This window comes from Papio anubis, chromosome 12 (genome assembly GCF_008728515.1).
Source record: "Papio anubis isolate 15944 chromosome 12, Panubis1.0, whole genome shotgun sequence".
Classification (NCBI taxonomy): domain Eukaryota; kingdom Metazoa; phylum Chordata; class Mammalia; order Primates; family Cercopithecidae; genus Papio; species Papio anubis.
This window is the reverse complement of record NC_044987.1, coordinates 7,462,202-7,534,290: the sequence shown is the minus strand read 5'-3', so window position 1 is coordinate 7,534,290 and position 72,089 is coordinate 7,462,202.

Sequence of the window (72,089 nt, the reverse complement as noted above, 5' to 3'; positions counted from 1 at the left end):
CTGTGAATCTTGAAGCTCTCATGGAGGGATGAAAACACGTGAAAGGCGAGGAATGCATGCACCTGTAGTTCTAGCTACTCAAGAGGCTGAGGTAGGAGGATGGCCTGAGTCCAGGAGTTCAAGACCAGCCTGGACAACATAGGGAGAACCCATTTCTACAAAAACAGCCTGGACAACCCATTTCTACAAAAAGTGAACAACAACAAAAAAGCCAGGCATGGTGGCACCTGCCTGTATTCCAAGCTACTCTGGAGGCTGAGGTGGGAGGATCACTTGAGCCCAGAAGTTCAAGGTTGCAGTGAACTATGATCGCACCACTGCACTCCAGCATGGGTGACAGAGTGAAGTGCTGTCCTTAAAAAAAAAAAAAAAAAAGGGGGAAAAAAAGGAAAGGCAAGGAATAGCATCTCTGGCACCCTGGTGGAGGGAACAGCATGCATGCAGGGAAAGTCAACAAGTGTAAGGGGTAGGGAATCCCTGAGAAGGATAGTGACTACCAGCTCCATTTTGATGATCTCAAAAGGCAATGGTTAGCCTATTGCTTTCTATTCATGGATGCATACCTCCCTTGCCATTCAGATTTCCTAAATTATTTCCCAAATTTGAGCCTGAATCTTGCTGAATTGGAGAAGTGGGACAGACATGGTACATTTTGAAACCTAGCCATTATATCTGTAAAGAGAAGTACATTTCTCCCTTCCACTTTGTTCAGTGTATGGAATATGAAATTCATCTCCAAAAGCCCCAGAGATGACTCTATCGACTGTCCTTTAAATAGAATTAAAATTGACTCAAGACATATCTGCGAATCTATTGAATTACATAGTCCACAATTGAGCTGCAGCTGGTCTTGCAGGAGGAAATTAAACAGACGAGGAGAGAAATAAAGTGGACAGACTGCCACTGGATGCTGAGGTTTCTTGGAGAGGGCACGGAAGGAACAGGTTGTGTCAAATGTGAAACTTGTATCATACCATGAGGTTTTTAGCTGATCCACTGAACTGATGGGGCCAGGTAATTTTCTTCATTTATGTGAGGAAACACAGCATTTGGGGTTTTGTTTTCTTCCTCTCTGACTTCAGGAAGGTGTGGAGTTTTGAATGGAAAATTCCAATATTCCATTTGTGTCATTGCACACTTACCATGTGCTGTTTCCTATTCAAGGACTAGAGACAAAGTAAGCCCGAGGTGCTCTCCATTATCATTCATTTATTTATTGCTCCAATCAGCATCTTTTCTTACACCTTCCCACTTACCACCAACAGACATTTCTCCAACACTGTACTCCTGCTCAGTGCTGACCAGTCCTCTAGGCTTTGGAGTTGCTGGTACAGCAAATGCCCCATCTGAGAAGAGCTCAGCCTCCAGAGTCAGACGCAGGCCTGGACTTGGACGCCCTGCATTTTATAATAGAGTAATGATGGCTTTTAGCCCCTTGCATTGAATCCGGCCTGTCCCTTCCAGAGACTAATAGCACGGTGGAGAGGTGACAAGTCTGCCCCAAATATCCTTTGCCACAAGAGTGGTGACTCTGCTCTGAGACAGGATGAGGACTCTACCTTATAATTTATTGCCATGTAGAAAACCAACAACTTTCTTTTTATAGTTACTTTTTTACTCTTAGAATAAAGAGTGGCAATCACAGTAAACAAAGATTGATATTGGGGTTGAAGGGTGGGATGGGGGCAGTTTTAGCCTGTGAAGGAGCAACTATGGACTCTCTGGGTTTGTTTTCATTTGTAGAGAGAGGGGGAACACTTTAAAAAAAACTGAGAGAGGGCTCAGTTTAAACTCTCTGCACACCACACCACAACTCTCACAGACTTTTCTTCTGAATTTGTTCATTCAATTCACAAATATTTGTGGAATGCTTCTGGTGAGTCAGGCACTGTTTCAGGCATTGAGTATTAAGTAACGAACAAATCTGTGATCACAACCTTGCCGTCATGAAGCTTACGGCAGCAAGTGACAGATACTAAGCAAGCAATTGATTAAATAGATTGTTAATTACAACTCTAATAAGTGCTTTCATGATCTGATTTATGCAAGAACAGGTAGAAATTCATATGGTGTCTGCATTTTGTGCTTTTAGCTCCAAAAGGAACCCAACTTAGGTAATAGGACTGTGTTTCCCACGAACAGGACTTTGTGGGCATCACGCTTCCTTGGAAGGGGCTCTAACGTTAGCTTTTTAGATTCGGTAGATTTTATTGCAGGCGTAGGTATATTAGGGTGACCTGGTTTTCCCAGGTCTGAGAGGTTTCTCAGGACATAGAACTTTTAGTACTAAAACTGGAACACTGAGACAGTTGGTCACCCTAGCATGATGTGTGTGCGTGTGCATGTATACGTGTTATGCATACAATGAAAAGTCTCATGCATACGTTGGGAAGTGGTCAAACGAAGCTTACTTCCAGCTGTAAATGTCCCTGCTTCCTTACAAGTACTTGAAGAGTCTGTATATTCCGTAGGCTGGTTGGGAGAGCATCTCTGTAGCTTTTAGTGTGTAAGGTTGAGGGTTGGGTATGGTCTGCATCCACAGTGGATGTGTGGTATCCAGTGTATGTGACATAAAACACAGCCCCTCCCCATCATTTTCTGTGAATTGCGATTGAATGTAATTTCTATGGGAGCTTTGAGCCTGATGCTAAACAGTTTAGCTGCCTTTGTGCCTTACTAATCTACTGTACTTGATTGCAAACGGGCTGCCATTAGCCTTGTTTTTAGAGCTGGAAAATCTGTGTAATTGCTTAGTAATTTATTTTAAACTTTTGAATGGCGTGTATGCATGTGTGACTGTTCAGCGCCCATCTATCTATAGGCCATCTAATGGGTTCCAACGGGAGCGTGCACAGCATACTTCCAGCCTGGCGACTTGCAAACTCATCAGTGCTTCAGGCGTGAGTGGCATTTTAAAGGACCTTTACCATCAGCAGAATTAGCATGCACTATCCCTCTGGAGCCTGTTAACTTTTCGATTCTGACCCCCATGGTGAAAAAAACACATGTAGTTTATTTGGAAAAAAATGTCTTCAGGGCATTTGTGCTACTCTTGGTTTTGCTTTATAGGACAGATACTTTTTTGTTTTTATCAAGTCTCCAAATAGCAGTGGCCAAAACTAATATAGGTCACTCTCATCCAGGAGGATAAGAATCATGGCAGCACTGACCTGCTATCTCTGCCAGGGCACTTAACAATAGCCCTTGGGTTTCTGTCACCCAGCTTCCGCAGCTTTGGTCCTCTGCTGATGCCCTCCTGTATGTGATCACAAATCTATAGCTGGTTCCAACTGACGAGGAATGAATATAATTTGTGAAGATCAAACATTGCAGGAGTATGCTTAGTTTTTAAAAACAAATTATTTCCGAGAATGCTAAGGCCAGGAGTGGGGACTATGCTTTACTGGACTGGGACTTCCTGGTACTACTTAGAACGTCACTCAATTTCCATTTTTTTCCAGTTGGGCTGTGGCTCATGCCTGTAATTCCAATACTTTGGGAGGCTGAAGTGGGAGGATCACTTGAGCCCAGGAGTTGGAGACCAGCCTGGGCAACATAGTGGGATCCAGTCTCTACAAAAAATAAAAAAGAAATTAGCTGGGCATAGTCGCACGCACTTGTGTCCCAGCTACTCTAGAGACTGAGGTGGGAAGTTCACTTGAACCCACGAGGTCAAGGCTCAGACACAATGAGTGTGTGCAGTGAGCTGTGATTGCACCACTGCACTCGAACCTCTGCAATAGAGTGAGATTCTGTGTCAAAAAAAAAAAAATCACTTTCTCCTGCCAACTCACAATGCATCTTCCTCCTCTGAATTCCTAAAGTGATTGTGCTACTTACTGAGAACATTTTCACATAGTACCTTGTGTCAACTCTATTTAACTACTGGAATCTATGCCACACCTCAGAGCCAGAGTGATTCTAAAACTGCTTGTCACTTGCCCTGCCCTCAGTCTTCTTGAGCACTAGGGTCATCCTATGTATTACAGACCTGGGCCTGATGCATGTCAGTTTCATTTCTAACTTTTCATTCTGTTATTCATACTTCCTTGAGTGATGAAATGATGGAGGTGAGGGGACTTATCAGATGGCAAATTTTAAATAGTTTTGGAATCTCTTACTTACCCTGGGACAAATTCTTTACAGAATATATTTTCTCTACAACCTTCTACGGCATTAAAAAATATAAGTTACCACCAAGCTATGATTGTATAGAATCTTTGTTATCCCAGAATTCATTAGTACACTAACCAAGATGGGACTTACACATGATATCTTAGAGATTTTTGCACAGATTATAACGAAACACTCTTTCATGATTTAGTACTTTTTGAATGCATTTTATCAATAATTTTATTCCTTTTCCCCTTCAAGCCCCAGTGCCCCATCTGGCCTTTAGTGGAGAGAAACAGGGCTAAGATTACAATGCATCCAGATTTATATCCAAACGCAATCTAGTTGCATTTGGAGCTCCAGAGAGTCAGTCAAGGCTATTATTGGCTGCCAGGATTTTTAGAAAATACATAAATCTCCCTTTGTGCCATAAATACATTTCTGCATTCAGAGCTCAGAGAGAGACCTCATTATACCACATCCTGAGAGAGGGAGAGGCACATCTCATTCCGAGTGACAGGTGACATGTTCTCTGGAAACATGCAAAAAGATTGCAAGCTAATTTAATTCCTTTCTCATTTTTAACCACAGTTGAAGTAATTGCAGCTGTGCAAATGATGCTCCGTAGCCTGGAACACAGGAGCTTGGGCTAGGTTATGTCTAAAGTGCAGATTGACTTTGTGACCAAACCTCAGTGGCATAGGCCTTTGACAACATGTCCCTCTTTGCAAATGGCCTACTGATTCATGGATGAAAGTTTGCTTATGAATAAATGAGAGCAAGATTTATAAAAGTAAAATTATTCAGCATTGAGGTTCTCAATTATTGGCTGCATATTAGAACCACCTAGTAGACTTTAAAAACTACTGAGAAGCTTGGGCCTCAACCCCATGGGTTGTGTTTTAATTGGTCTAAGGTGGGCCTTGCATTGGTGTTTGTTGTGTGCTCCTTGAGTGATTCTAATGAGCATCTAGGCTTGAGAACCAGTGATTTAGCAAAGTGGTTCTCAAATTTATCATGCGTGAGAATTCTCTGGAGGGTTTGGTAAAACATAGATGGCTGGACCTTACTTCTGGAGATTTTGACCATGTACATATGTAGTGGGGTCTGAGAATTTGTGTTTCTGGCAGGTTTCTGAGTGATGATACTGCTGCAAGTCTAGGAGTGATACTTTGAGAACCATTGATGTGGTGGGTTAGGATTTGAGGCAGTCATTCCGGTGCACATTTGGGCTGAATTATAAATTAACTTGATAATTCCCTGCTTTCCACTTTATGTTAACCTGTTTTAGTAGTAATAATGCTAATCAAATAATTAGTCATTTTCCTAAAAATGGACCTCTGGAACATGTCTTCCCACTCTAAATATCAAAACAAAATTTCAATCTTCCAAATGTCTCTATTTGGTTATGAGTTAGAAAATGAAGATGGCAAATCCTGTGCTCTTGGGAAAATGTATACATGAATTTCTCATAAAAGATGATAATGCTGAAATGCCAAAAACAGTCTTTCTGCCTTACCTAGAGCTGAAGGGATATCCTTGGAGAAGAAGATAATTTTCGAAGACCTGAGGTCAATTCCTTTTGATCCTTCAGAAAACCTTAGCATCAAGCATTTAATAAGTTGAAAGAAATCTTTCTAAACTAGAGAGTCTTCTAAGTCAGGGTCTTCCTCATCTTACATGATGTTTGCCCTCTCTACCTGTTCCCATTCAGGGATCTGTGTATCAGAGTCATGACAGTCAGGGGAGCTGTTTCGTGTCTTAGGGGCTCTTAATATCTGTTTAAAGTCCCTCTAGCACTCTTAATGCTGCCTAGCAGCAGGGCCCTCCAATAATAGACATCCTTTAGCTCAAAATCATAGCTCTGATCAATGTTGTAATGTTTTCAGTAACTGGAGTCCGGGGACTATGACTCTAGGACATTTTGGAATAAAGTAGTAGGACTCCCTCTACCTGTACCTACCAAAAGAAATTAAATAGGAAAAAAATAAACCTGCATTTGCAAACCATTATAGGATATCTGGGAACTGAGTCTCAGTTTAAAACACATTGATTATTCTTGAGTTTCTTGACCTACTTTGCATCGGAGTAACAAAAATCATAGCAAAGAGGGCGTGTTCTTTGATATTGAAGTTGTGTTTCTTGTGATCATCTGTGGTGCTCTCTCACATCCATTCAAGGGGCAGGAAGATGGACTTGAAATAACTGGGTAGCCTCATTTGGGGCTGAATGATTCACAGCCAAAATCAGATTGATCGTTAGCCACCAAACATCAGGAGGGGGAGGTTAGGCACCAGGAAGCATCCCAGGTCATTGGTTTTGTACTCTGTGTACATCTTTAGGGCAGTGACAGAGGCCCGGGCTGCTTACGGCCAGTATTGTCCCTAGATGCAGGTAAGACAGACCTCTGTGGGGCTCCACACTTCACAGCAGCACTTCTTTTTATATTTCTCTGGAATTTATTTATTTATTTTTTAAAATTTGTCTTTCAATAGTTTTCGGGGTACAGGTGGTTTTTGGTTACATGGATAAGTTCTTTAGTGGTGATTTCTGAGATTTTAGTGCACCTGTCACCTGAGCAGTGTACACCGTCCACAAAATATAGTCTTTTATCCCTCACTCCACTCCCAGCTTCACTCCCACAAGTCCCCAAAGTCCATTATATCATTCTTATACCTTTGTGTCCTCATAGCTTAGCTCCCACTTAGAAGTGAGAACATACGATGTTTGGTTTTCCATTCCTGACCTACTTCACTTACAATAATAGTCTCTAATTCCATCCATGTTGCTGTGAATACCATTATTTCATTCCTTTTTATGGCTGAGTAGTATTCCGTGGTGTATATATACCACATTTTCTTTATCTACTCATTGGTTGACGGGTACTTGGGTTGGTTCCATGTCTTTGCAATTGCAAATAGCAGAACAGCACTTATTAACCATCATTGTACACTGAATTCACCTGGGGATTTTGTTAAAAATGTAAGTTCTGAATCTCTCGGGTGATGCGAATGATGCTAATCTATGGACTACTTTTTGAGGAGGTAGCGAGTCCTACTTCTCTTTGTGGAGTCTGTGGGGCAAGGGACTGAGCATACCCTGAGCCTGTACCCCTCTTTATAGATTTTTCTACGGGTACTGAGGATTTGAAAAGTCTCTGCTCAGCAACCTTTTAGCCCACTTACTGCACCTGAAAGGGCCTCTTCCTTGGTGTGTCTTTTGAGGATGTACTATGCCGCTGATCTGCACACTGCTAGGCCTGCTGGTGACCAAGGAAGGCTTTAGGCAGTGAGTGTGAATGGAACTTTGGTGTGCAGGCTAGGGGAGCCATAGACTTGTGCATGAGGTGCTTCATGTGGATCAAAGCCAGAGGTACGAAGAGAAGGGGTATGGGCTAGGTGCCAGCTCTCCCTCAGTGCCAGGTTGCAACAGTGGACTCAGAGAAGTCCCACAATTCTAAGTTTGAATCTGACATTTCAGGTCACTGTAAATTATGTTTATTAAGGTAGCAGAAAGAAACAGATTTTAACTAATTGTTCATTATTTTGTTTAAAGCTTTTAAATATTGAGACATATATGTGGTTCTCTTCTTGCATAGGGCCCCAAAATACTTAGGGTAAGTCTACTTCTGGCTGGTATATGTGTGTGTGTGTGTGTGTGTTTTTGTGTGTGTGTGTGTTTGTGTGTGTGTGTATATGTGTGTGTGTGTGTGTATGTGTGTGTGTTTGTGTGTGTGTGTGTATGTGTGTTTGTGTGTGTGTGTGTATGTGTGTTTGTGTGTGTTTGTGTGTGTGTGTGTGTGTGTGTAGTTGACATATATCCAACTGGTATTTTCCAATTCAAGAAACTAAAGTAAATCCAACTGGTATTTTCTAACCTGCATACACATCTCACATTCATTGGTAAAATGTAAGCTCATATTATTTTTTCTCTCTTCAAAATTATCCTTCTTAATTGGTCTTTAAGACTCTTATCTGAGTCACTGGCTTAAGATAACAGACTTTCTTTGTTCTACTAAACCTCATTCTTTATTAGCTTTGTTTATTTCATATTCAGAAATTTGAATCATGTGTAGGCACAACACAAACCCAAGTTAAAACAACTGCAAAGGAAAAGTAAATCCAGGTCCTTCTGTTCTTTCTAGGGAGACAGAGAGAGAGGGAGGGAGGCGGAGAGAGAGAGAGAGAGAGACCATTACAGGTTAAAGAACCACTGTACTCTGGTTATCTGTGTTTGCAATGCTAAGCAAGTATGCATAGCAAATAGAAGAGCTGACAAACCATTATGAACAAGGTAGAGGAAAGACCAGGCAGAAAACAGCTGGGAAATACCAGTGGACCATGTTGAGATATATCCCAAACACTTAGGAATATGTCTTGTTCATCCTTGGTGCACAGATCTTGTGACCATTTTAAACAGGTTTGTTTATTCTCTTGTCACCGAAAGTTAAGCTAGGAAGCAAATTATAATCACCACATCAGCAACCCATTTCGTTTCTCATAAATATGATAGAATTCTTGTTTACACAAGAATTCAGCAAGTCAACAAAGCAGCAATATTTACTCGTTGTGTGATGATGACCAGCCTTAGCTGTGTTCTCACCATATGTTAGGTATTTAATATGCTTTATGTTGTTTGATCCAGACAATCATGTAGAGGCAGGTGATATTTATTCACTCTGTATGAAACAGGCTCAGAGAGGTAGACTACCTTCAGGGAGAAGCCTCTCTTCCCCCCACTCTAAACTATCAAGCTTCTTGAGGACAGGGACTTCTTCTACTTTTGTATCCTGAAGACTGTGTTAGACTCAATAAATACTTGCTGAATTAAATTGAATTGAGAGTAGAATTTGTCTCTACTTTTTCCCTCTGGGCTTACTGACAGAGCTAATGCTTCTTCTCAATTCCTCTGAGATCTTTCTTTCTAAAGGCAGTTCCCAGGAGGGAATCAGTGACTCCAGTCCCCGTGGGGAATTGACGATTTCCTAAGGATTTCTAGCACTGAGAGCTGTCCATGCTTCATCGGCATTCTGTTGTGTCTTATGCAAGACTATGCTAAGGGAGAGGTCTTGTCAAAGGCAAATAAACCCTAAATGGAAGATAAGCAGATTTTTAAAAAAATCTCTCTTGCAATGGCTATACAATAGATTATAATCACCCCAAGTATGAAATACCTACTGCCACTCTCCTCTACCTAAATATAGCTGGTTTCTGCTTTTTCTGGTATGTGTCCTTACAGCTACAGCCTGCATGAGATACAGAACATCATCACAAAATTTGCAATTTATTTACAGTCTGTGTGAGACACAGAACATCACCATCACAAAATTTGCAATTTATTTAAGATGTGCCAAAAAAAAAAAAAAAAGAACGAAAACAGGCTGATGCTTATCACAGAGTGGTGTTGTAAAGATTTCATGAGCTCAAGTATCAGAAACTGTCTAGCTTAGAGTCAGGCTTATAGAAAACATCATTTAATATCTAACTGCAAGTGTTCATTAATCAGAAAGGAAGCTAGACATTACCAATTAGCACAGCTTTATCAATGCACACCCATGATCATCAGCCCTGGGTTTTACCAGAGTCTCAGGTCTTTGCTAGTTTATTCATATTACTTGGTTTCAATGGTTACTAAGACAAGACTAGTTAGCAATTTAAATATTTTATTGATGTAATTCAGCTTAGCATCAAGACAGGCATAAAGGTTACTATTAATCTAGAATATTTGTAATGCATATACTGTCATTCTGAATCATTTAGGTTTCTTTTACCATCACCATTACTCTCCCACACTGCTTGATATAGAACCATCTGAAAATTTCAGGCCAAAACAGCTTAGGATAGATTCCAATATATTAAAATAAAATCTGGCTTCAAGATTCTGTTCTTCCGCGTTTTAGCTCTGCAATTCTTGTTGAGCCTGATCTTTAGTTTTCTCATCATAAAATGAGAAGAATAACAGGATCAAACTCATAGAATTGTTTAAAGAGGACATAAATAAAATGTATTGGATGAGAAAGCGTTTTGTAAACTTTGGTAAAGGTGATAGTGTCAAATTATTGTTGTAAATGACATTTGACAGAAATGATTATGCTTTTAAAAGACCTTCCTATTGTTGGAGAAGAAGTTCCAATTAAACACACACTCTTTACTTTCAGTTCTTGAGTTTGGGTCAGAAATTCATTGGATCTAAAGTTTATTTGGGGGCTTGAATACTCAGCCAATTTCTGTCACTAATTGGTTGATATCCTTGTGCTAAGAAGTTTCACACTTTCATAACATTTCTGGCAGGATAAAGTCTCTGAATCTGATCAGAATCATTTAGAGAATGTACACAAAAAAATGTAAATTGCTTCCAGTGTTTAAAAAAACCCTCACATTTATTCAAACCTTTGAAGTGACTATTTCTAATAAAAGATGATTCCCTTGGGAAAGCGTGAAGTTTGAAAGTTTAGTTTTGTTTGAATTATTTGTATGCACATATCCCTATGGGCGAAACAGAAAATAGCTATTTCCCTGCTTCTTATTAGAGGGGAAGACAGTATATTTTCCATAAATCAAAATAACTGATTACATATAAGAACACTTTTTTTTCAGATTTGGTTAGCTCTGTAGCTTCTTAACAGCTCCTGCCATTAATTAGCTAGTATGTTTAACACCTACCTCCTTAAGCTTCTAGACGGCAGGGGCCACACATCCTCTGGGTTATAAAATCTTTAAGGATTGTAGTTCAGGTTACAAGATATCCTGTGGTTGCTCCATAAATATTTATTGATTACAATGACAATAGTTAAGATGGCACCAATTAAATGGCATTATTAAGAATGAGAAGCATGAAATTAGGCCAAGTGTGTGATATTGGAAGGAGAACTGGTACTAGAATTTGTTGCTGCATTTGTCTAAAAACTAAGGCAAAATATTCAACAAAAGAGCAGGTATAAGGTTTGCTTAGTCAAGACTGTCAATCAATGAAACTCAAGTTCATTAGATAATTGCTTCTGCTGAACTCTGTGTAGAACCAAGCTCATTGAGGAATGAGCTGTACGAGTGAGTATTGTGAGTTTAGGAGTTCAACAAATGTTGGTTGAATGAATGAATGAGTGAACAAATGCTCAGTGTTGTCCATGTTTTGTCTTTTCTATTATTCAGCCACCTGCAAAATAATCCATCAATTATTCAATCACAGAAAAACACGGACATATGTTGTGTACTTTGTGTGTGTATAAATTTGTACGTCTCCCAACTGAACCAACCAGGTGACTTCCTAGTGACAGATCTCTGGGTAACCTTTGGGGACATTTGAGCATCCATGTTACATTCTCCTATGTAAATCTCTCTTGGAGATACAGGCAGAATGTAATTGACAGAGAAAAAGTCATGAGACTACAGTTGAAAATAAATCCTTCAGCTTAGAGTAACAAGGTGAAAGACAGTCTAGGTGAAAATGGATGTTTGAGGAGTGCAACGAAATGTGGCCAGATATGAGCCAGATGGGAAAATAATTGCCCCATTGCTTAAAAATTGATGCTGACCTCTTTCAAGAGGTCAGTATTACCTGAGACTTCTTCTCTGACCTCTGAGTCATTGTTTTACAACAGGAAGTCCAACTCCAGCCACCCAGTGCTGCAGATGTAAAGAAGTGAAAATGGCAAATAACTAGCAAGTCATTGTCTTGTCTCTGGGGAAGGAAGGCTGGTGTGTTCTTCAGTTTAGGTTTAAACTGTGCCCATGATGGAGACTGTTTTGGAGAACCACATGTCATTTACAGGACATCTAAGGTCATATGTAAATTTCCAGCTGGATTCTGTGCAGTTTCTATCAACTCTTTGCATCCTCCCCTCTTTGGTCTCACTAATCAATCCCTTTCCTCCTGGCATTGCTATACTTGGCGTGTCTCAGATACTCATCATTCAGCAAGCTGCCACACACACACCCCTTCTTGTAGTTTTCTCTTGGAAGCCAGCTCCTCAGTCCTCGGCGGTTGTAGACAGTGGAGCATTCCCTGAGGATTGGCAAAAGGACTTTTGGCCAAATCATAGTTCGTGTCTCAATTTGCCCCAACCCAGTAGAAGCTTTATTGATTGTTTTTTCCTTATAAAGCACTTTGCAATTATTGAGTGAAAACAAAATAAAACAAACAACTATAACGAAACCTCCAAATAGCTGCATCGCTGCAACTGCTATTATGACAGCACTTTAAGAAAAAGGCACCTGAACCCTGGTGACTATTTACCTTTTGAAGTTTCTATGCTTAGAAGGAACATTTTCCTTCAATGTTAATAATTAAAGTAAATTCCAAGTGCATAATACAGGCTCTTCAAATAAGCATATGCAGAGAGGGTTTTAAAAAAGTTTTCTTGATGACTTAGTTTTTTTTTTTCTCTTTCCCTTTTTAGTATTCTATGGAGCACTCTAATCTTTGTACTACAAAACAGTTCTCTTTAGCATTCAGAACTTGCCAACAGTTGGATAAGATGTAATAAAGTCTCCTGTTGTAATAGTACTCTGCTGACACAGGCACAGATCTAAAAGGAATAGCAGAGAATTAAAGTCTTCTGGCTTTAGAAGGTTTGCATTCTTTCCCAGAAGTCGAATCCAGTATCAGGGACCTATTACGGGTCATCACTGTCTCTCAAGGAAAGAGAAAGTTCTAAGGTTCATTGTGTAGGAGAAGGAGTGGGGAGTTGGTAAAACACACTGAACATACTTTCAGCTATGCTGATTAAACATCTGATCTTGTCATTGCTCTTATTATTGGTTGATAACATAATAAAATATTTTTATCAACCAATAATAACAGAAAAAGAAAACACGAAAGAAAGATGGAAAGCCCCAACCCTACCTTTTTCTCCTGAAAAGGAGAATGATGAGAAAATTGGTTATGGCTGGCCATCCTGGTGCTACAGTGTCCGTTAGTCCTCCCTACTGCCCCATGCTGATTGGGTTTTGAGGTTAGTATTCTGTGGCTCTCTTCTTTCTTGTCCTTTAATCCTCAGGTTGGGCAACAGAAGGGACAGCCATTGAGTTCTTTTCTGAGGTTGAACTACACAGATGAAATTCGATTCAACAACTTTTCATCCAAACTGAGTTTTCCTTCTGATATTATCGACTTCCATCAAGAGAATCCTTTTCTTTCCAGTACCCACAGATGAAATGCTGGCATTATCCTTCAGGTTTCCATTTCTTCATGTGTGCTAATGTATTAAGGCCTGCCAGTTCCCCACGTTTCTCCTTCTTTTTCTATCATTACTCTTGTCCTCCTCCTTCAGAGTTTCATGCTAGGATTATCAAGACAGTTTCCTAACCTTTTTTTTCTCACTTTGAGTTTCTTATCCTCTAGTTCATCCTGAACACCACTATCAGCCCCTATTTCTTTCTGCTTTGTGGCCCAGTTCCCCAGTGAGAGACTTACAATGGTTTTCTATAACCCATACTATGGATTTTCAGTGTTCTTTTTGTGGTAGAATCCTTGTAGACAAAATATTAACACAGAACCCATATAAATTTTTTAACTGCAGAATTGTTCAATTTAGGGAGTTCTGAGAGAGAAATCTGGGATTCCTGCTAAGGAGTTCCCCTTAGCAGCTTCTACCCTCTGGTGCCTCAGTGGTCACTGAATCCTTGCAGATCCCAATCATTCAAGATGACACAGCATGAGAATCGTTGCTCAGCGGTGGGTCAACAAACTTTTCATAAAGGGCAGATAGTAAATATTTTAGGTTTTGTAAGCTGCATACCCACACTGGCTCTGCCTCACAGTTCAACAATCCATTAAAAATGTAAGAACCATTGTTAGCTCATGGCCTATATAAAAACAGGCCATTAAGAATCCACCTGCAGAGCTCCACAGAAGCATTTCTTAACCTGATATTACTGAGACAGAGGATGATCCAAAACTCCTATGGCACAAGGGGCCTGCCACAGTCTGCCCCTGAATTCCCACCGCTGTGTCTACGAAAGGCAGGTGAGTGAGGTGCTTCCAAGCACAGGCCCTGGAAAGACTGTTTTTCACTTGCTATCTTTGGACAAGTTAGAATAGATTTTCTGTGCCTCAGTGTTCTAATCTTCAAAATGGAGCTAATACAGATGGTAGAGACCTCCGAGAAGTATTGTGAGAATCAAGTTATTGCACATAGAGTGGTCAGAACAATGTCTGGCAGATCAATATTGCATACAAATCAGCCAGTAAAGTCATATTGCACTTCTGTTCTACCAAACTTTTCCAGGAATATTGGCCTTACTTACCCAAGAGCCTTTCTCATATTGCTTGCCTTCTTCCTCCCGTCTCTCTACATTCTGGATTCTAGAGCCATAAAGAGGAAACCCCAACTTCACCCACCTGGTTAGTAGTTAGAAACATGGACTACACTGATATCCAAGAGCAGACAATCAGTCTCTCAGATGTGGCTCTTATTGTGATGTTGCTCCCGAAATGGCCCTTGCAAGCAATGGAAACATGATAGAGAGCAAAGGCTAGGAATTTGGACCTTAATATTGAAAGGGAAATGCACATAGCTTTCTGGAGTAGGCACCTGCAGAAGTGAGACAGTGCTGCTACTAGTGGTTAAATATGTGTGCTGGATGGGAAGGGTCTCACATGCAAACTTGTAACAGGATGGTAACACAGCCTTCTCCTAGCTCAGTTTTCCCTGAGGCCTGATAGGCTGAGGAACATAGACCAGACCCCAGCAGCTCTGCCTCAGGAGGGAGTGCTAGACCACCTGCCCAGGACCAACTAAGAAAGATTGCTTCTTCCATAGGAAGGGGTTACCCACATCCAGCCCATTGGAGTAGTTGAGGTTGAGAAGCTAGAAGGGAGTTTTTAGAGTGAGGAGGCATCTCTCTTTCTTCTTATCTTCTAGCATATGAGAAAGGCTTCAAGGGGGCTACTCAGGCAGCTTGTTGCGAGCCCTCTAGAACTTGAGAAATCTAGAACTGGTGTTTGGTTTCTGCCAGAGGAAGACTAATGTTGCTGGTCACCTGGTGCCAGCACAAAGAGGCTGTTAGGAATGACTCCCTTATTCCCTCCCCTCAAAGCAAGATACTTCCCAGGGCCCAAATGTCAACACCACAGCAGGAGCTGGCTTGGGAATGTTAAAGAAAATTTTGCCTGGAGGGAGCACAACTCCCACAGTGGGAGCTGGCTGGGCTGGGTTTCTGAAAGGAAAGTCCTAGGTTGACCCCAAGAATACAGACTTTGCTCATATCAAGAAAGATGCATCAGGGGTCTCAGCAGGAATTTTTTTTAAAACAAAGTACAACAAACAGTAAAAAAGCTAGTAATCATACTTCTGCTACTCAGAGAGTGTTCATGTCCAGATTACAACCGTACTTTCCATGAAACACTGTGTCTTTTCCTCCTAATTTCCTCTCACCTTGGGCAGGGAGTGGGGTGTAGAAAGAGGAGAGCAGGGTAGGGAAATAATACCCACTGCCCACTTCAGGCTTTGTCCCTAAAGGAAGCCAGACTTGGCCCTAAGGGGAATTCTTAAGCTGAATGAAGTATGGCATTTTCATGATTACAGTGGACTGAGTGTTTTAATTACTACATTGAGACTGCTTTTGTGATTAAAAGGAGCCTAGACAGCTTATAGACTTTCTTGAAATTTTACCCCAGGGATGGAAAAGATTAATCCACAGTGATTGTTTTAGGGACTGTGGAAGAAAGAGCACATTTACTCTTTTGGTCGCACATTATCAAGTCAGTTTATTCAATGAAATAGGTAATAGTATGTTGATTAATGTTTTATTATACATATGAGACTGTCTTTCAAATAATACAAAGGTTACTGTCACTAAAAGATGAATTCAGCCAAAATTGTGTGTGTGTGTGTGTGTGCATGCATACATGTGTGTATGTGTGGGGTGAAAGAGAGAGAAATAAATGGATTCTAGAATCAGAAATGTCTTCCTGCCTCTTTTGCCCTGCTAATAACTTAACCATTCTGAGCCTGGGCTGGTTTCCTCATTTGTGAAATGGGCATTATACTAATGTTTATTTCATGAGAGTCTAGCATTTGATAAAGAACCTGTTACACAGTAAGCACTCACAAACATGCGATTAGTACGATTATTCACTTCTCATCCTCTTCTACTCACTCCCCACACCTTTCAGTCAGGCACACTTTCTCTCCCACCAGCACCCCAATCGACATGTACACCAGAGGGAACAGCATGGACCTGATTTGTCTTTTTATTCTCTAAAACCCTTAGAACACTGAGTATCTGATAAACATGTATCCAATGAGTGATGTAAAGATGAATTGAGCACAGGTTCTGCTCTAAAGGGCTCATTACTAAGTTAAAAATGAGTATAATAAATCAGAGTGGCAACTGCCATAGGAAGCATAGATAAAATCTGGGTTCAGACAGGTGATATTCCATGCAGCTCTGATTAGATTGTGAGATGGGGAATTCCAGATTCACCATTAAATTCCGCAGGAAAAACCCTTTATTCCTTCATTTAACAAGCATCTGAATGCCTTGTCTGTGTCTGCAGTCTTCTACCCACTGGTTGTAACCAAACAAGTCAGACACAGGCTGCTTCTTCGGATCTTGAGGGTTCCTTGATCAGAAGGATGGGTTAAGAGCCTCAGGCTAGGAGAACACACAGTGACAATGTGAGCCACATGTTCCTGGTGAAGTTCACGCTTCTTGGGTGTGCTGGGGTCAGCTAGGAGAAGGCAGAATGAGATCAAGGCCTGAGTCAGTCTCAGGATGACCCACAAGATGATCAGCCTGCTGGTCTGCAGGATGTAAAACAGCCTAAGGTCAAGGTCATCTCAGCAGGAAAGCCTAAATTCAACTGGCATTAAAGGTAAGCAAGGAAGGGCAGGTGTCCACCCACAGCAAATTCTGTGACCATTTTCCAGGAAAACTGTTGCTCCTTCTTTTCTTTCTTTGTTTCCTCTATATATTTGGCATCCTTTCTAAAAGTGCTGATGATGACCAGCGAGGCCGCAGAGCTGGGTGTCTGGGCTGTCGATGTGCAAGCCATGTGTCTGTCAACCTGTCAGCCCTTGTGAAGGAACGGTGGAGCCCACCTAGGCCAGATCGAAGGCCACTGTGTTCACGGTGGCCTCTCTGGAGTTGTGGGGAAGGGGAGAAAATGTGTCCACAGCAAGCAGTGGAACAGATGACCATGATAATTGTAACTTTCCTTCCTGACCTGTCAAATGGTCCATCACCTTTCCCTGTTTAACTCTATCTCTCAGTCTCAGAAACATGTGTGACTCAAGTCACATCAGTTTTCTCTGCAGTTTATCTGCTGCTACCTTGCCATATGTTCCCAAGTTTAAAGTCTTTTTTCTTTGAGGAAGAAAATAGGTTTTAGGTCAAGTCTTCAGATATTTGTAATGACCCCAGGCTATTGACCATGAGGCGTAATGCAAACCTGTCTTTTTGGTGCCAAGCTGACTTGATAGACAATCATTTTTACGCCATTTATATGTGTTTTAGAGAAATGTGTATTTATTGACTGTTCCCTGAGAAGAGAATATCAGGCAAAATTTTTAAGAGATGCATTATCCTTCATAGATTGACATCCACAATAGGAAACAAAAAGAAACAAAAACTTTTAAAAAATTGCTGTCAGGTGGCGACGGGAATGCTTGCATGGCTAGACTCAGAAATTCCTTGACATCTTTCCAGCTGGAAAGATACGCAGGGAGCTAGAGAGCCCCTTGGCCTGGGAGTCAGAGATCTGGGTTCTTTCTCCATATATTCCCTTAACTGAGTGACTTAGATTTAGAGCGCTTGAATAAGACATGTGACATTACGGGGAAACAAGGAAGATGATTAATTGAATTCTAAGTTTTCTTGCTGTATGAGAGCATCCTTGTATCACTGTAAAAAATACCTGAGACTGGGTAATTTATAAGAAAAGGGGTTTAACTGGCTCATGGTTCCACAGGCTGTACGAGTAGCATAGTAGCGTCAGCATCTGGGGAATCCTCTGGAAGGTTCCAATCATGGTGGAAGGTCAAGATTTGGAAGGGAGATTTCAAGTCACATGGTGAAAGCAGGAGCAAGAGAAAGAGAGGTGCTAAATACTTTTGAAGGACCAGGTCTCAGAAGAACTCACTCACTATCACAAGGACAATACCAAGAGAGATGGTGCTAAACCATTTATGAGAAATCTGCCCCCATGATTTAATCACTTCCCACCAGACCCTACCACCGACATACATCTAAACTAGATCATGCCACCCCTGGTCCCTCTCAAATCTCATATCCTGCCTGCATTTCAAAATACAATCATGCCTTCCCAATAACCCCTTAGTCTTAATTATTCTAGCATTAACTCAAAAGTCCAAAGTTTGAAGTCTCATCTAAGACAAGGAAAATCCTTTTCACCTATGAGCCTGTAAAATAAAAAACAAGTTAGTTACTTTCAAGAAACAATGTGAGTACAAGCATTGGATAAATATTCCTGTTCCAAAAGGAAGAAGTCAACCAAAAATAGAGGTTACAGGCCCCATGCAAATCCAAACCCAGCAAGGCAGTCATTAAATCTTAAAGCTCCAAAATAATATCTTTTGACTCGATGTCCCACTTCCAGGGCTCACTAATGCAAGGGCTGGGATGCCAAGGCCTTGAGCAGTTCTGTCTCTGTGGCTTTGCAGGGTTCGGTCCCAGAGGTTGCTCTCTCAGGCTGTTTAGTGCCTGTGGCTCTTCCACATTGAGAGTACAAGCTGCTGGTGAATCTACTGTCCTGGAATGTGGAGGGCAGTGGCCCTCTTCTCATTGTTCCATGAGGCAGTGCCCCAGTGGGGACTCTGGGAGCTTCAATCCCTCATTTCCCCTCCACACTGCCCTGGTAGAGATTCTCTGTGAGGGCTGCACCACTAAAGCAGGCTTCTGCCTGGACACACAGGCTTTTCCATACATCCTCTGTAATCTAGGCAAAGCTCTCAAGCTTCATTCACTCTTGCACTCTGTGTACCCACAGGCTTAACACCATGTAGAAGCCACCAAGGCTTATGGCTTGCACCCTCTGGAGCTGTGGCCAAGCTGTACCTGGGCTGTTTTAAGCCACTGCTGGAGGTAGAGTGGCTGGAAGGCAGGGAGCCATGTCCCAAGGCTGCTCAGGGCAGCTGGGCCCTGGGCCTGGTCCATGAAACCATTCTGTCTCTGAAATGCCTTCAAAGCTTTTTTCTCATTGTCTTGGCTACCAGCACTTGCCTTCATTTTAGTTATGCAGCTTTCTCTAGCATGTGGTTTCTCAGAAGCCCACTTGAATTCTCCTGAAAATGGACTTTCCTTTTCTGCTACATGGCTAGGCTGCCAAAATTTCCAGACTTTTATGCTCTGCTTCCCTTTAAATGTAAGTTCCAGCTTAAAGTCATTTATTTGCTCCCACATATAAGTATAGGTTGTTAGAAGCAGCCAGGCTACATCTTGAATGTTTTGCTGCTTAGAAATTTTTTCTGCTAGTACACTAAATCATCCCTTTTAAGTTCAAAGTTCCACAGATTCCTAGGGGAGGAGCACAATGCAGCCAAGTTTTGCTATGAGAACCCCACCCTCATGATCTAATCACCTCCCACCAGGCCCCACCTCCAACACTGGGAATTACATTTCAGTATGAGGTTGGATGGGAATACACATTCAAACTATATCACTTCCATCCTAAAGCTCTTTGGCCACCCTAAGCAATGCTTAGCACCTTTCTTCTCTAAACTCTAAGGACTATAGAATTGATAGTTTGAACAATTCAACTTATTAGTTATAGTCTATCCTTATTATCTGTTTCTTTTGTTTATTCATGTGTTCATTTATGTGCTTATTCATTCATTAGATTTTTCATTCGTTTGTGGAACGCAGATTTCAAATGTTTGTTTTTTGATCAAATAATGGAGGCATCCATAGAAGGGCTGCTGTAAGATCAGAAACTCAGGCAAATTTCCTGCCTTTCTCTGAAAGCTGCTTTAAGAGTGCAGCCCTTAGGCAACGGACACATGTTTTATAGCCTTTAAGGAAGCCCCATCTCTATAACATTTTATCCAAGTACCCACTAATTTTGGGTGGTAAAGGGTACTGAAGTAGAGACTGCCTAAGTAACAAAAAATGAAACTCTCCTGACATCGCCAGTTACTTAGTTGCCAAAGTTGCCAAGATAAATATCTTATAGGTGATACTGAGACAAAACTAACAAGACTCAAGCCCACTCTTGAGTAAGAGTATTTGCTTCAACTGAGATTTGACTAAAGGAAAACAATTCTTCCAGATCCTTTCAAAGGTAATAGACTTGAATTGAAGACCAGGCAATGAATTGTGAGAACAGAAGAGAGAAAAGGCACTATTACCTTTTTCACAATCTGCTGGAATTTGATGAATGCTGGAAAGAGGTCAGAAGGACCCAGATGGAAAAGTTCATTCAGGTCCGGAACATTTGCTGTGACCTCAGTCTACAAGGGAACAATGCCGTCCCAAAGGCAATGCAAAGGAGGAGATGGTGCTGCCAGAATTTCGAGGCAAAAAAATGATTCAGTTCTTAGTATAGAAATGAAAACCTTGGGAGACTAGAATAGCTAATATAGGTATTCATTTACCAGAAAGGAAGCGACGTGTCTTGGCACAGGAGCAAGCAACCTAAAGTGAAAGCGTATCTGCCCCTAAGTCTCTGGGTTGCAGGGTCCTCATCAATTAAAAAAAGAACAAATACCTACAATGCTGGGTAGGTAATACACATTAAAGAGGGAATGGTGGGGACTGTTGAATTGGGAGACTGAAAAGTGTGTGCCACTTCTGAAGACATTCAAAAATATTTTGAATAAATTCTGGACCCAGTTTCATGTTTAGCACTGGGTCATTTATTAATTTGCAATCCTTCGACTAAATTTATCTGTTTAACAAACCTTTGTGTCTAGAGTTTCCCTAATTTTCTATCGTTAAAAATCTATTAAATTCCTCTAAATTTAACAAACGTGTGGTTTGTTGCCATATTGCTGCAAATAATGTACTGATCGGAGTCAGATTTTATGGAACTTAAACAACTTCCTCGCAGTAGCCTTCCCCAGGAAAGTCATTCTTCAGCCTCAGCACTTTCTATTCTTTGCTAAATGACCCCTAGGAAGATTAGAGGAAGATGCTGGATAGAGAGTCAGTCGCCGAACACTCACTCTCGGTGGGTATTTGGTTGCCTCTGTCATCCAGAAGCCTGGCTTTGAGCTTTTGCCTGTGGTTGCTCTTCCCATGGTGGCCCCACTGCCAGCTATTGTTTCACAAATGGAAGCTTCCCTTCATCTTCCCTTCCTCTCTGATCCTCCAGCAGCAGTGGCTTAGCTTCCATTCCCTTCTGGTGCCATCCCCTTTCTGGATGAACGTGTGCCTTTTAGCTCAGCCCTGCACATTCCTCTAAGAACTTGGCATCATCTCAGACTAGGTTCAGTGAACCGCCTGCTATGTGAACCCACCTTTGCTGTCACGGCCAAGGTTCTTCCACTCCTCTAGGCCTACAATGAGATTTAAAGCTTCCCTGACTTTTATCTTTGGCAGGACTGCGCACATCCTCCACAACTAGGGCCCAGGGCACCCTGGCTCAGCACTTACAAACCATCTTTCTTCCTGCCATTTCTTACTCAGGGCTGGAAGGCACAGTCAGGGGGAGGTTGGTTCCTACTTGTAGCACTTCTGTGTTTGAATTTGCTAGATTGTCCAGAACAGCCAATATGAGGTCATTGAGCTAAGAACCCCAGGGGCCGGGACAGCTCTTCAGCAAATAGATATTTTCTTCAGATTCCCCCGGCAAGCATAAATGCCTCATTCTTCACCTCTGGATAGAAGAGGCCCTTTTCTGTACTCCTTCTAGCAGGGCCTCAGCTCTTTCTATTTTGGTTTGGATATCAGCCAAAACAGCTCACTTTTACCTTTTTTTTTTTTTTTTCCTATCTGAAAAGCTAAAAGAGGTAAGGGGGAAAGGCTTGGCATTCTAACTTTATCTCTACCCCCTCTTGTTTTTCCGAAGTCTGGAAGTGAGGTGGCTGAATGATTGAAAATACCCACAGGGAATCTTCATCTTCCCGGAAGGCAGAAAACAGAATGTGGGCACAGCCTGGAACTGTGTTGGGGTCCTGCCAGGCTGGGGGACACTGAGTGAGAATCTGGGCCCCTTCAGTGAAGCCAGGTGCCATGTTATATACGAGGTCTCATTTGCATCTTTAGATGTCACAACAACCCTTTTTTTGGTAATCTTTCCTGTTTGAAGGATTTCTGGCCCTAATTGTTGAATTGCTCTTTGAGGAATATGCAGTATCTTACAGTTCGGGGTGGGTTTTCTCTGGAGGTGGGACTGAGGGGAAGTAGAATCAGCATAATTTGATGTTGGTCCTACAATCACTTGCTCCTCCTTGAAAATATGTGACTTCATTCTCAAGATGTAACTGCATGCTTCCTGGGGGACGCCCACTCACAAAGTATAAGAACCCGTTCGCAAGTGTGTAGCTAGCAGGCAGAGTGCTCAGGTTTGGCCCACGGGAAAATGTTTGGGTAGGACTCTAGATAATTTTCTCTACCTGTAAAATGGACATTATACATTATAGCTTCATAAACTAATGTTTGCAAGAATATTCTAGGGTAGCATTATTCTGCAATGCTGTGCCTGCCTGTGTACATACACATGTGCGTACACACATTCACATACACACATACACTTAACTGATTCAGGAACAAAGTAATTTTGCACTGAAGAACTTGCTTACATATAACACCAAGATACAGAACTCAAAGAACAGTTGGCCAGAGGCTTGTAGACTGCACAGTGGCTGACTGTAGTAATAGTTGTTACAACTAGAATTTCTGACTTTGACGCAGACACTGGAAACAGTTCTCTTCTCCGCTGCAAGTCACACTGCACGAGACAGTCTCAGTTTTTCTGCTCAACCCATTTGACAGACAAAGGAGTGGAAGCCGAGATAATCAGAAGGCTGAGTTTCAAAGTAAAACCAGGAGAACTGGCTTTTCTAGTTGGATTTTATCCTAAAAACTGGTAAGTCTGAGTTTAGATGAAGTTTTAAACTCAAGCAAATTCTTATTACATGAGCTTATGACTTGCTAGAAATGAAAGCACATTAGAAACTGCTTATCCAGCCACGTTTTTATAAATAAAAAAAATGGAGTCCCAGAGGAGTTTGTCTGCATCCCTCTTGCCATTACCTTTCTCTAATAGTTTCTATATTAGTGCCCTCATACCCTACCCCCCAGATTCTCAGTGCTTCAATTCTGTCTAGGGAAAAGCCATATTAAAAACTCAAAAAGAATGAAATCATGTCCTTGGCAGCAACGTGGACAAAGCTGGCGGCCACTATTCTAAGAGAATTAACTAAAAAATAGAAAACCAAATACAGCATGTTTTCACTTACAAGTAGGAGCTGAACAATGGAGCCACATGGACACAAAGATGGAAACGATAGACACTGAGGAGAGGGTGGGAGGGAGGTGAGGGCTAAAAAATTACATTATTCAGTATTTGGGTAACAGATACACTAGAAGCTCACTCCCCATCAGTGTTCCATACTCATGTAACAAACAAGCAGACCCACTCTCTGAATCCAAAATAAAATAAATAAATAATTTAGAAAACCCCCCTCAAACTTACCAACGTTTTAGAGACTGAAGGTGTTTCTCCACTCAAAGGTTTTGTATTCAGAAAGATCAATAATTAAAGGAGAAAATTTCTTATTGAAGGATATTTAATCTTTACATAAAATTTTGATTTCAATAAGGGGGATATGTTTAAAAAGAGGGATTTTTTAAGTGTCTTGAAAATCACAAATTTTTTTTCATAAAGGACAAATTGCAGTGACTCGATGTAATAATATTAATAATATTGGCTGAGGCGGGCTGATCACCTAAGGTCAGGAGTTTGAGACCAGCCTGGCCAACATAGTGAAACCCCATCTCTACTAAAAATATAAAAATTAGCCGGACATGGTGGTGCTTGCCTGTAATCCCAACTACTTGGGGGGCTGAGGAAGGAATAACTTGAACCTAGGAGGCCGAGGTTGCAGTGAGCCGAGATCACACCACTGCACTCCATCCTGGCCAGCAGAGTGAGACTCCATCTCAAAATAATAATAATAATAGTAATATCAACTATTATAATAATGAATATCACTTATTGGACATTGACTATGGCCTAGCGTTGATTTCATGCTTTAAATGTTTAAATTCATTTAATGCATCATAACAGTGAGATCCTGTGAGTTAAGTATTTTAATTATTCGTGCTTAAGATAGATGAGGAAACCAAGACACGAAGCTACTAAGAGGCATGTATGGTGTGCCTGCTCTGTGCCAAGTTCTGTTCTGCTAGACACGATGATAACAAGGATGACTTAGGTGGATCCCATATCCTCATGGAGCTCATTGTCAAGTAGTGGAGAGTGAGGCCAGGAAGTAAATTGATTCTTTGTGTTGAACGAAGAACCACCCTAGGGTCCTGGACGATTCTGTAAGGTTTAGAGTAAGAAGGATCCCGAAGGGCCTCCCTTGTTCTCCCTTCAGGTGTTATTTCCTAAACAGTGGGTACAGGGCTCGCTAGCCAAAGTCCAGGAGAGGCTGGAGGGGACGCTCAACTGCATTGCCACCTGTGTAGCTAGGGGAGCTGTGGAGGGCAGTGCTGTGGAGGGCAATTCACCTGCAGTGCTCCTATTCTTATCCCACCGTTGCCTCTGCTCTTCCCCTAATCTGTCCTTAGTTTACAGGCTTTCTAAACCATTCTTTGCCTTCAGTCGGGCCATCCAAGGTATTCTGAAGAGATGAAGTTGCTGAATGCCGTAGACTTTCTAGTGTCTTAAGGAGTGTCTTAAGACTAGCTCCTTTCTATTCCTTGCAAGAGGGGACAAAGTGTACGTATGTGTATGTAACCTCAGAACAGGCTCCACCACATTGTAACCTAGTCATGGACTTTTCCATAAAGAATTCCAGCTGCCCTCTCCACCGGCCTCACTGGGAGCTCTTGAGGGCACTGGGATCCAAGGCATCTTGACTTTTGGTTTCTTCTGTTACTACTGCTTTGGGGTTTGTGCTGTTCCAATTTGCTGCCTTCTGGAAACTTTCCAGAGGTGCACAGTCTCCATTTATTATCATTGTGCATTTCGTTATTTATACTAAGAAGCGTTTGGGTGTGAACAGCTGCAGATTAACATTCATTATGCTTGCAATTGAGTGCATCAACATCTTTAAGAGTTGCATATAATTTTCTTTGCACCGATATCAACACGTAAGGGCCAAGGGGAGTGCCCTATAGCTACAGACAATATTTTTCTTTTGTTTCACTTCTTCCCATCTGAGACAGGCCTAGTATTGCTAGAACCATTCTAAAGAGATGTATTTACTAGTCCAGTAGATTTCTACAGATCTTTAGCTACTCAAATAGAATAGTTCCCTCTTCTCAGTGCGGTATTTTTTCTGTCCCTTTAAAATGGACAACTTGGACAAAACCCGATACTATAAATCGATCAACAAACTTTGATGTTAGGAGTAGCAATTTCTTCTGAGATGAGGTTTAGCAAGTATATAGAAATCACGGCGAGGCTTCGCAATGCCTCAGAACTCTTGCTCTATTATCAGAGACGCTATGATGTAAGATTAGTGAAATAAGAAATTCATCAAGAAGTGTTTACGGAGTACTTCCGCTGTGATAGACATTGTAACTGTACAAAAATGTATAAAGCATGCTGCCTAATTTCAGAGAGACTGAAATCAACTTGGATAATGCAAGATATATGCTGTGCAAAAGCAATCTAAAGCAGGGCCAGCCTGATGTTTTGTAGAAATGAGAAATAGTGGAGTGGGCAAAGAAGCTTGAGCTATGCCTGGAGGGATGAATTGACTTTTATGTGTGTGGAAGGAGGAGAAAGTCTTTTTAAATAAAAGCAACAGTGTGTGCATATCTTTGACTTCTCCCATATTACTAATTAATTTATAGGTTTGTCAATAAAATTTCTGCAATGTTACTCAACCTGTTATCACATTTCTAATTTTATGTTTTGTTTTAATTTTTTTCCTTGGGCTCAGACCCTAGTATATATTCCAGGTAAGGTGGAATAAACTTGGATAGAAAACCTCAATCATCCTATCGTGAAGAACCAGAGAACAGATTTCAGAGCATTTGCAGCAGCCAGAATTGAAGAGGAGGGGGGATTCTTGAAAGGAGAGAGCCAGAGAGGGGGAGCCTCACATTCTGTGTAAAAACAAACTTTGCCCAAATATCTGAGTCACTTCTGAAATGTACATTCAAAGAGCATACTTTAAGCACCCCAGCTATGGCATAAAGGAAAGAACAGAGCTTTCAGTTGCCTACCACCAAAAAATTGATTGAGCTTTGAGTCTGAGTCCAGTTAAGGTAATTGATTACTAAAACAAAAAATTTAAAACTCTTTGTGGAAACATAACTGATCTGCAGCGCACAGTGTTTAGAATACAATTCAAACTTACAGACATAGGGCAAAAAGGAAAATGTGACAACCTGTATTCAATAGAAAAGGGAATCAATGGGGACTGGACCACATACTGGATTTAGTAGATAAAGAGTTAAAGCTGCTGTTACGACTATGTTCAGCAATGTAAAAGAAAATAAACTCATAGCAAATGAATGAGTAAAACTAATTTCAGCAAAGAAAGAGGAATTATAAAGAAGAATAAAATGAAAGTTTTAGAATAAAAAACACAGTAAAGTAAAATTTTGCAATAAAAATTTCTACAGATAAGCTTAACAGCATATTGGCTATGGCAAGAGAAAGAAGAAAGTGCGAGTATATTTAAAGACAGTGCAATAAAAATTATCCAGTTCAAAAACACAGAGTAAAAATAGTTTTAAATGAAGAAAAGTCCCAGAGACCTGTGGAGCAATAGCAAAACTCTAACATACATGTGACTGGAATGTCAGAAGGAGAGGAAAAAGTGAACAGCAGAAATACTAGTTGAATAAACTAAGACTAAAACATTTTCAAGTTTGGTAAAAACATAAATTCACAGATTTAAGAAGCTCTGAAAACTCTAAGGAGGACAAAGCCAAAAAAAAAAAAAAAAATCACACCTAGCACATTAATTCAAACTGTTAAAAACCAACGGTTAAGATAATTTTCAATGAAAAATGACACAATACTTGGAGAAACATTATATAAGCTGACTACAGAATTTCCTTAAAGTGCTGAAGGCAACACCTGCCAACCAGCACTTATTCTAACAGTATCCTTCTAAAATGAAGACAAAATAAATATTGTTTATAGATAAACAAAAACTAAGAGACTTTATCACGAGCAGATATATGTGACAAGAAATACTAAAGGAAGTTGTTCAGGCTGAAAGAAAACTACCTCAGATATGAATTTGGATTTTCAAGAAGATACAAAGAGTGTAGAAATGGTAAGTACAGGAGGAAATACACAAGTTTGATTTTTAATCTAAATTTGAAAAATACATATAACTAAGCTAAAATTATAATATTGTATTGTGGAGTTTATAATGTATATGTATGTAATGCATATGGCAATCAAAGCCCAAAATATCAGAAAGCTGTAAATAGATTCATATAATTACTGGGTTCTTACATATTATATAACATGGTCTGATAGTAAATCTAATTATGCTACTAAAAATTAAAGATATGTATCATAATCTCTGCTAACTATTAGAAAATGAAGAGATATAACCAAAAGAGCTAATGGACAAGTGAAAATTGAATTCTAAAGTGAAAATAATTTTTTAAAAGTCTGGAAAGGTAAATATGAGAAACAAGAAACAGAGGTATGAACAGGAATAATAATAATAAAGTGATAGATTTAAATCAAACTTATTAAAACTTACATTAAGTATAAGTGGACTTTAAACACTCCAATTAAAAGGTGGAAATTATAAAAATAAATTTAAAAAGTAAGACACAAGTATATACTATCTACCAGAGATACAATTTAAATGTCAAGATAGAAATGATTTGAAGAAAAATGAATGAAAAAGATATACAAAGATTTGTCATAAGGAAGTTACAGTGGCTACATTAATATCAAATGAAAAAAGACCTTAAGATAGAGAATTACCAGCCGGGTGTGGTGGCTCACGCCTGTAATCCCAGCACTTTGGGAGGCTGAGGCAGGTGGATCACAAGGTCAGGAGATGGAGACCATCCTGGCTAACATGGTGAAACCCTGTCTCTACTAAAAATACAAAAAAATTAGCCAGGCGTGGTGGCAGGCACCTGAAGTCCCAGCTACTCGGGAGGTTGAGGCAGGAGAATGGTGTGAACCCGGGAGGCGGAGCTTGCAGTGAGCCGAGATTTGTGCCACTGAACTCCAGCCTGGGCGACAGAGCGAGACTCCGTCTCAAAAAAAAAAAAAAAAAAAAAAAGATAGAGTATTACCAGAGATGAAACAGCACATTTCATAATGACAAGAGGGTGGATTCATACATAACACAATACATAACAATATTAAAGGGTTATGCACCTAATAATAGAGCTTTAATATGTATGAATATAATATTGATAGAATTCAAAGGAGATATAGAAAAGTCTACAATTTTATATCACAATTTTAGCATCCTTCTCTCAGTTATTGCTGGAATTACTTGACAAAAAACTACTAAAGATATAGAATTACCTCAAAAACACAATAAATCATTGTGATCAAATTAATATTCATAGACTACTGTACCTAACAACTATATACAGCTTTTTTTAAGTGCCCATGGTGTGTTACCAAGATAGACCATATGTTGGGTCATAAATCAAGCCTCAGTAGCTTAAAAGTATTGAAATCATATGGAGCATGCTCTCTGATCACAAGGGAATTAGATTATGAATAAATAATAAGATATATATAAAATATTTGGAAATTAATAAACGGATTTCTAAATAATCAGATAGTCAAAGAAGAAGTCACAGAGGACACTGGAAAATATAACTTGATGATAGCAAAATATAATATATTAAAATTTGCTTGCAGCTAAAGCGGTAACTAGAAGGTAATTTATGACATTAAAATGCATCTATAGAAAAAGAAGGAAGGTGTAACATTAATGACCTAATATTGCACCTTAAGTTAAAAAAAGAAGAGCAAAGTAAATCCAAAATAAGTAGAAGGAAGGAAACAACAGATAATGGCAGAAATCAATGAAAAAGAGAACTGACAAACAGAAAATTAATAAAGCCCAAAGTTCGTTCTATGACGAAAATCGAGGAAATGGATAAACTTCTAGCTAGACTTACGAAGAAGAAAAGAGAAAAAAGACAAATTACCAACATCATCAATAAGAGTGGATGTGACTATAAGTTTTATATAGACCCTTAAACAACATGAGGAGTAGGATTGCCAATCCCCCTGCACAGTTGAAAATCCAAACGGAAGTTTTTACTCCCCCAGAAATAGCTACTAATAGTCTACTTTTGACCAGAAGCCTTACTGATAACATAAACAGAAGACTAGCCTGGGCAATGTAGTGAGACCCTGTCTAGAAAAATAGCTGGATGTGGTGGCCTGCTTTAGTCCTAATTGCTGTAGAGGCTGGGGTGGGAGGATTGCTTGAGCCCAAGAGTTCAGGTTACAGTGAGCTATGTTCCCACCCCTGCACTCCAGCTGGGGCAACAGAGTGCTCTTGAAAAACAAAAACAAAAAGAAACAGTTGATTAACACACATGTTGTATGTTATATGTATTACACACTGTATTCTTACAATAAAGTAAGCTAGAAAAAATGTTATTAAGAAAATGATATGGAAGATACAATATATTTACTATTTATTTATTTTGTTTTTTTAAATTTTTATATTTTTATTTTACTTCAGGTTCTGGGATACATGTTCAGAAGATGCAGGTTTGTTACATAGGTATACCTGTGCCATGGTGGTTTGTTGAACCTGTCAGCCCGTCTTCTAGGTTTTAAGCCCCACATGCATTAGGTATTTATCCTAACGCTCTCCCTCCCCTTGACCCTACTCCCCAACAGGCCCCAGTGTGTGATGTTTCTCTACCTGTGTCCATGTGTTCTCATTGTTCAACTGCCATTTATGAGTGAGAACATGCAGTGTTTGGTTTTCTATTCCTGTGTTACTTTGCTGAGAATGATGGTTTCCAGCTTCATCTGTGTCCCTGCAAAGGACATGAACTCATTTTTTTTAACAGTTGCATAGTATTCCATGGGGTATAGGCACCAATTTTGTTTATCCGGTCTATCATTGATGGGCATTTAGATGGGTTCCAAGTCTTTGCTATTGTAAATAGTGCTGCAGTAAACATATGTGTACATGTGTCTTTATAGTAGAATAATTTATAATACTTTGGGTATATACCCAGTAATGGGATTGCTGGTTCTAGATCCTTGAGGAATTGCCACACTGTCTTCCACAGTGGTTGAACTAATTTACAACAGTGTAAAAACGTTCCTATTTCTCCACAGCCTTACCAGCCTGTGTTTTCTGGCTTTTTAATAATCGCCATTCTAACTGGCATGAGCCTGTATCTCATTGTGGTTCTGATTTGCATTTCTCCAATGAGCAGGGGTGATGAGCTTTTTATTGTGTTTCTTGGCCAAATAAATGTCATCTTTTGAGAAGCTCATATCCTTCATCAACTTTTTGATGAGATTGGATCACTTTGTGATCCAATCCTTGTATATTCTGGATATTAGACCTTTGTCAGATGGGTAGCTTGCAAAAATGTTCTATTCTGTAGGTTGCCTGTTCACTCTGATGATAGTTTCTTTTGCTGAGCAGAAGCTCTTTAGTTTGATTAGATCCCATTTGTCAATTTTGGCTTCTGTTGCAATTGTTTTTGGTGTTTTAGTCATGAAGTCCTTGCCTATACCTAAGTCCTGAATGGTATTGCCTAGGTTTTCTTCTAGGGTTTTTATGGTTTTGGGTTTAACATTTAAGTCTTTAATCCATCTTGAGTTAATTTTTGCGTAAGGTGTAAGGAAGGAGTCCAGTTTCTGTTTTCTGCATATGGCTAGCCAGTTTTCCCAGCACCATTTATTAAATAGGGAATCCTTTACCCAATATTTACTATTTATCAAGTGGAAGTGGATTATCATAAAGGTCTTCATCCTCATCTTTACATTGAGTAGGCTGAAGAGGAAAAGGAAGAAGATGAGGGGTTGGTCTTGTTGTTTCAGGAGTAACAGAGGCAGAAGAAAATCCATTCTATAGTGTAAGAGGGTGTAAGAAGACCCACACAGTTCAAATATGAGTTAGTTTCTCAAGGGTCAACTGTTTGTGTATATATATATAAGTAAATATATATAAGTATATAAATAAATATGTATATGTAAATATACATGGAAATATATAACTATATAAATATACATATAAATAGATACAAAGTATATGTAAATAAACACATACAAACATACAAAATAAGGGGACATTATGAAAAACTTAAGGTCACTTAACAACTTAGGTGAACAAGTAAATATTTTGGAAAACGCAGTTGCCAATACTAATGCAAGATGAAATAGAAAATCATAATAGTTCTTTATCTATTACAGAAATTCAATTTATTATGCCACAAAGAGAACTCCATACCCAGATTGTTTCACTGGTAATTGTGTTCAACTTTTAAGGAAAAAGATAATTCCAGTCTCCATGAACTATTTTAGGAAATAAAAAGTAACTGTTACAGAGTACTTATTTACTCTCTGTGCTAAGAATGTCACACATATTATCTTATTCTCCACATGTTCCTCTGAGAGAGGTCATATTCCATCCCTACTTTGCCAATGAGAACATAGGCTTATGGAGGTTAAGAAAATTGCCTCGGGTTTCATAGTTATTAAATGGAACAGCCTTAACTTGATCTTGAGGAATCCGACTCTCAATTGTACTCAACAAATGTGCCATACTGTTTCTCCTACAGTTCACCATTGAGCTTTCCATAATATATATGGTAGGCTCACAGTGTATATTCGTTGTATAAATGAACATTGGGCCCAGGGGTAATATTTTCACAAGGAAATATTTATTCTCATGACTTACAAGACAAGAAGGCAATATACCAAGAGCGTCATACTCAATGAGAACCTTGGATTGTCTCTCATTGATAATTCTTGTTTCTTGGCATTTTGAAGCAATTTCTAGCCTCCAGGCTTTTTTGTTTCTTGTATCTTACATGCCCTTTGCACTCCACTGGCTTATCCAAAGGCTATAAAGATGTCTTCTATGCTTCCAGGATCACCTGACCCCACGTGTTTCCTGCATCCTCACTTCATCTGCTCACATTGGGGAGGCTGCACTTAAGATCCTGTTATTTGGAGTTTGATCATGGACAGGACTTGTGATGTCACGTGTTAACGGTAGGTGCACCTACTAAAAAATTGATCTTTGTTATTTAAGGTAAGAATGTCGTAAGATGTAGTTCTTTAATAATTTGGTAAAGATAAGATTAGAAAATGCCAGTTATTAGAATAAGAGATATTTTTACATGTTATTGCTTCAAAATCTGTTTCTGGGAATCTCTTGCTCTTCCTGTGGGCCTTAAAAATTGCAGCTACAACTCATTTACTCTGTGTTTATGTTACAGCAATAGAGGTGCCAAGTGTCCGCGAAAGGGAAAAGCTGAAAAGTTGATGAACTAAGCATGATGTTACTAGAAATGGAAAAACTGTAGATTCCTGGCTGAAGAAAAATTATATTTACTTACTTAGTTACTTAAACATAGAAAAGAGGCCATATCTTAAAACAAGTGTTACTTGAGAGTGGTTTTCAAGGATTTCTACTTTTTGTAAAAAAATTTATTTTGGGAGGGTGGCAAGTAATGCTTTTAACTTTAAAATTTTTTTTTGAGTAATAATTTGTGTATCATGAAATTTATCTACTTTAAGTGAATAATCCAATTATTTTTTGTACATTTACCCATTTGTGCAACCATGAACACAATCCAGTTTTAGAACAGTTTCATTGCCCTGGTAAGATTCTCCATGTCCATTTATAGTCAATTCCTGTTTTCACTCTAGCCCTAGGCAACCACTGATCTACTTTCTGTCTCTATAGATTCATCTATCCTGGACAATTAGTGTAAATGGAATCATGCAGCATGTGGTCCTTTATGTCTAGTTCCTTTCATTTAGCATTACGTTTTTGAGGTTCATTTGTGTTGTAGCATGTATCAGTATTCCTTCCTTTTTTATCACTGAATAATACTCCACATTACAGACACAGCACATTTTATCCATTTATCAGTTGATATTTAGTTTTTTTTCATATTTGGCTATTATGAATAACTTCTTACACTACAGTGTAACTTGTTTTGTTCCCAGTCTCAAAGCCCAAAGGAGATCAAATATAAATTTAAATGTGTGATTATGTACTAAATTTGAACAAGTGATTTATCAGAAGTGAAAATACCTTCTATAATCAACACAGGTACATTGAGTATTTGTTACGTATTAAACACTATTTGATATTGTGGAGAATATGGTTAAGATAGAGATGTTCCCATTCAAATGGAGCTTCTATTTTATTGGAGGGAGACACAGTAAGAGAGGAGAGAGAGAGAAGGAAGGAAGGAAAGAAGGAAGGAGAAGAAAGAGAAAAGGGGAGAAGGAGTAATGACAAGTGTTATGGAGACAATGAAATTAATTAAAATTAATAAGTAAGTAGGTAATCACTTTAGATTTGGTGGCCAAGAAGGGCTCTTTGAAGAAGGATATTTGAGCTAACGTCTAGATAACATAAAGAAGGCAGGGTAGAATAATGAGGGGGCACTGTGATATGGACAGAGGAAAGACTGTAAAGGTCCTAGAGCAAGAATGAGCTTGCCATGCTTGAAGAAAGTCAAAAGGCCAGCAAGACTGCAGTGTAAGGGCAAAGGGACAAGTATTAACAGTAAGAGGTGAAATGTGAGAGGCAGGTGAGGTCCAAATCACACAAAGTTTTGTTAGGCAGCATTTGGAATTTGGATTGTACCTAAATTCAAAGGGAGACCATTGCAGGATTTTAGGCAAGAGAGAGCTGTCATATTCTTTAGAATTAAAACTTTATCTCTGGCTTCTAAGTGCAGAGAATGGACTACAGGAGGCAAGAGTGGAGCCAAGAAGACCAGTCTGGAGTTACCGCAGTAGTTCAGGGGAGCCATGAGCACAGATCAGATAGGGTGAAGGCAGCATGGTTTCAGATAAGATTTAGGAGTAGCCAGAACTTGCATGTAACAATATGGGTGGTGGATTCGGTGATTAAAAGATAAATTGCAATCTTAAGGCTTGAAGAATTCATTGGAAGGCAGTGCCATTTATTTTGATGGGGAGGACTGGGATGAGTAGCTGATTTCTGTAAGGGGAAGGATACCAGGGACCGAATTGAGTTCTGTTTGGGCGGTTTGTGTTTAACGTGGTTCTTAGACATCCACGTGGAGATATTAGGTAAGAAGTTGAAACGTACGTGTGGACTTGGAGGGAGGGGTCAGGCTGGAAGATGGGGATTTGAGAATCACTGGCAGATAGGGAGTATTTAACACTGAACAGGATGATCTCCAGGGAGAGCTGGTAGATGATAGGAGAGAAGGGGGAACAAGAGGCATCCTGACTCTTCTATATTTGGATTTAGGGGCCTTTCTCTTACTCAAGGGAGTCCACTGATTAAAAGTCATAAAATTCTACTCTCATTCTCCATGGTCCTAGTAATAACACCATTCTTTGAGAAAAAGCGGATATAATTGGATTCATTCTTTTACAGTTTGGGACAATTGACCATTTACATCACTGACTGGGAGTAGGTGATTGGGGTTCTCCTTCAGGCTATGTGGTGGCCTCAAATGAGGAAGATCAGTGCCTCCACATCGCAACCTAAGCCACGGCCACAGCAGCGGCGTTACCTGGATTATCCGATGGAACAATGAAACTAGAGGCAAGAGATACTTTTGCCTCACCTTGTTAGGTTTTTTGTAACTATTGACTCGAAAATCTACTGTCAACGTTAGTTATGTAATTTGTCTGTTGCTTTATTCATTCCACTCATTTGCATTTAGTTTTTTTTTTTATTATGGTGAACTACATATGACATAACACTTACTATTTTTACGTGTACAGTTTTGTGGCATTAAGTACATTCACAGTGTTATGTAACCATCATCACCATTGATCTCCAGAACTTTTCCACCTTCCCAAACTGAAACTCTGTACCCATTAAACACTAATTCCCCATCCCCTACTCCCCTGACAGCCGCCATCCTACTTTCTGCCTCCATGAATTTGACCTCATCTAAATGGAATCATATAGGATTTGTCCTTTGGTGACTGGCTTATTTCTCCAGCATAATGTCTTCAAGGTACATCCATGTCGCAGCGTGTGTCAGAATATCCTTCCTTTTGTTTCCACTCATATAACAAGGGCTGTATATTACTGCAGTTAAGCGCATGTGCTTTACAGCCAAAATGCTGGACTTGAAGCCTATTCTGCCATTTATTAGCTATGTGACCTTGAGCAAGTCACTCAGGCCTTAATTTCTCCTCTGTAAAATAGATTTTATAATAGTAGTGACTTCTACAGTTTGTTGGATGATTGAACAAGTTAATACATGCAAGGAGCATAGAACCTGAAACATAAGAAAAAAACAAAGTTGTTATTACTATTTATTAAACATTAAGAATAAAATAAGAATAAAAATAAGAATTAAACAGGAATACTGCCCTCAGGATGCTTATAGATGGAGAAAGGAAATACACCATGTTTAGAACTAGCCATTAGGCAAAGAAGAAATTGCTAAGAATATATAAGGTGTATATAGGAAGGGCAATATGACTTTGGGGAGGGATAAATCACTACCACCTTCAGGGCTAGAGAAGCTTCATTTAAAAGCTGACTTTTGAGCTTTTAATGAAGGACAAGCAGGGAAAGATTCTGAGCAGAGGGAGTGTGTGAAATAATAAGAAATATGTATGTGTCTCTGCTCCCAGTTCCTGACGTAGAGCTCCTGAAAACCCTTGCAGATAGAGGCACTAGAAGGGTCTTTTGTTCTAATATTTGGTCTTTGACTCTGGTTTCTGACACAGAGCTCCTAAGACTTTGTAATTTCCTGAGTAATAGGAACATCTGACACAGAGCTTCTAAATCCCTTAGAATTTCCTGGGTGATAGGAAGCATCTTTTGTTCTAATGAGATCTAAAATTTCATTCTAATGAGACTTGTGGTGGGCTCCTGGAGAGCTGCAGGGTGGCGGTTGCCAGGGAGATTGATTAGAGGGTTGGAAATTTTAGTCCTACCTGGGCCCCAGACCTCCAAAAACGGGAGAGGAACTGGAAATGGACTTAACCACCAATGACCAATGATATAATTGATTATGGCTAATTCAATGATGTCTCCATAAAAACCCAAAAGGACAGGATTCAAGAAGTTCTGTGTAGTTGTCATGTGGAGGTTTCTGGAGGGTGGTGCCCCCAGAGAAGGTGTGGAAGCTTTGTGCCCCTTTCCCCACACACTGCCCTGTGTTCCTCTTTATCTGGCTGTTCATCTATATCCTTTGTAATATCTTTATAATAAACCAGTAAACATGTTTCCCTGAGTTCAGTGAGCTGTCCCAGAAACTTAAAACCCAAGGAGGGGGTCGTGGGAACCCTGATTCAATAGCTGGTTGGTCAGAAGTGTAGGCGACAAGCTGGACATGGCCATGTGACTGTAGTCCCAGCTATTTGGGGCTGAGGTGGGCGGATCACTTGAGTCTCGGAGTTTGACACTAACCTGGATAACATAGCAAGACCCTGTCTCAAAAAAAAAAAAAAACAAAAACCATAACAACCTACTTACAACTTGTGATTGGTATCTAAAGTGGGAGGCCGTCTTGGGCAACTGAGTCTTCAGTCTTTGGGATCTGAGTTTAAGTCCAGGTACACAGTGTCAGAATCAAACTTGAATTAGAGGACAACCATTAGTGTTCACAGAATTGATCACCAAATCCCACACATGTTTTGGTGACCAGAGGTGAAATATTCTATGTTGAGTGTGAATGTAAAAGGAAAAAAAACAGATTTCCTCCTGTTATACAGAATAGCACAAAGAGAAAGCACCATGGCAAGAAACCATGAAACCAGAAAGTATATCAGTCAGGGTCCTGGCAGGAATTACCACTCACAGCCAGGATAATTAAGGAGAGCTCAAAGTTGTGGGGTTGTGGTCAGGGTTAAGAGAAGCCAGCAAGGGATAGCCAGGGTTAAGAGAAGTCAACAAGGAATAGCCAGCCAGTACCTTGGGGTGAGTAGCAGTGTGGAGTCAGCACCCCTGAGCCTGAGGGGCATGGGAAGGAGGCCCTCACTGAAACTCAGAGAGGAGCTGTAGCAAGAAGGCTGCCTCACAGGCGCTGTGACTTTCTATAGATGGATGAAATTATCAATGGCAACTCTGACCTAGAATCTGCTTTCATAAGTTGTTTTCTTTTTCTTTCTTTCTTTCTTTCTTTCTTTCTTTCTTTCTTTCTTTCTTTCTTTCTTTCTTTCTTTCTTTCTTTCTTTCTTTCTTTCTCTCTCTCTCTCTCTCTCTCTCTCTTTCTTTCTTTTATACAGGATCTTTCTCTGTTGTTCAGACTGGAGTGCAATGGTGTGAACACGGCTTACTGCAGTCTCCATCTCCTGGGCTCAAGTGATCCTCTGTCTTCAGTCTCTCAAGTAGCCTGTACTACAGGCAAGTGCCACTACCTCAGGCTAATTTTCTAATTTTTTATAGAGACAGCATATCCCTATGTTGCCCAGCCTGGTTTAAATTCCTGGGCTCAAGTGATCCTCTCACCTTGGCCTCCTAAAGTGCTGCAATTACAGGTGTGAGCCACCAAGCCAGCCTCATGCATTCTTTATATACTCTGCAATACAAACAGGTGATGTCCTCAATTCCCCCTGTGTATGGGCTAAGCCTTCCAGGGTCAGGCCTCATACTTCTCTGTCTGGAATCTAAATCCTGCTGTGGTCCTGGAGGCAACGTGGGTGGTGGAGCTTGGAGAGAAAGATTCCTCAGGAAAATTAGTGTTGCCTTGTGAAGTAATTGCCTCATTTAAGTTACTAAAATATTTCATGCAGGGGAAGGCAGGTCCTACCAGATAAGGGTGGAAATGAGAGGTTCAGAGGGATTTGTAGATTCAGAGTTCCCAGGCTCTTCTGATTTATCTGCCAAATGTCCCCATCTCATGCCAGGGGATTCCACTCCTTTCCACCAATGTCTTTACCTTGACAGAAGACACCTGGCAAGTTTTGATGTTTAATTGCCACTGTGACTTTGCTCAGCCATATCTACCCAGCAACTACAGGGACGAAAAGTGTGTTCAAAGGTGTCATGAAGCCTTTTTGGTTTTTCACCCAGGTACTAAGCTGGAAGGGGAAGGCCTTCAATGTGTCCTTCTCCCTGTAGACTCTATGGCTGTCGGAGGCAGTGCCGTCCAATCCCACAGCTTCAGAATCACTATTGTCATTACAGCCCCACAGCTCCTTGACTGCTGCCTGTTTTATGCCACCACAGGTATTAGTCTGAGTTATCCTAATGCCACTGAAAGTCAGATAATCAGTTTCTGTTTCCCTCTTGCAAGATTAGCCTGTGCTCCTCAAATCCATCCCCTGAATCACAGTTGAGGGCTGGTTTCTTGGAGCCACTGCTGGTACCTGTTACCATATCAACCAGAGTCCCAGCAGGGACTAGATGAGTACAAATTACTCAAACTGTGTAGCTAAAGATAGTTTAATAAAGGAATTGTCTACAAAAAGGGTGGTCAGGCTTTAGGAAACCTGACAAGGGATAGTCTAGAATTCCAGGTGTTGCCTGAAGGGCAAGGAGAGGGATTAGTTACTGGAACACAATTAGAGAGAATACAGAGAGAGCTTACAGGAAGGACATCCTGACAGCACCTGTGGCTTTTAGTAGAGGAACATATAAAATCTTATATTAACTTTCCTCCAACTGTCTGATCTCTTATTTGTGTTTTCAAATGACCAAACCCAGCTAGAAGCCAGAGAGCAAGAAAGCCTCCACAGGTCAGCTTCCTGGTGCAACAGGGCGGAGAAGGTAGAGAGTGCAGTTGGAAAATATTGCACAAATATGCAAAGGGAAAATATTCATCAGAGCCAAAAAATCTCGTTTGACTAGCAAAGAAAGTTGATGAAGAGAGTAGTGGAAGATAAGGTTGGAAAAGCCATTTGGGACCCAGCACGCAGAACAATGCCAAGAACTTGTATCCCCTACTCCTGCTTTTGGTAGGTAATGGGCATAGACGACTTTTGAAATGACATAAAGTGAGATGTGCCCTTGGGAGATTAATATGACAAAATCATGGAGGATGGATTACAGTATTAACAAACCAGATAGGGGCCATTGTTGTAGCCCATGATAGTAGTCTAGATAAGAATTGGTGGGAGCCTATGTGAAATTATAGAGAACAGATAATAGGAAATTAAACGCAGAATTGACAAGCATTGGAAACTAATTGATTGCAAAGGGAAATAAAAGGAAAATAGTCCTAGATGACTCTGATACATGCTCCAAAAAGAGGCGCTTGAAGCTTGTCTGATGCATGCAGTGTGTCAACTCAGCTGGCTGTTAGCATTCTCATTAGGAAGAAAACTGAACTCTTTGCTAGGCAAAGTTAATACAGTTTGATGGGAAACTTCTAGCAGCCTAATTTGATTTTCTTATCACATTATTAAGATATTAAAGAAAATGATTAATAATAGAGAATCCTATAATGTGAAAGAAATCTCAGCTTAGAGGAAACATTCACACAATGATATTAATCCCTTGATATGGAGATGACATCTTTTCTAGAACTGAGTGAACATATTCAAACATGGGCTATTAATATTTGACATTCCAGTTGAAACACTTGCAACCTATACCCTGAGTATGCTACTCTGAATATAATAGTTCCTACACATCTTCTAGTCTAGAAGGGCCATATGTTCACTGACATTTACTGGATCCCTAGCTAGGTCTTTCAGTTTTAGAAGTTAATGGGCCTTTGAGAACAAAACTTTCTTCTTTATCTACACTACTGATGATGAAAAATAACAATTACAATAACAATAATGGCAACGATAAAAATTAACGAATGCTTCTTGACTCCTTATTACATGTCAGGCGCTATGGGAAGGGCTTTCTAATTTAATTTTCACACATCCCTCTACTATAAGTACTATTATTAGTGCAATATTACGTAAGAAAAAGTCAAGGCACAGAGAAATTCATTAGTCACCCAAGGTCACACCGCTAACAAGCAGTGAAGCCCAGTTGACAACCCAAGAGCTGGAACTTTACTCCGTGCTACTCTGATCCAGAATACCCTCAAAGGTTTCCCTTGAGGTCAAGGTATGAAGCCAGAGAGTAGTGACTGAGGAAGCCTGCCTGAGTAGGCTGGGCACGGTGGCTCAACCCTGTAATCCTAGCACTTTGGGAGGCTGAGGCAAAAGGATCCTTTGAGCCCAGGAATTCAAGACCAGCCTGGGCAACCTATGGTGAGACCCTGTCTCTACAATAATTTTTTAAAAAAATTATCCAGGCATGGTGGCACCTACTTGTAGTCCCAGCTACTCAGGAGGCTGAGGTGGGAGGATTGCTTGAGCCCAGGAGGTCGAGGCTGCAGAGAGCTGTGTTCACACCACTGCACTCCAGGCTGGGCATCAGAGCAAGACCCTGTCCCAAAAAAGAAAAAAAAAAAAAAAAGAATGGTGAACTTAGGTAAATGGAGTCAGTCAATTCGTAGAGGGAGCTGGGGAAAGAGGAAATATTCTTGTTGCAGTCTCCTCCTGCCCTGTGGACCTTTTGTCAGTTCTTCCCATTGGCTGAACCCAATTAGAAGCTAAAGAGGAAGAGGCCCCATTGATACAGGCCATACAAGTTGACTTTTGGCAGCACAAAGCATCTTGGGCAACATCCCAAGCCTTCCTGAGACTTGGATGAGTTTCTGGAGAGGTATGATCTTTTGACTCTTTTTTCCTCTAAACTGCTTTGCCACTATCTCTAAACCATAGAGACCCAGAAATGAAATTTAGCACTTCTGCCAGTTCCTCTCCTAAAGAATCCACTCCTACAAAAGCATTAGGGTACAAGATAAAAACAAATATTCCATTAGGTAAATCTGTTCTTGTAAGTATCTGGTTTTACTTCGTTCAGTCCCTAGGCCCCAGGTGTTCCCCCACCCGTCTTGGTCGCCCCCCCCCTTAATATAGTGTGTGCTTACTCTTTTATTCAGTGCAATCTAATTTTATTTGGCTCTAAAACTTGGACTCACATTACTGACAAGTAGCTCAGCAGATCAAAAGTCCATCTGTGGCTGGGCACAGTGACTCACGCCTGTAATCCTAACACTTTGGGAGGCCAAGGTTGGCTGGTCATGAGCTCAAGAGATCGAGACCTTCCTGGCCAACATGGTGGAACCCCGTCTCTATTAAAAGTATGAAAATTAGCTGGGCATGGTGGCACTCACCTGTAGTCCCAGCTACTTGGGAGGCTGAGGCAGGAGAATCGCTTGAACCCGGGTGGCGGAGGTTGCAGTGAGCTAAGATCACACTGGGTGACAGAGCAAGACTTTGTCACAAAAAAAAAAAAAAAAAAAAAAGCCCATCTGTTGTCCTGATCCACTCTCTTTATCTTTTCTCATTACTTATGGGGAGTAACATCCATGTATAGGAAGTTAATGTTTGTTGTTTCCACTACACCAGGACTGAAGGAGATGTAGTTGACTAGAGGGTATGATTTAATAAATGAAGCAATATTCATTGTTTCCAGATATCGCCTCAGTCTTGGAAAGGCAGCATAGAATAGTAGAATATGAAATGTAGAGTGAAAAGGCCTAAGTTTAAATCCCAAGCCAACCACTTACTAGTTATGGTCCCATAGAATAGGCTACTTAAACTTGAGCAAACCAGCAAACCATAATTCATGCTCCACTTAGTATTGTGAGACAATTCTCCATCAGTCTTTCTGTTAGCACATTTTGCAAACAGCGATATTGACTGCCTTTGTTCTTTCAAAATGATGTTTGTAGAACAAACATCTCTCTGGAAGGAAAGGTAGGTTCTTCCTGTCCAGTGTAATAGAGGTAATGTCTATCTTCAGAGCAAAGAGCAAGCATGCTCAATGCCCCCTATAGAAGGCTTGGGTTCCCTATAATGAGAGTTATTGTTTTGTAATATAAGTGATTGTATGTTCAGGAGTCATCCTTAGGGAACTGGGGTTATGGGAGCTGAAGACAAAATGATGTTATTCTAGCCATGGCTATTGCTGTGGATAGTAAACTTTCATCTTTGAACCAGGGGTCTTCTGTCTTCTGGCAGCATTCATGAGGCTGCGGAAGGCTAGCTTATGGGATACAAACTGTGTCACTTAATTTCTCAGTTCTGGACACCCAGTATCTAGGAATGTCATGAGAGATTGTAGCAGAGAGAGCAGTGGATCAGGAGTCAATATAGCTGACTGTGATATTAAAGGTGTGACTTTGGACAAGTCACATAACCTTGCTAAACCTAAGTTTCTTTGCCATGAATGTGGGGATAATAAAACACGCCACACTTGCCTCAGAGTGTCTGTGAGATTCAAATACAATAATGCCTATGCAAGAACTTTGAATAGTGATGTAGGTACTCTATTATGTTTTTTAAAAATGGTGGTCATCCTACCATACTCTTCAAAGGAGCATGACTTTTATGGGCATGATAGCATGTACCTGTAGTTCCAGCTACTCAGGAGGCTGAGGTGGGAGGATCCCTTGAGCCAAGAAGCTCAAAACTGTACTGTGCAATGATTGCGTGTGTGAATAGTCACTGCACTCCAGTCTGGACAACATAGTGAGACCCTATCTCAAAAGAAGAGTGTCCAAAGGAGCATGATCTTTCTAGTGTAGATATTGGGAAGGACCATACTAGCTGTACAGTGGGCAGTAATGAGTACAGCCATTTCTTAATCATTTTATTTGCTTTCTATTAGATTTAACAATAATGTTCAATTAACTTTATGTTCATTTAACAATCGGAACTAATGACTTCAAACAATAAATGTAAGTGAACTGCACAGGCCACTTAAAAAATGAGCAGAAGAGATTTTTGCGATTTAATTGATTACAGTTCCTAAGGAGAGAGGAACTTGAGTAGACATCAGGCTCTAAGAGTGAAATGCCACCATGCTCAGGACCAAGTTGAATACATATTATTTAGAAGGTCAAAACGTATTCATTTTGAGTGAAGATCTGCTGTATGGCATATCACATTGACGAAGCCACTGGCCAAAGAGTGATCCTAGGAAATTTTTTTTTTAAGAAGTAGGTTTAGATAGAATGATTTTACACACTGAGAAATTAATTGGGAGAATATAGATAATCAAACTCTGAGTGATCCTAGGGATTTTTTTTTTTTTAAGAAGTAGGTTTAGATAGAACAATTCTACACACTGAGAAATTAATTGGGAGAGTACAGATAATCAAACCATGCCTGCACTATCCCAATGAATTTTTCAATGTATTGCTATGACCAAAAGAAAATCAGTTTCTATGACCCCTATAGCCAAGAAGAGAGTGTATACTTCCCTTTCTTATCTGGGTATAGCAATAGCATTAGCTTGTAGCCCCTTAGTTTTGTACTTGTTTATGCTTTCCATTGCTCTCAAACAGACCAAGTTTCTTGATCACATAGATCACGCCTTATATTTTGCTTGTAATTCCCCAAATGACTTGTGCAACATTGGGAATATCACAAGCTCGGTGCTATTCAGTTAGAAGAAATTGCTTAAAAGGAAAACTGGTAGGAAAGCAGAAGCTTTTCTTAAGCTCCAATGGGAAGATGGCAATGAACTGTGCTAGAGAAGGTGCTGGAGAAATACAAAGGAATCAGAGTGATCACAGGAGTGGAGGCTCTGGCTGCAGTCCAAGTTAAGTAATTGCATCCTGTCTCTTGAAAGCCCCCTGCAGTTCCAATCAGATATGGTACTCAGCTTCATTTCTTTTCTAATGTCTGTGCTCTGATAAATAGAGGCTGCACGCAAGGATTGGGTGAAAGGCCCAGGAAGCTGAGTAACTGACAGAGAGCCTCAATGTTTCCCTGCAGCTTGCTCCATCCCCACGCTTGAATGGCGAGTCTTAAGTCTCATTCTCATCTTCAGATAGGTGGCTTGCATTATCTCCTGGAGAGAGGGCGTAAAGTCAGAGGCAAACATTCGTGAAGAAACCCAGTTTTTGTTTTAACAATCTCCTCCCTTGCAAGCGAGAACAGTATAATTATCTAATGAGCTGTGAGCCACAGAGACAGATATTAGGTTTTTGGAAACTCAGGGCCTCCCACCAATTGACTTTTGCCTAAATTATTTAGATATTTCATCTAGTTCTGGTCACCATGTTGCCGTCAAAGAGATGGAGGAAAGGAGGTGAGGAGACAGAATCCCCCCACCCCCATAACATCCCCCATTGTACTCAGGTCCATTAAGAACAAGTTCCTCAATAATTTCCTCTTCTCGGCCCATAATGAAGTCAAATTGACTCTGATTGTCCTCAATAATTAATGAGTCCAATGGTTCTCTGCGTCTCCAGGCCATTTGGCAGATGGTCCTGTCGATTTACTGTTGTGCCTGTTTTTCTGGAAGCTTCTCAAAGTGGTTTATGTTGTAAAATCTAGTTACAAAGAGTTTTACACTTCAGGCATTCTCTGAGTTTTGACATTCTATGCGTTATTTTTTCTTCCTGTGACTATGGCAGAAGAGGAATAACCAAGTTATGCTGTCAGAGTTCATTTTTGCCCTCAACTGCAAGATGAACAAAATAAGACAACATATGTGTATTTACAGCCAATGAGAAAACACACTGGTTAAGATAAATGGCACTGTAGGAAGGTATAAAGCACCTAGTGACCCAATACCAAAAAGAAAGATTTATTTTGAAAGTTGAGACATGTCCAAGGAGCAGTATTCAACCAAAATTTGAAAGCTTACAAGCTTAAAAAAATCTTTTTCGATTCCAAGCTAAGATAAATGGCTCAGGTATTAGTGAGAGCTGAGTGAGCCTGGGTGAAAGTTTTAAGTAAAAATAACACACCAGGATTGGTAGATACATATTACATATTAGATGGCCTTAGGGAAAATGTTCACGGAACCTTTTATTGTCAGCGGGGCTGGGATTCTGTCATAGGACTTTTCTTTGACTTTCCTTATATTAATTTGGTGTCAAAGAAAGAAGAGCAGGTGAGGTGGGGTGCCCAGCAGAATATATCTAACATGCAGTCATGCCAAAATAAATGTGCCCTGGATGTAAAGAAGACCTGGGATAATTTCTAGGTTCATACTATAAACCAGCGTTCCCTTTCCAAAGGTCTTCCAGAAAATTAAAACTTGGTAAATCCCATATTCACCAGAGTATATTACCTGAGATTATACTCTCTTGTTTGAAGCCATTCTTCTGGTTAAGAAACAGGAGTCTGGGGCTAAAATGATTTCTTAGAAAATAAGCATATTTTCATTCAGAGGCTTTAAAAAATATCTACCGGGGATAGAGTTCCAGAAAAGGTAGGTCTAAGAATGAGCTTTTCTCTGCACAGATCCTGTCTCTGGGGAACAGGATAAATTAAGGAGTTTGAGAAATTTCTCTTTATCTTCAGAGCATTCACTTAACTTTACCCATAGCTAGCTTGCCATAAAGTAATTGAATTACATTTTAAGTCACAGCTTCATAGGAAACCTACTTTGTGACCATCAGTTTACATTGCAGTTTCTTTTGATTCAGCCCGCAGTGTCTGGAAGGTTTAAAATACGTAACCTTTCTTTTTAGAAAAATATTTTTGTGCACTTATGTTGGAGCAGGAACTCTCAGTATACTTCACCTAGTAGAGAAGTGGTCCCAGATATGCAAATAGTGGGGCCAGTATGGTTGGATTGCGAGGACTGACACCTGTAAGTACTTAAAAATACGAAAAAGTCTGAGGGGGCTTTTCCCATTCTCTCTGGGAAGATTGGGAGCTTGGCATGAACCAACCAGTGTTTGGATAGAAGTTATATCTTTTAAAAGAGCAATGAGCACATCAAAGTACAGCTGTTGCACAGAAAGGCATTGTTTTTCGTAAACCTTGTCTCCTCCTTGTCCACCATCAGGTGCCGTATTCTACCCAGGTTACACTTACTTTGCACAAGGCCTTGATATGTTGGCTCTGCCAACCCTGCACTGTTAAAACATCTGCTAAACTTCCCTCAATGGTCACTGAGCATGTCTCCTTCAAGGACAAGTAGAAATAAATTATCTATTGACCTTAGCTGTCAAATGATTGAGAGAAGACATGAGAAACTTCATGTGAATTATGAATGTGGACACCTCCTTCTTCCTCTGTCTTCTACTGTACGGGGCCTCATCTTTATGCTCACCAACATGAAATCCTGGTTTTTCTGCACAAAGAGATGAAGTTGTCAGTATTTGGGAAAATGAAGGCATTAGGAAGTAGGCATGATCTCCTAGAAATAAAATAACTCACATGCTTATTGGTCTCTTACAGGTTTTCTGTCCCCACATTTACTCATCATCTGAGAAGAAGGCAGTTCTCTTGGTAAGAAAGAAATGAGAAAGTGCACATATAGTCGTTCCTAGCACTTGTAATCTTTGTTTAAAACTGCATTTTGTGTTTTTTTTTTTTTTTTAATTACGAAATGTTACTTAATCATTATTGAAAACTCTTTTTTTTTTTTTATTTCTGAGACAGGGTCTTCTTGCTCTGTTGCCCAGGCTGGAGTGCAGTGACACAATCATAGCTCACTGCAGCCTTGAACTCCTGCGCTCAAGCAATCCTCTGTCCTCAGCCTCCTGAGTAGTTAGGACCACAAGCACATGCTACCACATCTGACTAATTTTTAAACTCACTATATTGCCTATACTGATCTTAAACTCCTGGCTTCAATCAATCCTCCTGCCTTGGCCTTCCAAAGAGTTGGGATTACAGACATGAGCTACCACGTCCAGTCAAAAACTCTTAAAAGACAAAAATATTAAAATCAATCATAACCTTTCAATGCAATGATGGATATCAAAATTTTAAAATAATTGTATTTTGAAGTTTTCATATTTTGAATACTAAATACATACACAGCACAAATAATTGGACTCCTGCCAAAGAGACCGTTTTGTATCATGCTTTTAAAACAATAATATAGCAGAAGGGTTTTGTTAGACTATTCAAACTCATTAACAAGGCAATTTTTAAGAGCTGCATACGAGGTATTTCATTATAGGATGTCACATGTTTTATTCAATACTGGTAATTTTGAGAGGTAGAAAATATGGCTATCGTTGAAATAAACAGTTAGAGAGGTTCCAGAGCATAAGAATGGGAGGAATTCAGTTCGATATATTTGACAACACAAAACATGTTGAGCATCTCTAATCTGAATATCTGAAACCTGAAAGGCCCCCAAATGTAGAACTTTTTAGAGCACCAACGTGGAGACCAAAGCCTGCTGCCATTTGTTGCTGCTGTTAAAGCCAACACAGATACCTGGCGATGCTGCCGTGTTGTTCTGTCACCTTGAACACATTATTTTTTTCACTGTATTCACGATATGTCTTTTTTTTTTTTTTTTTTTTACTGTTAAGTACTTATGTGTGAATAAGTATAAGAAAAGGATTGCTTATCAGGAACATATAAATTCAAAGTAAGAAATCACAGTGATGCCAAACAACCAGAGATTGTCCACATGGGTGGCTGAGATAGTGACACCTTTCCTTTCTGATGGTTCCATACGCACAAACTTTGTTTCATGCACAAAAGTATTAAAAATATTGTATGAAATTACATGCAGTCCTATGTATAAGGTATATATGAAACATCAATGAATTTTGTTCTTGGGCTTTGGTCCCATCCCCAAGACATCTCGTTATGTATATGCAAATCTTCTAAAATTTGAAAATATTCTTAATCTGAAACACTCCTGGTCCCAACATTTCAGATAAGAGATACTCAATCTATATTGTAACACCCTGCCATGTGCAAGGTCGTCTGTGGATTCTGGAGTCACAGGATGAGTAAACATATATATGTCAAAGGAGATTTCATTAGTAATAATAAATACCTTATTTTATATCACAGGTTATAGTTATATTAACCTTTGCCACACACTGTTCATTTGATCTTCACTAAGAGATGGGTAGAGCTTATGATGTCCATTTTGCAGATGAGGCTCACAGAGTTAAATGACATGTAATTAGCTACTAAGCAAATCAGCAGCCGAGCCACTTTGTTACCCTGTGCCCTTTGTTCTCCCCAGCACTGTCTCCCTGGCAGAGCTCTTGGTCCCATTCCTCCTTTTTACCTGCCTTTCATCATCTGTTGCCTCTGTCCAGGGGGTTGCTATGAGGATGACTAGCTAGTCTCCTGATTCCTTTGCTCTTCATTCATAGCTGTCTTCACCACATCCTCAGCATGTTGTTCTTCCTAAGAATTACTAAACCTAGGACCTTGCCTATGAGCCTTTGGCACTTTGGGAGGTCAAGGCGGGCGGATCACTTGAGGCCAGGAGTTTGGGATCAGCCTAGTCCACGTGGTGAAACGTGTGTCTACTAAAAATACAAAAAATTAGCTGGGCGTGGTGATGCGCACATGTAGTCCCAGCTGCTTGGGAGGCTGAGGCCAGAGAAGGGCTTGAACTTGGGAGGCGGAGGTTGCAGGGAGCCAAGATGGTGCCACTGCACTGCAGTCTGGATGACAGAGCAAGACTCAGTCTTGGGGGAAAAAAAAAAAAAAAAAGGATAGGCCATGAGATGGTTAAAAGGAACAAAGACCAAGGCTGTGAAGGGAAATCTTTCAAAGGAGGGAAGGAAGGAAGATGGCACAAAGGAAGGAGGGAAAGGAAGGTGAGAACCAAGTTAGCCAAATAAGGAAAATGAAAGCATTGAGGAAAAGAGAAGCGAGAAACTGGTGAGGTGGGGAGGTGGTTGAGATAATGGGAAAGAGGAGGAGGACTCCTTTAAGCCACTGCCACATTCTGAGCTTTGGTTTATTTTGTTTTTTAATGGGCTTTGGCTCTTTTTCTGTTTCTCTTTCACTGCATTAGAGACACCATTCAGATAGGATAGAAAAAAAATAGCAAAATGGTAATAGTCAATTTAGAGGGAAAAGAGAAACCACATACATAGGGGAAAAAATTGCCAGACGCCAGCACAAAGAGGCACTCACCTTTTCACAGGGGTCTTCCTGCCAGCTGGTACAGAGGAGCTGACACTGCTCTTCTCAGAGGGTAGTAGGCACAGCACAGCTGGAGAGGCAGCTGGACAGGAGGACTGGGAAGGGGCCAGAAATGGGGCTTGAGAGAGGACGGGGGTAAAGCAGCAAATGGGACTGGAGAGGTCTCATTACAGATCTTGGAGGATGTCTGACTGTTCTCCATGACCTATGGGGCGGGGGCAGAGCAGCCACAGGTTAGAGCTGGCATCGTGGGGCTCAGGAGATTATATGTCCCTAGACTTGTGCAGGATGAATTTCTCATCTCATTTCTTGGTGGCTGTCACTGACTTCTCCTCCCCTGTGGACTTTGTTATTATTACTGTCATCACCTTTTTGTCTCCACTGCTGGAAACTTTCATTGCCAGCTGAGTAATCTTATTTATCCCTCAAGATGCCCCATACCCAAGAGGGCTTGTGATGCACATTGTCTGATGTCAAAGTCTGGCTCTTTAGAAATAAGCTGACCAAGAGTAGAACAGAATTCCTTGTTTTATTTTTAGATATTATTATAATTTATAGACATGCAGTATTATTAATCCTATTGGTTAAATATATTATCAATGTATTCATGATAATGATGACGATGATAGTTTACACTTACCAGCATTTTGAATATCTTGGCAGCTGTCAGAAGTTACAGACATTATTGCATTTACTTTGCACAATTATCCCAGAGGCAGGTACCATTATTATCATCATTTCATACATGTGTAAATGGAGTTCTAAACAGGATAACTTGACCTAGTTATTAACCAAGATTGGAAGCCATCAGAAGGTTTTGAGCAGAATCATGACATGATGCAACATATTTTTTAAAAAGATCACTTTGGCTGCTGTGTGCACTGTAGAGGACAGGGACAGAAACCCAGAGGTCATTTAGGAGGTGGGAAGTGATGGTGGCTTGGACCAAGGAGAGAACAGGGTAGCTGATGAAAAGCAGTCACATTCTCAGCAATTTGATGGCAAACAAAACAAAAATTCTGAGTGATTGGTTGTGAAGTGTAAGAGAAAGAAAGAAGTCATGAATGAAGCTATGGCTTTGGCCTGAGCAAAGAATGAGATGTTATGAACTGAAATGGGACTAATTGTGGCAGAAGCATCTGTGAGAAGGAAGATCAAGCTTTCACTTTTGGAATGATTAAGTTTGCAATGTCTTCTGAGTATCCAGGGCATGGAGTTAAAGGTAGATATCTGGGTTGGTTGTATACATTTGGGAGTCACTCGCATGCGCATAACATTTAAAGCCATGCTAGTGGATGAGATCATCAAGGGAATGATTATAGATAGAGAATCTATCTAGATAGAGAATTATTATAGATAGAACTAAGGCTCAAGTGTTGGGATGCTCAAACACTCAAATACTTAGAGTTTGGAGAGTTGAGGAGGAAGCAGAAAAATGACCAGGAAAGATCCACCAGTGAGGATCAAAACCAAAAATGTTCTTTTGAGTCCTGGGAGCCAAGTGGAGAAGGTGTATCAAGGGGGGAAGAAGTCATCCACCCTATCAAATGCTGCCAATAGATCAAATAAAATGAAGACCAAAAAATGACCAAGAATGAGAAGCTGGATCTAGCCACATGCTGGTCATTGTTTACCATGATAAGAGCAGTTTTGCTGGAGGCAGACAGAGTGAAAGCCAGATGAGAAAGTGTTCAAGGAGGAATACAAGAAGAGAAATTGGAGACAGTAAATATAGACAATACTTCCAGAGACTTTTGTTGTAAAGGAGTGCACAACAAAGGGTCATAATGTTAAGGAGATGCAGGTATAATTTAAAGATATTTTTTAAATGTGAAAATTCCAGTATGTTTGAATGGAAATGGGAATGGCCCAGGAAACAAGGAACAATGCATGGGAGTAGAACTTCCACAGTGATATCCTTGAGGAGGGAGAGGTGAAGAGATCTGGTACCCAGGGTGAGGGGTTAGTTTTGGCTGGTAGCATGCCCTGTTCATCAATAGTTAACATAAGGGAGGGCAGAATCAGGGCCCAGATGTGAGTCGATATAGGTTTATGGAAGTTCTCTGAGAACTCTTAGAGCAATGGGAAACCAGGTCATCAATCAAGAGTAAAAAGGAGGATGGGGTAGTTGGAAATTTGAGAAGAGAACAGAAGATATGAAGAGTTAACCTATTAATAGTTCTGTTGATTATTTTTTGTTTTCCAAATTTGACATTGTATATTAGGAAAAACCATCAAACTGACTGTTTTCTCCTGCTGCATTCTCACCACAGCACTCTCAAGACTTTACCTCTGTGATGTGTAGTTCTCCCTCTGCACCCGCACACACCAAGCAATTCTCTGACAGACACCAGCAGGGTGTCCTAAATTTAATTCAACTCTGACACTGTCTGTCTGGAATTAGAGCCAGATCTCATAGATCAAGGGCTCAGTCCCACAAGACTGCCCTCTACTTCGGATACCAATGGCAAGTCTGAGTCTCTGAACTTCTGACCAACTGGAGATGAATTGTGGGCTCCTATAAGCCCCTCATCTGGTTCAACCATTTGTTGGAATGGTTCACAAAACTCAGGAAGGTACTTCACTTGTGTTTACCTGTTTATTTTAAAAGATCTTACAAAGGATGCAATTGAATCGCCAGATGGAAGAGATGCCTAGGGGTATGGGGGTAGCGGCACAGAGCACGGAGCTTCCATACCCTCTCCTGGGGCACACGGCCCTCCCAGCTCCTCCAAATGTTCAACAACCTGGAAGCTCTCCAAACCCCATCCTTTTGGGTCTTTATGGAGGCTTCATTATGCAGGCATGATTGATTACATCATTGGCCTTTGGTGATCAATTCAACCTTCAGCTCTTCTCCCCTCCAGGAGTTGAGGTGGGGTGGGAGGTGGGGCTGAACATTCCCATGGCAACCAGACCCTATCCTGAGGCTATCCAGGAACCCCCAGCCAACCATTATCATTAGCATACAAAAAGACACTTATCACTTCAGAGATGCCAAGGGTTTTAGGAGCTGTATGCCAGGAAATGGGAAGAAGACCAAAATATATATTTCTTATTATAAAACATGATATCACAGATACTAGTTATTTTATAGCATAAAATATACCATGGAAAATAAGCATGAAGATCTTTTCTTTTGAGTCAGATGCATTTGGATTTTTTTCCCAATGGTAAGCATATGTAGCTGACATATTGTGTTACCTTTCACGTCATGCCACTGGCTTCATATAGGACCCAAGTGTGAAGCCTGTGAGTTTGACTGCACTGCAGGAGGGCCCCCTACAGCTACTGCTGCAAAATGCTCCTAGGGCAAAGGCCCTTCAGGCTCCACGTATGAGAACTCTATAGCATTTTCTTGGTCCTTGAACTTTTTTTTGGTTCTGGATTGAATTGGGCATTTCATTTCTGGGATTCCTGTGGATTTCACAACGGTGAGTGTGAAGCACAGCTTAAACAAAGATGTAAAAGGCTGTAGGGAAAAAGGAAAACTGAGAACACAAATGCATTGCAAGGAGATGCTGCTGGAAGCAGCTGTTACTGTATTTTGAAGTGCTACTTATTTTAATTGAAGGGCAATAGGATAATAATATTGTGCAATAACGGTGCACCTTTGTGTGAGACCTTTGGAGACCTCCCCACGCATGAGGTAATGTGGCCCCATATAGTCAGAAGAGTCAGGTATAGCTGCCTTATTTTGTAAAACAAATGAAACTGGGTCTGCATCTTTCAAGAATATTCTGAAAGAACCATTTCTCTAGGCCCCTGATGCAGCAGTGCAAATAAGAGTGAGCATCTGGAGAAAACTGCTGTTGGGTGACTCTTGAGACAATCCAGGGCAAAAGTAGCCAGGACAGCGGTCAGTTATGCATGTAAATTTTTCCCAAGGTAAATAGGTTAAAAGGGTAGGGTGGTGTCAGATATCCAGGCAAGTAAAGATTCTTCTGAAAGCAACGTAGAAGAACTCACACCAAGAATGCAGCATAGAAGCATAGGACCGTAGGATTTTCAGTATGCAAGATATCTTCAAGATGATCTAGGTTAGGTCTAGTTCATTCCTCTTTTAGCTCTTTGAAGTCTATTTCTAAGGCAGTTTCCCCCAGCTATGGACTCCTTGGATATGCCTTGTCAGGGCAAGAAAGAGCCAACTGGGATTGAAGTAGAGAAACTGATATAGACAATTAAATGGATGTGCTCAGGGAAGGGGTGAATGTAGGCAATTAGCTAGGTAGATCCTAAAAATCCAGTAGTTGAAAGTAGAACTCTTCCCTGACAAGATGAATTGAAGACTATCAAGGGCAAAATAATTTCCTTTCTGACTTATTCTAGACCAGTGCTCCTCAAATATTAATCTGCATATGAATCGCTTTGGGGTTTTGTTAAAATGCAGATTCTGGTTTACTGGGTCTGGAGTGGGTGTCAAGATTCTGCATTTTCATAGTGACCCCCTCTTTTGGTTCAATCACACAAGTGACCATGGTACTGTTGGTTTGGAGACCACACTCTGAGGGGCCAGAATAGAGGCAATTTACTCAGCTCTCCATTTTTGTGTTAAATGCATTTACACCCTCACTGATTGTTTGGTTTTACATTATCTTCTTTCAAGGAGAATTCATTTGCATGAGGTATTTTTAGCTATAAGGGTTCTCTTGATGAAGCACAAGCAAATGTTTCTCTTTCCAGAGGAATGGCCATAGCTGGGAGGGGCATCCTCTGTGGTGGCTGTGGAGCCTTTTACTAGTTGCCACCTACTGGTTGCATGATGTTGTATGACCTTGGGCAGGTCACAACCTCTCTGGGCTTCAGGTCCTTCAAGGATGAGAATGAGATGGATACACCTTGCTCCGTTTACTTTACAGGGTGGTAATGGATGTGAAGCTACTTCCCAGAGTAAAATGTGTTCTCACCATCCTGTTATTTATACCCAACATCCAAAGCGTACGCCCCTTTTTGATTGACAGCACTTGGTAGATTTGTAATGTGTGACAGGGAGGTTAGGCATAATGGTTATCGCTGTGCTCTGGAATGCTTGCTTATTTCCTTAATTTGACTCATTCCTGCTTTGAAGGGGGTGAGGCATGTCACCTCCCTTTCCTAATCTCTGAATTTCTGACCCTTCTGAGATGACAATGTCCCAGGCCGTCAGGACCCAAATCCCACATTTAAGGAGAGGACTGTGATTGTGTTGAATCAAAATTATTGTACACGCTGTCATTTTCAAGTCCTAAGAAGCAGTTGGATGTTCTACACATGCATTTTTCTGGTTACTTCAAAGTACTGAGTATGATTCCCATTCCAGAGATGAGGCAGCAGGGGCCTCAGAGAGTTTATGTAACTGGTTCAAGGTCACACAGTTGATCTACACTTCAGCAGAATTTCAAGTGTTGGTATGTCTGACTTCAAAGCCTGCCTTGATTTCATCATGAGAAGCTATCGTCCCTCTTCTTGCCCAAGGATTCTTGCAGTGGAGTTCTCGTGAAGAACCTTCGCCAGAAGCCTTGCTTCAGATGGCCCTGTGGCAGGGCAGAGAGAGAGTGCTGGGGGCAAGGTGGCCTGGCTGCCTGATGACGTGTGCCACATTTGAAGTGGCTCACCTCCACGTTACAGGGCCTGGATATGGGAATAAGGAGCAGGGTCTGGCTTTTTCTGAGGTAGAAGTTATTAGTGACAGCAGATCAGTCTTTCCTACAGGGATGTTGCCCAGCTGTCACTAACAAAGGAAAGGAAAGCCACTATCAGGAAAGGGAGAGGTGACCTCCACTCATGTACTGAATAGACAGAGACTGGAGAACAACTCAAGAGGAAGAGTTTAGGGAAACGCATGTAAATTGGATTCCCTAGGAAAGGCCAGTGCGGTCAGTGGTATCTGGGTATTTATCTTCCAAACAGCGGTTTCCATCCTTGTCGTGATATCTGTATTTGTTAGTCACACTGCATTTGTCTTACTTTTGCAGGCTTGCTTTGGGGGGTGTGTTTTATTCACAACAATCCTCAGAAGTGTTATTTCTATGATTTATTGCCCTTTGGTGTTTATCTTCCTCTCTCGGTTTTACCTTTCTTCAACCATTGTCTAACATTTTAGAGTTTGACTTTTTGTATTTCTATAAGAAGAGATTTGTCTTCTTTTCATATTCATTTTACCATTTGTTTTGTTCTCCCAACATCTTTCACTCTCAGAATTGATCTCTCTTATTTTGAAAATATGACTCAGAGTATGGTCTTTTTCTTTTCTCTACTTGCCCTTCATTTGTTTTAATATTTTACATCTTTTCTGCGCTTTGCTCCTAGCCTGGAGCCTGGGCTTTCTGAAGGGGCATTCTCTGGGGTGGAGAAAGCCTTGGCTGTTTCCAACAGACATGGATTTGGTGCAAGCTGCTTTATATCTCCACGCGCCTCAATTTTTCAATCCATACAAATGGGGGATATTAAAAGCCCAAGAGATAAACTGTGATCTCTGCTTTGTCTCAGAATAGCTCTGAGAGTTGCCAAGAATGAATATTTAGTTTGACGACAGTAAAAGGGATGTTCTTGCTAAGGATATAGTCCGTTTTTCATTTTTCTTATCAGCGTTAGAGGGAGGGCAGGTCTACTTGAGTCATGTTTCTGTAATTTTCTTTTTGACACAGCTAGACCGCTACAGGTTCCTCAGCAGCGGCAACAGTTACAACATCAGCATTTTGCAGCTTTTAATGAATATGCAAATATATGTGTCAGAATCACCTTTTTATCAAACATAATGATAATCCCAATTAATGGACATTAACATTTGAATAGCTGCATTATAGCTTACTAGGCACATTCACAGGTCTTTTCTCCTTTGATGCTCACAATAATCATGTTAGTTAGGATTATTATCCCATTTACTAGGGTGAAACTGAGACTCAAGGAGATTAAGTAACAGCTAGTAAGCGGCAGAGCCAGTATCTGAACCAATTTCTTCTCATTCCCAATTTTGTGTGCTTTCCCGGTATAATGTTGCATCCACATTTATTTTTGTCTATAGCATTGGATATACTTTTGCAAATCACTTCTCATTCCTTGGGCTTTCTTATATGGACTTCCTTGTCTGGTTTCACTTAGCCTCATTTTTTTCATCTATCTGCCTCTCCCTCTAGGCCAGCAACTGTCACTAATGCGTGCCAGAATGGGTGGGTTGTGGTGGCTGCTGCTTTCTAACATCATTAATTTCCAATCTCTTTTCACACTCTCCACTGTAGAAAATGCTTCATCCTTTCCTGATCGTCTCGAGTTGTCTCTGATGGCTGAGTGCAGGAAAGTTTCCAAGGAGAAGGTTAATAAAACATTCCCTTCTAAAACCAACCCCTTCCCTACCCAATGACTAGCTCATAAAAGTTCAGCCTGACTTTATGGTGATAGTGGCTGCCCAGACCTGGCCTCCCTTTCTGCTCTGTGCCTTTAAGATTTCTCTGGACTGGAACCTAAGCTTTCACAGGGACTGGTACTCTAAGAGGCACCCTGCTGCTGTTTAATAAATATCAAACTGCTGCCCTGATCCTCCTGAGCAATTGGAAGAGCCTGCGTGCTGCGATGAGACAGTTCCATCCTGGGTCCGTTTTTAACACTTGGCCTTCCTCTGGGGACAGCTGTTAGGGGACTTCCTTCATCACGCCAACTGGGGCAGTGCTGTTCAAACTCCCAACACATCTGCCTAAATCTCTTGTCATTTCAGAGTGAACGTTGGCTGTGAATATCTCAGGCTGCTTTTGTTTTCCTAGTCACATGCTACAGCAAGCTCACAGGTTCACTGGCGCTCTGATGTGGCAGCTCACCACCCTCGTGGCTCACATCCCTCCCCACTGACCTCACAACCCAGCCTTTCTGAGGTGCCTATGCAGCAATTTGCAGAGGAACTGTTGCATGACTTTCCCTTCTCCTTTCTTCTTGTGTACTCTCTCTGCACACTTTTTGTTCTCTCACTATGGCTCCCTTTTTCTAAGAAAGGGGAGAGAGATAGAAATAAATGTATGCTGAACAAATAAAAACATATCCACACTTGATGTACTTTCACTTACACCTACTAAAATTTTCTTCCTGAAATTCGTCTTCCAAAGATATTGTTTTGCTCTCTTGCTCCGAGAGTCCGTGCCATATATTTTTCCTTATGTTATCTGTCATCTCCATCTACTCACTATCCATCTCCAAGTCCAATTCAGAATTGTCTCCTATGTGCACAGGACTCTGCATAGAAATGCTCTTCCTAGCATTTGTCTTTAGGCCAAAATACTTCTAAGCATTGTACTGCATTCTCTCTTCTTGCCTTCCTTTCTCTTTAGTTCACTTTTTTCCCTTAGTTTCATTTATACACTTAGAATTTCCCTGGTTTTATATATCAAATATTATAATAAATATAAAAATGCTTTGTAAACTGCTGAATTCTGTATCAATATGTAGGATTATAAAATCAGTATATTATTATATTCAAGGTACTTTGACCAGAAAGCACTTTCTCCTAGTCACAGCCTGGCTGCAAATATTACTCAAGAAAGACTCAGAGAACAGCTACATGCTCCTAATACTAGAAGGGGTTAATAGTCATCAAATTAAGTTGCAGATCATAACTGAATTATTATTGAGACTTTGCTGACCTGTTTTGTAAAGGAGTAATATTGCCTTCATTAATTGCTCCTATTAATGGCCTCTCCAGGTCCACATCTTTTGCAGTGTGAGTTGCCACTTTTCCCATCAGGGGGTGGAGTCTATTTCCCATTCCTCGAATCTCAACTAGACTTTGTGACTTACTTCAGCTAGTGGAATGTGGTGAAAACGATGGTGTGCTGTCGCTGAATCTGTGCCTCAGGACGTCTTCCATTCACTTTCCGGCTTCTTCACCTTCACTGTGGTAAGATGCCTGAGGAGCCTGACAGCAAGCCTGGGATACCTTGCTAGAGCATGAGATACCAGTCTGCAGGCATCTGACACTCATGCATGTGAGAGTGCCTAGTGGAGATCAGCAGAATCACACGAGTGAGCTTAGGTGAGACTCTAAAAGAATTACCCACCTGATCATGCATATTAGGTTCTATAGAGAAATAGAACATATATATATATTTACATATGTATCATTTATATATATTTATATTTATATATGTATCATTTATATATATATTGTATATAAAATACACACAGACACACATAAAAGTGATGTGGAGGAGAGAGAGAGGGAGAGATTTTGAGGAACTGGCTTACACAATTGTAGGGGCTGGCAAATTTGAAATCTGCAGGGTGGTTCAGCAAGTAGGAAATTCAGGCAGGGTTTCCATGTTGCAGTCCTGAAGCAGAACTCCTTTTTTGGAAAACCTCAGTCTTTGCTCTTAAGGCCTTCGAGTGACTGAATGAGGCCCACCTGCATTATGGAGGGTCGTTACCTTTACTTAAAAGCTACTGATTGTAGATTTAAAGTGTGTCTAAAAAATACCTTCACAGTGACATCTAGACTGTTATTGACTGAAAACTAGGCAAGGTAGTCTAGCCAAGCTATTGCATAGAATTAACCACTGCTCCATGTACCTGTGAACAGTGAAAAAGTTTGTTTTTAAGTGCTGGATTTATTATATTGCATTATTGTGACAAAAGATATACTAAGTCAAAACACCTTCTGGCTTTTTATGACCTAATTTGATTCTCAATAAAAGGCTGATCCCCACTGACATGGTGAAGCGCAGAGTCCACTGTCAGGCTGCACCCCTACCTGTGTTTAATCTGCTAGAAATCAGACATGCTAAAACTGACTCAGGGTGGGAGCTAATATTTGCTTATTTTACTTTCTAGCAGAGAGGCCTGGCATCTGGACGAATATCACTCTGAGCTCCCAGTCCAGTAGACAATGCAGCAGCCACCAGCCTAGTTCAATCGTATCTCCTCTTTCATTGCCTTTCTGAGTATGACAGCCTGGCAGCAGTATTTTTTTTTTTTTTTTTGATCTGCAGTACCTGATGCCTCCAATTTTCCCTCAGTTTCTTTCTCTCACAATTAGCTTCTACACAAGACTGTTATCAGTCATTTACTCCTTATTATAACTGTTCTGTTTCTATTCCAATTCATAGTTGCATCTCTAATCTGGATGGAAAAACTTTATTCCTCATAAAAAATGCTCAGGCAATACACCTAGGTGTGGGAGATCTTTTTATGAAGGTAAGGGGAAAGGAGGCCTTCCCTGACCTCTGGAATCACCCACTCCTATGTATAAGCCATGAAGGGCCACTGCCTTTTGGCAATGTAAGGCTGGGTGCAGGGTTCTCACCTGTTGTTTGTGATCTGAACATCATCTCCTCTTTTTGAGTTACTGAAATGAGTTCAACGGCAATGCTCAAAAGTCATCTTCCCTAGGAAGTTTTGTATACTTTTTCCCAGAGAATAAATCACGTCTTTTGCACTGTTGAAGAAGGCTTGTTTTATTCTATTTATCCCTGATTATTTTGTCTTGGGTTGTAGTTGTTTGCATCATGCCTGGTCTTCCACTGGATGGTGAGCAAGTTAGGTGCAAGGATCCCTTCCCTCCCTCTCCTCCTTCTTCCTTCCCTATTCATATATTAGAGAAAAATCTTCTCCTGGTGCTGGGCTTGGCCTCCGGAATAAAGATATAGTAGAGTCCTGAGTTTATGGAGTTCAGTTGTTATTGGGAAGAACCTTGTACACTGGAAATTCTAATGCAATGTAATGAGGGCAGTGGTAGATATTGATTTGAGTTTGATCAGCTATGATAGCCAAATGCTTCATCTCTGGATTGAGGCTTAGCATAGGAAAGAAAAGAACACATCCTTTACACCATTGTAAAGCTTTTTCTTTCTTTTTTTTTATCCTTTAATTCTAACCAACAACTTTTTTTGAATTAGAAAACAAAAACAAATCTTTCTCCTCCAGGCATATAGTAGAGGTCAGTTGTCTTCTCTGCAGTTTGCCTCACCTCTCTTATGGAACTGCCATGGAACCCCATCCATGGGCAAAGCTGCTATTAGATCCCATTGATCACAGGGATGGTCACGTAACCTATGTGGAGACAGTTAGAATATTTCTCTGGGCCTTTCTTTTGAAATGAATTCAAGGAAAGAAATTATCTTACACTTTGACTGTAAAGACGAGAAGATGTAAGTTCTTTAATTACCAGTCACCTTGAGTTCAGCCACCTCATGGAGAAACACAGCATGAAGAATTGAAGGTGACATTCACAAAGAAGCTAGTGAGAACAACAGCTGGATCAGCATTCAGTCTTTGGCACATTCTATCTGTGGTCTTATCATGTGCCAAAACCTTCCCCATACTGCCTAAGCTTGTTATGTTGAATTCCTTGGGAAACACAAAATTTTGACGTATTCAAGCTCTTGACTCAACAGTTTCACTCCAGCCCTACTAGTACCTCACTTTCTAAGAGTCCACCTCATACCTTGAGTATCAAAGACATGCACCTTGTTTTTCAATTGAAAATGTGATAGGAATAAGTATTTTATATCTTCTTTTTTTACAGACTTGAATTGTATCAAGGATTGGATTTAATGGCATATTATGGAGTCTATGATGGAACATCGTTTGGCTTTTCAATAATTTGTAAAACAATGGAATATGAGCAGGAACATTCTTGGATTTGGCTTGTGGAACATGAGAGAATTAGGCTTTGTAGCTTAGAAGATAAGTTCCTGAGAGCAGAGAAGCAGACACATCAATATATTTGATTACCAACCAACAGAGAAAGGAGACAACAGGACATTCTTAGTTGACATTGAGGAGAAGGGAAAAGGAGAGAGCAGAATTTTAAAAACATGAAAATGTATGTTTAAATTATGATACAGCGGTCCCTCAAGTCAATTTCTGTAGTTTAACTGCAATTTCTTCTTCAGAATCATGAAGTAATTTATAATAATGTAGGTGTCCTAGTTTGAGCATTAGATGTGATACATTTGAATTTATAATTGCATAAATATTTTATTATTATCATCTCTAACCTCACAAAATTATTGAATTCTTACTGTTTGCTTAGTTCTACTTCATGTATGGTCATATATAAAGAAATACAGTACATGGATTTTGCTGCCACATTTTTTCTAACATTATTGGAAAGACCAGACATACACTAAAAAAGATAAAGAAATTTGCAAGGCAACTTAAATTACATAGCAAAGAGATGTTATCTGCAAAGATGTTGAGAATACTGGTTCAGGGGAGCTAATGGAGGTGAAACTTGAAGAGTAGAGCTTTGCTAGTCAAACTACAAGAGGAACACTGGGTCAAAAAAGAAATGAAAAGGGAATTTAAAAAATATTTTGAGATGAACAAAAATAAAAACATACCTTAAGAAGAAAATATTTTCTTTTAATTCAGAAGAGTTGTTGGCTGGGTTGAAAGAAAAAAAATAAAGAATAAACTTTATAATAGTGTATTCTTTCCTTTCCTATAGTGAACCCCAATACAGAGATGAAGCACTTTGCTCTAATAGGCGATAAAACTCAAATCAATATCTACTATAGCCCTCATCACTCTGCATTAGAATTTTCAATGTACAAGACTCTTCCCAACAACAATTGAACTCCTTAAACTCAGGACCCTATTATATCTTCATTCCTGAGGCCAAGTCCAGCACCAGCATACAGGAGAAGATTTTTCTCTAATATATGAATAAGAAGGAAAATGGAGGAGAAGGAGGGAAGGAATCCTTGCATCCACTTGCTCACCATCCAGTGGAAGCCCAGGCATGATGGAAACAACTACAACTCAAGACAGAATAATCAGGGATAAGTATAATTAAACAAGCCTTCCTCAACAGTTCAGAAGAAGGGAAAAATTAGATAAAACGTCAAAGAGAAGATGACTTTTGAGCATTTTCACAGAACTCATTTCATTAACTCAAAAAGAGATGATGTTCAGATTATAAACAATAGTGGGAGCACTGCACCACAGCCTTAGATTGCTAAAGAGAAGCCAGTTATTTAAAAAACAAATAAATTGGAAGACCTTTAGCTAGACTAACTAAGATAAAAAGACAGAAGGCAAATAAATAAAATCAGAAATGAAAGAAGAGGCGTTACCATGGATGCCGCAGAAATGAAAATAATCATTACGGACTATTTTGAATAATTAGATGCCAACATACTGGATAACCTGGATGAAAGAAATAAATTCTTATAAATGTGCAACCCACCAAGAAGGAATTAAGAAATATACAACCAAACTCGGGAGGCTGAGGCGGGTGGATCACTTGAACTCGGGAGGCAGAGATTGCAGTGAACTGAGATCGTGCCGCTGCACTCCAGCCTGGTGACAGAGTGAGACTCCGTCTCAAAATACAAAAAACGAAAGCAAAACAAAAAATATATATATAACTGGAACAAATTGTTGGGCAAACTTTCCAAGAAAGAAATGTCCAGTATCAGATGGCTTTGTGGCTGAATTTTACCTAACACTGAAAGAAGAATTAATGCCAATTGTTCCTACACTCTTTCAAAAAATAATAGGACCAGGAATACTTCCAAACTAATTTAATGAGGCCAGCATCACCTCGATACCAATGCCAGATAAAGACAGAAGAAAGAAAACAAAAGCTTCAGGCCAATATCTCTGATAAACATAGATATGACTATTCTCAATAAAATACTAGCCAACTAAATTTAACAACATATCAAAAAGTTATACACCATGATCAAGTGGGATATATTCTTAGAATGTAAGTTTGGCTTAAAATATATAGGTAAATGTGATAAAGGACATAACAGAATAATTTCAACATCCTTTCATAATAAAAATTATCAACCAAATTTGTGTAGAATTTTTTTCAACACCATAAAAGCCATGTATGAAAAACTCCCAGATAATATAATCAATGGGGATAAATTGAAAGCTTTTTCTCAAAGATCTGGTAGAAGGCAAGGATGCTCACCCTCCTCACTTCTATTCTACATAGCACTAGAAGTACTAGCAAGAGTAACTAGACAAGAAAAATAAATAAAAGGCACCCAAATAAGAAAGAAGTAAAATTATTTCTATTTTAGATGACATCGTCCTATATGTAGAAGACTAAAGACTCCAAAATATAAAAGCACCCCTACATGAACTAATAAACAAATTTAGTATATTTGCAGGATGCAAAATCAATATGCAAGAATTGGTTTTGTTTCTTTTTTTTTTTTTTTTTTTGAGACGGAGTCTCGCTCTGTCCCCCAGGCTGGAGCGTAGTGGCCGGATCTCAGCTCACTGCAAGCTCCGCCTCCCGGGTTTACACCATTCTCCTGCCTCAGCCTCCCGAGTAGCTGGGACTACAGGCGCCCGCCACCTCGCCCGGCTAGTTTTTTGTATTTTTTTTAAGTAGAGACGGGGTTTCACCGTATTAGCCAGGATGGTCTCGATCTCCTGACCTCATGATCCGCCCGTCTCGGCCTCCCAAAGTGCTGGGATTACAGGCTTGAGCCACCGCGCCCGGCCGTCGGTTTTGTTTCTTTACAGCAATAACAATCTATGCAAAAAGGAAATCAAGAAAACAATTCCACTTATGATAGCACCAAAATGAGTAACATACTTAGTAATAAATTTAACCAAAGAAGTAAAAGATCTGCACACTAGAAAATTAGAAAAGGAAAGGGTATAAATAAATGGAAAGATATGTTCATGGATTGGAAAATTAATATCGTTTAAATGCCCATACCACCTAAAGCAATATACAATTTGTTTTTTGAGACAGGGTCTCACTCTGTCACCCAGGATGGAGTACAGTGGTGCAATCTCAACTCACTGCAACCTCTATCTCCTGGGTTCAAGGGATCCTTCCACCTCAGCCTCCCAAGGAACTGAGACTACAGGCACACACCACCATGTCTGGCTAATCTTCATATGTGTTGTGGAGACAGTTTCATCATGTTACCCAGGCTGGTCTCAAACTCCTGGGCTCAAGTGATCTACCACCTTGGCCTCCCAAAGGGCTGGGATTAGAGGCATGAGCCAGCATGCCCAGGTGCAATGTACAAATTTAGTGAAATGTCTACCAAAATTCAAATGACATTTTTCATGGAAATAAAAACAAGAATTCCAAAATTTACATGAAAACACAAAAGACCCTGAATAGCCAAAACAATCTTGAGAAAGAACAAAGTTGGAGGCATCGTATTTCCTGTTTTCAAACAATATTGGGAAGCTATAGCAATCAATATAGTGTGCTACTGGCATAAAAATAGATATATAGACCAATGAAACAGAACAGAGAGCCTAGAAATAAACCCAAACATATATGGTCAACTAATTTTCAGTAAGGTCACCAAGAGTACAAAATAGGAAAAGAATAGTCTCTTCAATAAATGGTGCTGGGAAACTGTATAGAAAGAAAAATGCTGCCTGGTTAGATTCCACATATACGTGAGATCAGGCATACATTATGCAGGTTTGCTATATAGCTAAACTTGTGTCATGGGGGTTTGTTTTACAGATTATTTCTTCTCCCAGGTATTAAGCCTACTACCTATTAGTTATTTTTCAAGATCCTCTCCTTCCTCCCATCCTTCACCCTCCAATAGGCCCCAGTGTGTGTTGTTCCCCTCTATGTGTCCATGTGTTCTTGTCATTTTGCTCTCACTTGTATGTAAGAATATGTAGTATTTGGTTTCCTGTTCCTGCATTCGTTTGCTAAGAATAATGGCCTCCAGCTCCATCTATGTTCCTGCAAAGGACATGATCTCATTAGGTTGATTCTATGTCTTTGCTACTGTAAATAGTACTGCAATGAACATATGCATGCATGTGTCTTTGTAATAGATCAATTTGCATTCTTTTGGGTATACATATAGTAATAAAATTACTGAGTCAAATGGTATTTTTGTTTTCAGGTCTTTGAGGAATCACCACACTGTCTTCCACAGTGTTTGAACTAATTTACACTCCCACAATCAGTGTATAAGCATTTCTTTTTATCCACAAGCTTGCTAGCATTTGTTTTTTTTTTTTTTTTGCTTTTTAATAATGGTCATTCTGACTGGTGTGAGATGGTATCTCTTTGTAGTTTTGATTTGTACTTTTCTAATGATAAGTGATGTTGAGGTTTTTTTTTTTTTCATATGATTGTTGGCCATGTGTATTTTTTTTTTCTTTGAAAAGTGTTGTTCATGTCCTTTGCCTACTTTTTAAGGGAGTTGTATGCTTTTTTCTTGTAAATTTGTTTAAGTTCTTTATAGGTGCTGGGTATTAGACATTTGTCAGATGCATAGTTTGCAAATATTTCCTCCCATTCTGTAGACTGCCTGTTCACTTGATAGTTTGCTGTGCAGAAGCTCTTTAGTTTAATTAGATTCCATTTCTTAATTTTGGTTTTGGCATCTTTGTCACGAAATATTTCCTCATTCCTATGTCCTGAATGTGTTGCCTAGGTTGTCTTTTGGGGTTTTTATAGTTTAAAGTTTCACATTTAAGTCTTTAATCCATCTTGAATTTATTTTTGTATATTATGTAAGGAAGGGGTCTGGCTTCAATCTGCTACATATGGCTAGCCACTTATCTCAACACGAATACTTTCCCCATTGCTTGATTTTTGTCAGGTTTTTCAAAGATCACATAGCTTTTAGGTGTGCCTTATTTCTGGCTCTTTGTTCTGTTCCATTGTTCTATGTGTCTGTTTTTGTGCCAGTACCATGCTGTTTTGATTACTGTAGCCCTGTAGGGTAGTTTGAAATTTGGTAGCATGATGCCTTGAGCTTTGTTCTTTTTGCTTAGGATTGCCTTAGATATTAGGGCTCTCTTTTGGTTCTACATGAATTTTAAAATAGTTTTTCTAGTTTTGTGAAGAATCTCAATGGTAGCTTAATAGAAATAGCATTGAATTTGCAAATTGCTTTGGGCAGTATGAAAGTGCCACCTCCAAACACCATTACCTGGAGGTTAGAATTTCAACATACATTTTCAGGGATCATAAATATTCAGAACATAGCACTGTGCAAATCAAAACTTTCAGTTATCTCCTTAGAACTAAAAATAAATAAAAGAATGTTTAAATAATTAAAACATGAAATGTACAATATTTGGAAAACCTCCTTTTTTTTTTTTTCTCTGAGGTAGGTTAAGCAGGTGCTCCTAGGCCGGGTATGGTGACTTATGCCTATAATCCCAACACTTTGGGAGACCAAAGCAGGAGGATCATTTGAGAGTTTGAGACCAATCTGGGCAATATAGTGAGACCCCATCTCTACCAAAAAAATTAAAATTTTTTTAAAAAGTGGGGGACAAGATGGCAGACTAGAGCACCTCATGTGAGCAGCTGTCACAGAGAGGAAACAAAAAGACTAGTGAACACTGACGCTACCAGCCAATCATATGAGAAACCATGTCAGGATCTATCAAGGCAGCAGATGTCACAGAGAGCAGAGAGGAGCAAAGCTGGACATTGATCTCTCTGGGCTCATTTGGAAGCCAGAGAAACTCTTCAAGATGGGAAGGGGTGAGTGAATGAGAGCCCATGGGGGCATTCACAGTCTCCACAGGGACCTGTGCAAGACTGGGAGTGGGAAAATTCCCCTGGTCCTCCTGCCTTCTCTGACTGTACTTCTAGCCTGAGGCAGAGAGCTACCTGGACATTTTACAGGAGCAACTTTTGAATCCAAAGGGAACTTTACAAGCTTTTGGTCCTTTAGCAGACCAGCACTGGCGCCATTGACCCAATAGAGGACACACTTGTGGTGCCTGGCAGCAATAAGATTGCTCCACCTCCACTTGCCAGTCAGGGCTGGTGGCTTCCAGCCCAGAAGTCCAGCTTTTAACTGCACTCACTGGTCACTCTACCCACACCCACCACTGGTAGCTAAGGAGGCAATGCTTGCTACAACTTCCAGTCCAGGGATCCCACTCTCATGGGTACTCAGCAGGAGGGCACAGCCTCCTGTTGTCCTGGGAAACACCAAGATGGTGATGGGTGACTCTACTCACCCCCACCACTAGAAGACAGGCAGACAACACAAGATAGAGCTTCCAGTCCAGCAGTCCGGCTTTTGTATGAACTTAGCTGGAGGGTGCAGCTTCCTGTTGTCCCAGGAAAGACAATGGCAGGGTGCGTGACCCCACCTACCCCAACTGGTGGCCAGGTAGCCAATGCTTGCTGGAGCATGCAGCCCAGTGGTGTTGCTTCTTATGAACTCGCCAGCAGAGTGCAACCTCCTGTTGTTCTAGGAAACACACAGACAGCAGATCTGGTAACTCCACCTGCCACCACCACTGGTAGCCAGGTGGATAATGCTTGCTAGAGATTCTGGCACAGTGGTGCCACTTCTGTGTGGGAAGAGTCCCACTTCAGCTGGAGGGTGCAGCCTCTTGTCCTGGTAAATACCTGGATGGCAGGGTGCATGACCCCACCCACTCCTGGCACTGATAACTAGGTGAGCAATGGCTGCTAAAACTTCTGGCTCAGTAGTCCCACTTCTGTCGGAACTCTGCTGGTAAGTACAGCCTTCTATTGTCCCAGGAAGCACACAGACTTCAGAGTGGGTGACCCCACCCACCCCTACCACTGGTAGCCAAGTGAGCTGCACCTATTACAGCTTCCAGCCCAGCAGTCCTGCTTTTGTCTAAATTTGCCAAGGGGTGCAGCCTCCTGTTGCTCTGGAAACACCCAAGCAGCAGAACAGCAACTTCACCCAACCCTGCCTCTTGTAGCTAGATGGGCTGTATCTGCTAGAACTTTCAGCCCAGTGGTCTTGCTTCTGCCTGAACTCTGTGTCCCAGGAAGCACACAGACAACAGATTAGTACTGACCCAGCAAGGATATGGCTTGTTTGCCAAATGCAGTTCCTCCTGCCTGAGGGAGCCCGGTGGATAAGAACATCCAAAAAGAGAAATGCAGACATGAAGACACTAATTGGTGGGGGCTTCTCCAAGTCCCAAGAATGGACTAGAATTGAAGCCATTTGACCAAACCCACCTTATAACATAATCAAACCCCTAAGGGCATCAAAGAAGATAAAAATAAAAAATAACTCATCCAAAGGACATTAGTGTCAAAGAATGAATAAACCTGATCCCACACAGATGAGAAAGAACCAGTGAAAGAACTCTAGCAATTCAAAAAAAGCCAGTGTGTCTTCTTACCTCCAAATGACCACACTAGTTCCCCGGCAGTGGTTCTTAACCAGACAGAAATGGCTGAATTAACAAATAGAATTCAGAATATGGATAGGAATAAAGATCATCAAGATTCAGGAAATAGTTGAAACCCAATCCAAGAATTCTAAGAAATACAATAAAATGATACAGGAGATGAATGTTGAAATGGCCATTTTAAGAAAGAATCAAACTTAGCTGATAGAACTGAAAAATTCACTTCAAGAATTTTTAAAATGCAATCATAAGTATTAACAGCAGAAGCAACCAAGTTGAGGAAAGAACCTCAGAACTCGAAGACCTGCTTTCTGAAATAACTTAGTCAAATGGAGATAAAGAAAAAACCAATAAAAAAGAATGAACAAAACTTTTTAGAAATATAGGAGTATTTACATACCAAATATAGGAGTATTTATATACCAAATCTATGACTCATTGGTGTCCCAGAAAGCAAGCAACATGGAAAACATTTCAAGATATTGTCCGTGAAAATTCCCCCAACAATGCTAGAGAGGACAACATTCAAATTCAGAAAATGCAGTGAAATACTACATTATAAGACTATTCTCAAGACACACAGTCTTTGGATTCTTCAAGGTAGAAATTTAAAAAATATATATTAAAGGCAGCTAGAGAGAAGGAGCAGGTCACCCACAAAGGAAACCCCATTAGGCTAACAGTGGTCCTTTTAGCAGAAACCACACAAGCCGAAAGAGAATGGGAGCTTATATTCAGCACTCTTAAAGAATTTTCAACCAAGAATTTCATATCCAGCCAAACTAAGCTTCACAAGCAAAGGAAAAATAAGATCCTTCTCAAACAAGAAAATGGTAAGGGACTTTTTTTAACCATCAGAACTGCCTTACAAGACGTCCTAAAGGAAGTGCTAAACATGGAAAGGAAAGGCTGCTACTGGCCACTATGAAAACACACTTAAGCACATAGACCAGTGACACCATAAAGCAACTACATAAACAAATTTACATAGTAACCAGCTAACTACATGATGACAGGAAGAAATCTGCATATATCAATACTAACCTTGAAGTTAAACAGCTAAATGCCCCAATTAAAAGCCACAGAATGGCAAGTTGGATAAAGAAGCAAGACCCAATGATATGGTGTCTTCAAGAGACCCATCTCAAATGCAATGACACCCACACAGTCAAAGTAAAGGGATGAAGAAAAATACACCAAGCAAATGGAAAACATTAAAAAAACAGAGGTTGTTATTCTAATTTCAGACCAAACAGACTTTAAACCAACAAAAATTTTAAAAAAGACAAAGAAATGTATTACATAATGGTAAAGGGCTCAATTCAACAAGAAGGTCTAACTATCCTAAATATATGTGCACTGAAAGCAGGAGAACCTACATTCATAAAGCAAGTTCTTAGACACCTGCAAAGAGACTTAGATAATCACACAATAATAGCGGGAGACTTCAATACCCCACTGTCAGTACTAGACAGATCATTAAGGCAGGAAGCTGGCAAAGATATTCAGTACCCGAACTTGATACTTCACCAGAAGGACCTGTCCTTCTGGTATCTATGGAACACTCCACCCAAAGATAACAGAATATACATTCTTCTCATGTGCAAATGACACTTTCTATAAAACTGACCACACAATTGGACATAAAACAATCCTCAGCAAATTAAAAAGAAACAAACAAAAAAACAAATGACATCATACCAAATACACTCTTAGACCATAACACAATAAAAATGGAAATCAATACCAAGAAACTCACTCAAAACCGTATAATTACATGGAAATTAAACAACCCACTCCTGAATGACTTTTGGGTAAATAATTGAATTCAGGCAGAAATCAAGACATTCTTTGAAACTAATGAGAACAAAGATAAAAAATACCAGAATCACTTGGACCAGCTAAGGCAGTGTTAAGAGGGAAGTTTATAGCATTAAAAGCCAACATAAAAATATTATAAATCTCTTAAATTAACAAGCTAACATCACAACTAGAGGACATAGAGAAACAAGAGCAACCAATTCCAGTTAGCCAAAGACAAGAAGTAACCCAAACCAGAGCTAAAATGAAAGCAATTGAGAAGCAAACAAAACAAAACAAAACAAAACAAACCCCAAAAAATGCAAAAATCACTGAATTCAGGAGTTGTTTTTTGAAGTAATTAATAAGATAGACCATTAGCTAAAATAATGAAGAAAAAAGGAGAGAAGAGCCAAATAAACACCATAAGAAGTGACAAAGAGGACATTACCACTGATCCCACAGAAATACAAAAACCCTCATAGACTACTATGAACACCTTTATGCACACAGGCTAGAAAACCTAGAATAAATTAATAAATTCCTGGAGCATACAACCTTCTGATTGAACCAGGAAGAAACTGAATTCCTAAACAGACCAATAATGACTTCAGAAATTGAATCAGTAATAAGAAACTTACCAACCAGGAAAAGTCCAGGACCAGACCGATTCACAGCTGAATTCTACCAGTTGTATAAAAAAAGCTAAAACTGAGGAGAGACTACTCCTAACCCATTCTATGAGGCCAGCATCATCCTGATACCAAAACCTGGCAGAGACACAACAACAACAGCAACAACAACAAAATTTCAGGCCAATATCCCTGATGAACATTGATGCAAAAATTCTCAACAAAATACTAGCAAACCCAAACCAGTACCACAACCACGTAGGCTAGGCTTTATTCCCGGGATGCAAGTTTGGTTTCACATATGAAAATCAATAAATATGATTCACTACATAAACAGAACCAGAAACAAAAACCAACAACACACACTGAAGTCTACTTGATGGTGGAGGATGTGAAGATGGTGAGGATTGAAAAACTTCCTATCAGGTGCTATGCTTATTACTTGGATAATGAAACAATCTATATGCCAAACCACTGAGACATGCAATTCACTCATATAACAAACCTGTACATGTAACCCTGAATCTAAAATAATAAAAAAAAATCTTTAAAAAGAAAGATGAAATAATTAAGCCCCTGATTTCTTCCCTTCTTTTTCCCCTTTCTATGATATTATCAGACCCCAATGTGGTCTTTTCATTCATCCATTTCTATTCTACCCAGTTCTAGTTTGCCACTAACTGGTAGACCAATCACATTTCAGACTGAACCTTGCCCAAAGCCTCACTCTCCTCGCTTTCTGATGCAATATCCATCATTCACTTGCTTAATACACTTTCTCTCTTTCTTTCTTTCTTTCTTTTATATGCCTGCTTTCTTTCTTTCTTTCTTTCTTTCTCTTTCTTTCTTTCTTTCTTCCTTCCTTCCTTCCTTCCTTCCTTCCTTCCTTTCTTCCTTTCTCTCTTTCTTCCTTTCTCTCTTTCTCTCTTTTCTTTTCTTTCTCTTTCTCTCTCTCTCTCTTTCTTTCTCTTGCTTTTTTCCTGCTTTTCTTTTTCTTCCTCTCTCTCTTTTTTTTTAACAGCATCTCCCTCTATTGCACAGGTTGGAGTGCAGTGAGGTAATCTTGGTGGGGTTTCACTATGTTGGCCAGGCTGGCCTCGAACTCCTGTCTTCAAGTTATCTGCCCACCTCAGCCTCCCAAAGTTTTGGGATTACAAACATGAGCCACTGTGCCTGGCCCCAGATTTTCTTTCTTCATAAGTGGAGCCAAGGTAATTTTCAGGCTTGCCAGTGTTTGAGTAATCCCATATTGTTAATCAATGGTGTCAAAATGGAAGTTCTCAAAACGTTGTTAGAATCTGATTCCTGCTTGGCATACTTAGCATAACTGAGCTTCTTCTCATTCTTTGTTTGGAAACAAAATCCCACATGTCCAAAAAAGAATGACAC